The sequence below is a fragment of the Glycine soja genome, chromosome 10 (assembly GCF_004193775.1).
Source record: "Glycine soja cultivar W05 chromosome 10, ASM419377v2, whole genome shotgun sequence".
In the NCBI taxonomy this organism is placed as follows: domain Eukaryota; kingdom Viridiplantae; phylum Streptophyta; class Magnoliopsida; order Fabales; family Fabaceae; genus Glycine; species Glycine soja.
The window spans coordinates 36,139,936-36,211,825 of record NC_041011.1 but is presented as its reverse complement, the minus strand read 5'-3'; the positions used below and the strand labels follow the sequence as shown (position 1 = coordinate 36,211,825).

At 35.7% G+C, this 71,890-nt stretch overlaps 5 protein-coding genes, 1 long non-coding RNA gene and 1 other non-coding gene across 9 annotated transcripts; 6 read left to right on the top strand and 1 right to left on the bottom strand.

Moving 5' to 3' along the window:
- Positions 1–13,931: 13,931 nt before the first annotated feature.
- Positions 13,932–14,038, bottom strand: LOC114372717. Its single transcript, XR_003658286.1, has one exon. It is a non-coding gene; the product is annotated as a small nucleolar RNA R71 (small nucleolar RNA).
- A 9,975-nt stretch (positions 14,039–24,013) lies between these two features.
- On the top strand, positions 24,014–27,279 carry LOC114371700. The gene is made up of 6 exons (XM_028329057.1): positions 24,014–24,110; positions 24,577–24,686; positions 26,403–26,555; positions 26,665–26,766; positions 26,877–27,011; positions 27,103–27,279. Exons 1-6 carry the CDS (start codon positions 24,014–24,016, stop codon positions 27,277–27,279), a joined length of 774 nt encoding a protein of 257 aa, XP_028184858.1.
- A 3,442-nt stretch (positions 27,280–30,721) lies between these two features.
- Positions 30,722–39,099, top strand: LOC114369497. The gene is made up of 5 exons (XR_003657645.1): positions 30,722–31,193; positions 31,281–31,317; positions 31,808–31,885; positions 38,572–38,706; positions 39,026–39,099. It is a non-coding gene; the product is annotated as an uncharacterized LOC114369497 (long non-coding RNA).
- Positions 39,100–41,143: 2,044 nt separating this feature from the next.
- LOC114371698 lies at positions 41,144–44,335 on the top strand. The gene is made up of 2 exons (XM_028329056.1): positions 41,144–42,719; positions 42,795–44,335. Exons 1-2 carry the CDS (start codon positions 41,144–41,146, stop codon positions 44,333–44,335), a joined length of 3,117 nt encoding a protein of 1,038 aa, XP_028184857.1.
- A 1,428-nt stretch (positions 44,336–45,763) lies between these two features.
- LOC114371697 (WD repeat-containing protein 91 homolog) lies at positions 45,764–49,388 on the top strand. Its single transcript, XM_028329055.1, has 10 exons — positions 45,764–46,224; positions 46,323–46,450; positions 46,664–46,766; positions 46,869–46,963; positions 47,432–47,494; positions 47,675–47,750; positions 47,825–47,933; positions 48,343–48,455; positions 48,534–48,592; positions 49,244–49,388. The coding sequence occupies exons 1-10, from the start codon at positions 45,847–45,849 to the stop codon at positions 49,371–49,373; spliced, it is 1,254 nt and encodes a 417-aa protein (XP_028184856.1). The 5' UTR covers positions 45,764–45,846; the 3' UTR covers positions 49,374–49,388.
- Positions 49,389–51,626: 2,238 nt separating this feature from the next.
- Positions 51,627–53,993, top strand: LOC114369496 (light-mediated development protein DET1-like). 3 transcript variants are annotated; one of them, XM_028326729.1, is made up of 5 exons: positions 51,628–52,096; positions 52,169–52,333; positions 53,150–53,260; positions 53,553–53,629; positions 53,710–53,993. In XM_028326729.1, exons 1-4 carry the CDS (start codon positions 52,064–52,066, stop codon positions 53,565–53,567), a joined length of 324 nt encoding a protein of 107 aa, XP_028182530.1. In that variant the 5' UTR covers positions 51,628–52,063; the 3' UTR covers positions 53,568–53,629; positions 53,710–53,993. The 3 variants fall into 3 exon arrangements, with proteins under 3 accessions (XP_028182528.1, XP_028182530.1, XP_028182529.1); XM_028326727.1 differs by lacking the exons at positions 53,553–53,629; positions 53,710–53,993 and having other exon boundaries at positions 51,627–52,096; positions 53,150–53,346; XM_028326728.1 differs by lacking the exons at positions 51,628–52,096; positions 52,169–52,333; positions 53,553–53,629; positions 53,710–53,993 and adding exons at positions 52,817–52,896; positions 52,974–53,074 and having other exon boundaries at positions 53,150–53,346.
- A 16,203-nt stretch (positions 53,994–70,196) lies between these two features.
- Positions 70,197–71,003, top strand: LOC114371696. Its single transcript, XM_028329054.1, has one exon. The coding sequence runs from the start codon at positions 70,197–70,199 to the stop codon at positions 71,001–71,003; it is 807 nt and encodes a 268-aa protein (XP_028184855.1).
- The last annotated feature ends 887 nt before the right edge of the window (positions 71,004–71,890 follow it).

The following is a 71,890-nucleotide window of genomic DNA, read 5'->3' as shown; positions in this document are numbered from 1 at the left end:
CACTAACCTTTAAGCTTGAATTTGTGCATCCAATATATAACTTTCCTTGAGCCACCGTCATGCACTTCACATGCTTACCTTTCAAAATATCTTTGGTCACTCTTGATTCATTAACTAGCTGCAAATGGTTAAAAAGATAAATGGATCTATTACAATAGCCTCGACTTTTGATAATATCATATAGAGAGGATTTAGTGGTATATGTGTGTGTGTGTGTGTGTGTGTGTGTGTGTGTGATTTTGTTTTGTTCAGTGTAACATGTCACAAATCATGGCAAGTTTTGAAGCATGACCTTTAATCCGTGGCTTTTGCTAATTGCAAAAATTGTTTCACCATGTGCATGCAAATGATGACTCCTTTAGTGCTATAACTTCAACACATTCCAGCTTTCTTTGGATCATTTTCCACACCTATAACTTTAACACAACTCTGTAAGAATCATATCATGTGTTCCTTGCCTTCATTGATCCATCTGAATATCCAGTGAACAATAATCCCTTGAAATATATGAGGGACCAAATTGCTAAGCTTAAGCCACTGATCCATATTTTGCAAAATCAACTGCAATTGAGTGTAGCTTTCAAGCTCAATACATGCAGGGCTCATTGCCTTTTCTGGATCTTTATCAGCAAAGAGAGTGTGTGCACTTGAAACAATTCCTAGCCTGTCCTTAACTATATAGTGAGCAAAATACTCCTGAAGTTCCTGTAGCTAGGCAGTTATATGTCATTGCCAGCAAATTGGAACCTAAGACAAGACTGTCAGAATGTGTTTACTTTCTATACAAACAGGACAAGAGTCAAATATTCACATGGTATATTGTGGTATTGTAGAGGCTTGTTGCACAAATCGAGAATTTGTCTAAAATAGTCATGTCATTTGTTCTTATAGACACATCATATGTCTCTCATTTATACTTTTTAGGTCCATGTATGTAATCTATTCTAATTTAATATCTTAATGAATTTATCTATACTGAAATACAAACATCACAACCAAAGAACCAAGTATTTTCCAATAATATTGGTTCTTGTTATTAGTGTTATCAGCACTAATGCAAGGTTTTGCACTTGCTTCTATATTCTACTGTCTTTGTATGTTAGATACCTAGTGAGTAGTGATACTTGTTTTAATGTGAACACTGACATAGAGCATATATCAAGAAAGAGAGACAAGATTTTGCAGCCACCCCACTTTGTAGAGAGGTCAACTTGTACCCTGTTATAGCTTAACTCCATGTAAGTGAGACAACATTTTGATATCTGGGTTGTCTTAGTTTGTCTAGACTCTACATTTTCATGTTCAGATATGATGTTGTCCCACTTGGATTAGGTTAAACTTTGGTGAGTTGAATGAATGATCTAAGCTTTTGAATCATTCATTGGAATATTTGAATTGTATAGTTAAAAAAGAAGACAAAAAAGTAATCATGAGTAGTAGTAAGCTGAAAGTGCCTTCCAAAATCTGTACTTTAATGTAATCATGTTGTTTATTCTATTTTTTCATCACCTAAACATAACAATACCAGTTGCACGATGCCAATTTAGCAAAAAATATGTTTTTTATTTTTAAGTTTCTTTATGTCTGGAGCTTCCTCAAATCACTCTGAATTATAAATAATCAGTTGGTTTCTTATGAGAATTTTTACAAATAAAAGGATGGTGGGGATTTGCTATTTTGTGGCTGTTAGCTTATCTGGTTGGTGTTGAACATAACTTTCTTTTGGTTACTTGCTTAGGTGGCTTCTCTTTTCTCACTTTTCTTTTTGTATACATTGTTAATTGTTAATGAGTTTAATTACTTGATTTTGGTCAAATATTGAAATGATCTTTGTTGTCTCAAATGCAGTTACCATCCTCTTTCGATTGTATTTTCTCAAGCAAAGGGAACCTCTGTTTGGGATCCAGAGGGAAACAAATATCTTGATTTTCTATCAGGTTACTCTTTTGTTAATCAGGTAAAATTGACTGGATCTTGGTAATTCCCAATGATGTATATCTACATTTTTTCTTCAGAATGTAGCCACTTATTTCATTCCCTGCACCATAGCCCATAGCTCAATTCATCACACACACACACACACACATTGTATATTGTATCCACTTTGTATATTCTATTCAATTTGGGTTTGTCTTCCCTTTGTTTCTTTGACCAGCTACTTGTGAAAAGTATGATGTGATTGATGTAGTGTCCTTTTCTTTGTGCATTTTGTGATGTGGATGACTGATTGATAAGCACCACTTTTCCCAGTTCAGCAGCCATATATTGTGTTCACCCTTGCCATACTATTTTCAGATTCCATTAGGAGTGATTTTAGCCATTGTTGATCCTGCGCTCATTGGTGTTTCGAAAAGTGCTCCTGCGGTCATTGTTGGAAAGTCAATTATGTTGAAGTCTCCAACTCAGGTATTTATATCTTTGATTCGAAAAGTACTTTGAAATTGTTATTGTATGCATTACTTGTATAGTTGTAGAACTGTTGGATTTATAAGCACCAGTTGTTCTTGAGTACATGACAGCTTGCAACAGCATATTCAGCAATGCCATGAAACTAGTTTTTATTGAAACAAGTAATTATTATAAATGTCACTTGATAAAACAACTCTTTCAAAGATGAACAAAAGGCAAAAATAAAATGTCTTTATGTCTATTGTCAACCAGGTTGAGTTGGAAACGGTCTAACTAATAACGTGTAGAAATAAGCCCGCAGAATATATGTTCCATTAATCTAAAAAAAGTTTTCACTAGTACAAAATTCAGTAATTTTAGTTCTCATTGTTCAAAAAGTATTTTTTTATAAAAAATACATAGATCATGTTTAAGAAGACTAGTGGACATGTTCAGAAATTCAGGTTGCAAATTATGGAAAGACTAAGGACATCCAACAGAAAAAAAAAATTGAATAAATAATTTAACCTTGAAAAACCCAAACTATTAAAATAAAAACCTTGTTTTTACCGAAGATGAACAGAATCGAGAAAAGGAAAAATTCATTATCTTCATCACCCATATGGCCATACCTGTTAATTATGTCCTGCCAGTCACTTCCTCCATCTTTATGTAGTTTTCTAGTAATGACTCTCTTTCTGTTTGAATAAGTCCTATCAACAGGTCTGTCTTCCAATTCCAATTCCATCATTCTTTTTGCTAGCTCATCTGCTTGTCGCTTGTTTCCTCATTTACTTAAGCCATCAATCATTGGCATGAATGATGCATGATCGAAGCCATATCCCTTATCAATCAATTTATAAAGAAGGCTATTAGCATCTGCCAACCTTTCATCCTGGCAAAGTCTTGCAATCAAATCTTTATACATGAAATTCTTCAATGTAAGATATCTATCTAATGAAACTTCAAATAGCTCATTCGCTTCAGATAGTTGTCCCCAGCAAGTAATTCATTGAACATCAAACTGTACAATGCTTCATTGCGCCCACATATATTCAAAGCTACCTCAAATAGTTCACAAGCTACTTTAAAATCACTAGACTTGCTGAAAGCTTTAATCAATATTTTGAAGGAGGATACATTGAGAGATATATCTTTATCCAAAATTTCATGTAAAAGAGAAATGGCATCCTTTGCATTTCCTCCCTCACGGAGGCAAGTGATAATATTGTTATAAGTGCAAATATTTGGACTATCCCTTTTTCTTTCATCTCATCCTTCAATCCATATATTTCAAATATTCGGTTATTACATCCTAAACCTAGGATCAATGCATTATAATTTTGAAGAGTCTTACTACAACCATTTCTTGAAGCAATGTGTTGTAGGTGTAAGTATTAGGCTGACAACCATTCCTTATCATTTCATGAAGAACACTTTTAGCTTCAAAAACCTTCCCTCTGCTGCAGTATCCATGTAGGAGAGTACTATAAGCAACTGTATCCAGGTAAACCCCATTCCTCATCATCAGATCCATCAATCCTCTTGCATCCAACAACATATGGTTCCTGCATAGCCCATCCATCATAAGCCCAAGCCAGATAATGTTAGAATGTTGAAGTAATTTTTTCCCATCATAAGCCTCATTTCTCATCTTCCATAAATTACAGCAGGCACAATGCCACAACAAATGTTTCAATTTCGTTGATTTTTTTTCCTTTGACCATAGTAGCAAAAAGCTTGTAAAACTGCAGTAAAACATTTGGCAGTGAAAAAGAATAACCAATCTCATCGTCTAGTTGGTTCTGTAGATTGCAGTGAGCAATCTTTGATTCAAGCTGGGCTAGTTGTTCTTCCTCCCAAGAAAACAGTGCTCTCCTCCAAATTAATTAGTACATACTATTATAGAGAGAGAGAGAGATTACTTTCCTATTTTTTTGTTTATTACTTTTCTATTTCTATGTTTTTGGTACAAATTGAATTTCTGTTCTAATATGCCATTTTTCTGCTAACTTACTTTTAGGGATTGAAGGCAGAGACTTTGGTTCGTATTCACAGTTTGTTAGTTGCCAAACTCGGACTGCAAAGGCAATAAGAGGTACATACTTCTTTTTTCCATTATTTCATCCTTTTATACATGAATGGTATAACTTATTTTTTAAAATGTATTTGTTATGTTTATGTGTATGTGATACTGTGAAGTAGTTCTTCCTAGGGATATCATTTTCCTCTGTTGCTATGTGTTGGTCACATCATGCATCTTGGTTAAAATGAGCATTATAACATTACATAGGAGTCTTCAAAAAGGTACAACAACATTATTCTAGATAAGGCATGTAATCATAGACAATGACACACACCCCCTTGAGCCACTACACCACCTCTTGCATGCTAGGCCTCTTCTCTGGGCTATTATCTGTGCACCTCATACCTATCATGACCATAAATTTCAATTGCTCTAAATCAAAATGCCCTTTCAACTTTGGATCAGCAATGTGAATGAAGTTACCCTTTTGGACATGTGGTGTGACCCATTGAACTATGTCCCTTTTCACTCCACCAGGGAGTTTCTCAATTGGTTTGTTGGCACTCACAATCTCCAAAAGCAAAATCCTAAAACTATAAACATCACAACACCCAAAAACCTTCCCCCACATAGCATACTCCGGCGCCAAATATCCAAGGGTGCCTTTAACCCTTGTTGTGAGATGGCTTACACCGTCTCGTATCAAGTTAGCAAAATCGAAATTAGCAACCTTGGCTTCAAATTTAGTGTCTAAAACACACACACACATACACACACCCTCATCAGAGAGAGAGAGAGAGAGAGACACACACACACACACACCCTCATCAGAGAAACACACACAAACACACACACACACACACACACATACACACACACACACACACACACACACATACACACACAGAGACACACACACACACAATGTAATTTGCTATATAAACAATGTATAAGCAAGCTTCATGATGTTGAATCAAGTTGATTCAAGAAGTTTTGATAATGACAAAGATGATGACAAAAAGCCCAAAGAATGATTTCAAGATTAAATCAAGAACAATTCAAGAATCAAGAGAAATTTGATTTCAAGATTCAAGAAAAGATGAATTCAAGTTTCAAGAGAAGAATCAATCAAGATAAGTATTAAAAAGTTTTTCAAAACAATGAGTAGCACATGTAGTTTTCACAAAATCTTTTACCAAAGAGTTTTACTCTCTGGTAATCGATTACCATAAGGTAGTAATTGATTACCAGTAGCCAGCATTGTTTTTCAAACTAATTTACAAAGTTGTAATCGATTACTATAAACATGTAATCAATTACCAGTGTTTTAAAACGTTAAGATTTTCAAAATTCAAAATGAAGAGTCACATCTGTTGATGTGTAATCGATTACACCTTAATGGTAATCGATTACCAGTGACCGTTTTCGAAAAATTCATTTCCAAAAGTCACAATTCTTCAAGTGACTTGTTTCTGAAGATTCTTTCAAAAGTCATAACTTTTTAAGTAATTAGTTTTAAAGGAATTGCCAAGAGTTACAAGTTTTCACTTGAGTCATCAAGAAACTATAAATATGTGACCTTGGCTTGAAACAAAGAATTATTCAATTCAATCATCTCAATCATCTCTTTCAATATCTTTCATCTCTTTCATCAGAACTTTCTGGTTCCTTTTCTTCATCTTTCTAAAAGTTTTTTATCAGCACTTTCTCTTCCAAGAAAAGTTCTGTGTTCAAAAACTTGTGCTATTCATTTTTCATTCTCTTCTCCCTTTGCCAAAAAGAATTCGCCAAGGACTAACCACCTGAATTCTTTTTGTGTCTCTCTTCTCCCTTTTCCAAAAGAACAAAGGACTAACCCCCTGAATTATTTTGTGTCTCCCTTCTCCCTTGTCAAAGAATTCAAAATGACATAGTCTGAGAATTCTTTTGATTCTTCCCTTTCCCTAAAACAAAAGATTTCAAAGGACTAACCGCCTGAGAATTCTTTTGTTTCCCCTTCACAAAGTTTCAAAGGACTAACCGCCTGAGAACTTTGTCTTAACACATTGGAGGGTATATCCTTTGTGGTACAAGTAGAGGGTACATCTACTTGGGTTGTTGTAACTGAGAACAAGAGAGGGTACATCTCTTATGGATCAGTTCTAGTGGAGGGTACATCCACTAGGTTGTTCAAAGAGAACAAGGGAGGGTACATCCCTTGTGGACCTTTGCTTGTAAAGGATTTTACAAGGTTGAAAAGAAATCTCAAGGACCGCAGGTCACTTGGGGACTGGATGTAGGCACAGGTTGTTGCCAAACCAGTATAAAACTCTTGTGTTTGTCTTCTTCTTCCCTACACTCTTTAATTTCCACTGTGCACTTTAATTACCGCTTTTACTTTTGGTTAAGTTTCTATTTCTGTTCTTTACTTTCTTAACAACATAGTAAAAGCCTAAGAAGGGTAAATTTTAATTAGTAAAGGTTTAGTAATAATTAATTCAACCCCCCCTTCTTAATTATTCTGAGGCCACTTGATCCAACAAACAACTATTTTTCATGCTGAGTGAACCTTAGATTCCCGTTTGAGACTGAATGCAATGATTCTTGCAGACAATTTGCATTAGTCATTGTATTTAGTCTTGAATTGTCCGTTTGGACAGTTTGGGGAGACTGATATTTTTATGTTAGATTCATTCGTTAAGGTTATTATTATTTTGATTAATTTGATGAAATTTCGGTACAATGCATTTCAAGATGTTCTCTGAGTGCATACTTCATTATCGAGAAATTAATTTCACCGATGTCATGTCGTGTACTTGGAGACCAATGCGAAATGCTGCCCAAATTTAGTCAAATTTTTCAAAATAATGCTAACCCTGACGTTTGAAGCTAACATAAAAGACAATTTTCCTAAATAGGATAGGGACACACTTATAAATAAAAAAGTGAGATTTTCATGCATGGAATTTCTTAAATGGATCAAAGTTGGATGAATCAAAGTCGCATGAACCCAGAATATAAGGATGGCGTCGAGCAGTTCTTGCAATTTGCTTCAGAAAGAGGTCGACCGAATGAAGAAGGAAAATATTATTGAAATTGCATCAACTGATTAAATGGAAGATGACAACTACTGGATGACATACGAGAGCATCTATTGTGTGATGGGATTAAGAAGAATTACACGACATGGATATGGCATGGTGAAGTGACAGACATGCAGAGTGGGTCCCAATCTGAATCGTTTGGGGGTAGAAATGGGAGATCGCTTGGAGGACATGATTCGTGACCTTGGACAAGAGTCTTTTCAGCAAGCACACGCCCCTGTGTATAAAGGATTGTAGAGTGATTCAAAGAAGCCTTTGTATACGGGGTGCAAGAATTCCTTAACCCTATTGTCTGCGGTGTTAAGTCTGGTTAATGTGAAGGCCAAGTATGGGTGGAGTGACAAAAGTTTTTCCTCACTGCTTAAGGAAGTGCACAATCTGCTTCCAGAGGATAACACGCTGCCTAAAACTTATTATAAGGCGAAAAAGATACTGTGTCCGATGGGTATGGAGTATCAGAAGATTCATTTGAAAAAGTTAGTGTACAGGCATGAATTCCAAGAAATGTCCAAGTGTCCTATCTATGGGATTTCACGGTACAAAGTGAAAGATGAAAAGGAAAGCAGTTCTGATGAAAACTCAAAGAAGGGCCTTCCAGCGAAGGTTTTGTGGTATCTTCCAATCATTCCAAGGTTTAAGCGTCTTTTTGCTAACGAGGACGATGCAAAAGACCTTACATGGCATGCAAATGGAAGGATTTATGATGGAATGGTCCGTCATCTGGATGATTGCTCGCAGTGGAAGAAGATTGATGGTTTGTATCCGGATTTTGGGAAAGAGCCAAGAAATCTTAGACATGGACTAGCCAGTGATGGAATGAATCCATATGGCACCTTAAGCACTCAACACAGTTCATGGCTAGTTCTGCTAGTAATTTACAATTTGCCTCCTTGGTTGTGCATGAAGCAAAAATACATGATGTTGTCTATGATGATATCAAGCCCAAGATAGCCAGGAAATGACATTGATGTTTATCTAAGTCCGTTGATTGAAGACCTGAGAAAGTTATGGGACGAGGGAGTTTTAGTGTTTGATGCTTTTCGCAAGGAGTTTTTTGAAATTCATGCAATGCTTTTTTGTACCATTAATGACTTTCCAGCATATGGGAATCTTAGCAGTTACAGTGTTAAGGATCATCATGCATGCCCCATCTGTGAAGAAAACACAAGCTACATACAACTAAAACATGGAAGAAAAAAAGTCTACAGTAGGCATCGTCGTTTTCTAACACCCAATCATCCTTACAGACAACTGAAAAAAGCTTTTAATGGAAGTCAAGAGCACGATATTGCACCGATACCGTTGACTGGTGAGCAAGTATACCAGCGGGTTCAACACCTGAATATTGTATTTGGAAAGACCCAAAAGAAGGATAAAAGTAAGACTTGCATATGGAAGAAGAGGTCCATTTTCTTTGATCTTTCGTACTGGTATGATCTAGACGTTAGACATTGTATTGATGTTATACATGTGGAGAAAAATGTATGTGACAGTGTGATTGGGACGCTCCTTAACATTCAAGGCAAGACGAAGGATGGCTTCAATACCCATCAAGATCTAGCTGAGATGGGGATACGATCACAGTTGTATCCAAGGTATGATGGGAAGAAAATTTACTTGCCCCCAGCTTGTCATACTTTGTCCAAAAAGAAGAAGATAAGTTTTTGTCAGTGTCTTCATCGGGTGAAGGTTCCACAAGGATACTCTTCAAATATTAAGAGCTTTGTGCGGTTGAAGGATCTTAAGCTTGTAGGGTTAAAGTCTCACGATTGTCACATGTTGATGCAACAATTGTTAGCCGTGGCTATACGAGACATCTTGCCAAACAAAGTCAGGTTAGCCATAACTCACCTATGCTTTTTCTTCCATGCCATATGTAGCAAAGTCGTTGATCCTGTCAAGTTTGATGAGCTGGAAAATGAGTCCACAATTATACTGTGCCAGTTGGAGATGTATTTCCCCCTGCTTTCTTTGACATCATGATTCACTTGATTGTGCATCTGGTCAGAAAAATCAAATGTTGTGGTCCTATTTATTTGCGGTGGATGTACCCGATTGAGTGATACATGAAGATCTTGAAAGGGTATACAAAGAATCTATATCGTTCAGAAGCATCTATTGTTGAGAGGTACATTGCAGAAAAAGCCATTGAATTTTGTTCATAATACATTGAGAAGGCTAAACCTGTTGGCCTTCCTGAGTCTTGGCATGATGACAGAGTGGGTGGTAAGGGTTCAAGAGGACTGGATGTGATCACTCCAAGTCTAGAAGATTTGTTACAAGCTCACTTGTATGTCTTGAACAATAGTAATGAAGTTTTGTCATACATACTTAAGCATGAAGCTTTAGTCAAACAGAATAATCCAAAAATGTCAAAGAATTGGGTGTTGAAAAAGCATAACAAGATTTTTTGTGATTGGTTTAAAGATACAGTTTTTGCAGATGAAAATGCTTCAGAAACATTAAGAAAGCTAGCAGATGGGCCTAAAAGAAATGTTATAACTTGGCAAGGATACGACATAAACAAGTATTCATTTTACACAAAAGCACAAGATGACAAAAGTACAATGTAGAACAACGAGGTCACCCTAAGGGCTGAATCTCAAAACTTCGCAAGTGTTCATGATGCCAATCCCTGTGTAGCTTCCATCCCTTACTTTGGGTTCATTGATGAAATTTGGGAGCTTAACTATGTGAAATTTACTGTTTGTGTTTTCAAATGTAAATGGGTTGACAGCAATACCGGTGTGTGCACCGATGATATAGGATTTACGTTGGTAGACCTAAAGAAACTTGGTTACCACAATGACCCTTTCATCATGGCAGAACAAGCTAGACAAGTATTTTATGTGCAAGACCCTTGTGATGAAAGGTGGTGTGTGGTTCTATAGGGCAAAACAATTGGTGTTAATGTAGAAGATGATGATTCATACATGGACACCTATGTTAGTCCTTTGTCCACACAAATCACTCCTAATGTTGTCGGAGAAGAAAAAGCTTACGACATTCATTCTAATTGTAATGATCATGATGAAGGAGAATTAATTAACATTGTCTAATGTAATTTTTTATTTATATATTTGATTTTGCTAGATTCATTTACATAAGTCATACAATTGTTTTTTGTAATTTTTATTAACCTTGGTTTTTTTGTATAAAGGATCATGGCTTCTCCACCTACCTCGCCTCCTCCTCCTCCTCCTCCTCTTTCAGACGCATCAGCTTCACCGTCTGTCGTGAAGCGGACACGCAAAGCCTCACGTCTACGATCCTTGTCTACTAGACCACCTGGTGTTAAGAGACCAATGGTCCATGTTGATCCTGCTGCCAGCAAGGTCGACGGTCCCCACAGGAAGAAATTAAGAACATATTTGGGGATTGTGCCATATGATAAGGTGGACGTCACGTATGAGAATTGGAAGGAGGTCCGTACTGCTCAGAAGGACTTGATTTGGGAGGATATTCAGGTATTTTTCTTTTCTTATTTGATGTTCTTTAATTAATAGCCAAAAAATACATTATTGTAACAAATAAACCTTATTTTTTATTGTCAGGCGGAATTTGAAATCCCTGAGGCTTCTAACAGTAGGACAAAAAAGAAGTTACTTCAGATTGTCGGCGAGAGATGGAGGCAGTTTAAATCAGACCTCATGAGGAAATGGGCCCTTGCAACCGATCAGGACGGTGTGGACGACACTGTCTGTGAGAAATACGGCATAAGCAAGAAAAAATGGGCCTAGTTTTGCCAGACTCGTAGAGACCCTTCTTGGGAGGTATGTACCTTGCCATTTAAATTGTTTTTCAAAAAACATTAACTTGTTATAATTCATTCTAGCAATTTGAAAGATTATTGTTTTATTTTTGCAAGATGTGTGGAAAAAGGCACAGGTCATCCAAAAACAGAACACTGCTCCCCATGTTTTCTCTCGTGGGGGTTATGAATATTTGGAGCAGAAGCTCCTAGCTAAGAAGACCAAGAAGAAGCTGGAGGAAGCTGCACAGTCAGGAAGCATTGATGGCGTCATTGACCCTCGATCCCTTGTCAGACGCCACGTGAAGTGGAAGATGGCCCACACCAAGAAAACAAGGGAGATGACGACTGATGTGTCATCATTTTCTCCTATTTCATAACCCTTTTTGTCACCATTTTAATTATTGATTAGCCTTAATTGTCAAATTAATTATGCAGTTTTATCATTTGGGCCTACTGGATTAATTTTGTGTTTTTAATTTAATTTCCGGAGAATGATAAGCAATTGGGATTGAATCTAGAATTAGGCTTGGACTTGAAGAGAGTAGACAATTTTATTCTACCAAATCTTATCTTATCCATATTTTATTTCATCTAGATTTTATCTTACCTTATCTTATCTAGATTTTATTTCATCTAGATTTTATTATATCAAATCTTATCTTATCTTGTCCAGATTTTATTTTATTAATGAGCTTGGACTTAAAACATATTTGTAAGCTTTGGGGCTGAGAACCTATATAACAACACCAAGGTTTTAGTTTTAGGAGTCCTTTTCATTTTGGGAGAAGAATAATTTTAGGTTTTGCAATTCTAGTTTTTACTATTCACGTTGCAATAAAATTTCGTTTTCTGCTTCAATCTACAATTTCGTTTTCTACTGATTAATGGAAGGCTAAGTCTCCAGCATTGTTTTCTCTTGAGGATCAAGCACAACTCTCTTTGAGGTTTTATTATTACTATTGAATTTTGATCAGATTTTCCTCTTCACCAATTACTCTGTATTTGTTGCTATTAATCCATGCATGCATAGTGCTTGATTAATTATCTCTGTGCTTAATTTACGTTCATGCTTAATGATTAGTTTCGTTCATGATTAATTGGTGTATGTGTTGCTTAATCACATAATGACTGCCTTATGTTAAATTTTGCTTAGTAATTTAATTTAGGGTTGGATTAAGTGGTTGAACTGATAAAGGATAAATTCTCATAACCTAGGATAAGAGACTTGCTTGTGAATCAAGGGGAAACAACGTGTTTTAATTATGATATTTTCTAATTAAAATTTGCTCGTTGTTTAATTTACAAAAACAAGCCCCCCTATTTGTTACCATTGTATTACTATCTGTTATGAACGTTTGGTTGACCATTGCTCGTTGGGAGATGACCTAGGATCACTTCCTAGATACTGCATTTTTAATGTTTATTTGATTCGGGTACGGCCTTGATCAAATTTGGCGCCGTTGTCGGGGAGCAGTGGGCCAAAGGTTCATAATAGTGCTTAGTTATCTTATTTTGTGTAGCATTTTGTTTTTCATTTCAGTTGCATCTCCTTTTTAGCGACTGATTTGCTGTGAACAGTGTTGAACAGTGATTAGCGACTGATTTTGCATTTTAATTAGCAATTTTTGTTTTGATAGTTAGAGTTGTTATTTTTGGCGGATTTTTTTGTGTGAAAAATACCAGGAGCACTTGGTGTGGCAATATTTGAGAGAGACAAAAATTTTGGGAACTTGTTTTTAGCAAAACTTAAAATGGCTATAACTTTTCCTCCGGGTATCAGAATAACTATTATTATATATGCATTTGGGGTAGAAAAAAATTTCCCATACTCTAACAACCTGCTAAAGCTGGTTGGGGTCTCCCAAACTCCAAAGATCAGCCGTTGACTAAGTTTTTTTTTTTATTTTTCAAGTATTATTATCCTATTTTTCTAAACTTTGCTTAGGTAGTTTTCATAGTTAGACTTTGAATTTTTGTTTGAAAATTTTTGTGCTATCTTTTCATGATTTTAGGGTGTTCCTCACAAAATATCAGCTCATTTTGATATCGTTTGAGTATAGCTGTAGTTTTACCCCCTTGTTAGGTGCTTGTTGAGAAACACATTATTTGCTGCATATAGTGCATGACTAGGGGCAATCCAGGTGATTTACAACCCTTTGATCCTGAAATAGATAGAACTTTTCATATATTAGTTAGACATAGTGTGCAGCCTCGTCATTCTGTGCATTTTGAGCATTCTGTTGAGGGTGATTCTGAATATTCTGATTTTGAGCATTCCACTACTAATTTTTATACTGAGAACATGGCTCAACCTCCACCTCATGAGAGGACTCTTAGGGAGATGGTTGCACCTGATTTCACTTATGAAAGCTTGTGCATTCAATATCCTGATGAGGGTGTTCCATATGTTCTCAAGACTGGACTAATACATTTGCTGCCCAAGTTTCATGGTCTTGTAGGTGAAGATCCTCATAAGCATCTTAAGGAGTTCCATATTGTTTGTTCCACCATGAAGCCCCCTGATGTTCAAGAAGATCATATCTTTCTAAAGGGTTTTCCTCATTCTCTAGAGGGAGTGGCAAAAGATTGGCTATACTAGCTTGCTCCCAGGTCTATTTTCAGTTGGGATGACCTTAAGAGGGTGTTCTTGGAGAAATTCTTCCCTGCATCTAGGACCACTACCATCAGAAAAGACATTTCAGGAATCAGGCAACTTAGTGGAGAAAACTTGTATGAGTACTGGGAAAGATTCGAGAAATTGTGTGCAAGCTGCCCTCACCACCAGATTTCTGAGCAACTACTTCTTCAATATTTCTATGAGGGACTTAGCAACATGGAGAGGAGTATGATTGATGCTTCTAGTGGTGGAGCTCTTGGTGATATGACCCCTACTGAGGCTAGGAATTTGATTGAGAAGATGGCTTCCAACTCCCAACAATTCAGTGCAAGAAATGATGCTATTGTTCTTAGAGGAGTCCATGAGCTAGCCACAGATTCATCTTCATCTACTGAAAATAAAAAGCTTGAAGGAAAACTTGATGCCTTGGTCAACCTGATAACTCAGCTTGCCATGAATCAAAAATCTACACCTGTTGCGAGAGTCTGTGGTCTATGTTCTTCTACAGATCGACATACAGATCTTTGTCCTTCTTTGCAACAATCTGGAGTCAATGAGCAACCTGAAGCTTATGCTGTAAACATTTATAATAGACCTCCTCAGCAGCAAAACCAACAACAAAGGAGTAATTAAGACCTTTCGAGCAATAGATACAATCTAGGTTGGAGGAATCATCCAAATCTGAGATGGACAAGTCCTCCATAACAACAATAGCATGTCCCTCCTTTCCAGAATGTTGCTGGTCCAAGCAAGCCATATGTTCCTCCTCCAATATAGCAGCAGCAACAACAACATTCACAACAAAGACAACAAGCATATGAGGCTCCTCCTCAACCTTCCTTAGAAGAGTTGTGAGGTAAATGACCATCCAGAATATGCAATTTCAGCAAGAGACAAGAGCCTCCATTCAGAGTCTGACAAATCAGATGGGGCAGTTGGCTACTCAGATGAACCAAGCTCAGTCCCAAAATTCTGACAAATTTCCTTCACAAAATGTGTAGAATCCAAAAAATGTGAGTGCCATCACCTTGAGGTCTGGCAACCAAATTCAAGTGCCTCCACCAGTAGCAACACCTGCACCTGAACCTGTCAAGCTTCATTCTACACCTGAAAAAGAGGATGAGATAGTTGCACAAAAGAGAAAGCTTCCTAACAAAAATTTTCATGCAGGTGGACCTTCTTCTAGTAATTCTGACTTACAGTAGCCTCCTATCCCTCTTCCATTCCCACCTAGAGCAATTCCAAATAAAAAGATGGAAGAAGTGGAAAAAGAGATCTTGGAGACCTTCAGGAAAGTAGAGGTGAACATACCTCTGCTAGATGCCATCAAGCAAATTCCAAGATATGCCAAGTTTCTAAAGGAGTTGTGCACCCACAAAAGGAAGCTCAAAGGAAATGAAAGGATTAGCATAGGCAGAAATGTGTCAGCATTGATAGGTAAATCTGTTCCTCACATTCCTGAGAAATGTAAGGACCCAGGTACTTTCTGTATACCTTGCATTATTGGGAACAGTCAATTTGAGAATGCCATGCTAGATTTACGAGCATCAGTTAGTGTCATGCCTTTGTCCATTTTCAATTCTTTATCTCTTGGGACTTTGCAATCTACAAATGTGGTGATTCATTTTGCAAATAAAAGTGTTGCTTACCCCGCAGGTTTCATAGAGGATGTGCTGGTTCGGGTTGGTGAACTTATTTTTCCTATTGATTTTTATGTTCTTAATATGGAAAAGGGATTTTCCCATGGTTCAATTCCAATTATTTTAGGTAAGCCATTTATGAAAACAGCTCGAACCAAGATAAATGTTTATGCTGGCACATTGTCTATGGAATTTGGTGATATTGTTGTTCATTTTAACATTCTTGATGCCATGAAACATCCATCTGAGGATCATTCTGTTTTTCGTGCTGAGATAATTGATCAGATTGTTGATGATTATATGTTTGACTTTGATTTTGTTCTTCATGGTAGGAAACATCCATTTTTATCTGATCTGCATACTTGTCATTCCTTATGCATTGAATCTAAATCTGAGTTTGAATTTGATCCTGTATCTAATTTTTATGCTGAGAGGGAATTTGAATTTGAGTTTGGTTCTGATTTTCTAGGTGTTGTACCTCTTGATGTTGATTTTTTAGAGTCAGAATGCACTAACCATGTTGCAGGAAGTACATATACTTCTGACTTGCTTTATGAGGAACAGGCTGAGGAACTTTCTTCTTCTCCTACCCTGGTTCCTCCCACTTTTCAGCCACCACCCACACCAGAGTTGAAGCCCTTACCAGCAAACCTCAAATATGCTTACTTGGAGAACAAGGAAAAATTTCTAATGATCATCTCTGCTTCCCTTGCTGCTGAGCAAGAGGAGAAGTTGTTGCTGGTTCTCGAGAAGCACAAGAAAGCCATTGGATGAACCTTAGCAGACATTCCTAGTATTAGCCCATCTACCTGCATGCATAGGATACTTTTAGAGGATGGAGCTAAGCCAGTGAGGCAGCCACAGCAGCGACTCAACCCCGTCATTCTAGATGTGGAGAAAAAGGAAGTGACCAAGCTCTTGCAAGCTGGAATCATCTACCCCATTTTTGACAGCCAGTGGGTGAGTCCAGTCCAAGTGATTCCAAAGAAGACAGGCCTCACAGTGATCAAGAATGAAAAGGATGAGCTTATCCCCACAATAGTGCAGAACAGCTGGCGAGTCTGCATTGATTATAGGAGGCTAAATCACGTAACCAGAAAAGATCATTTTCCCCTACCTTTCATTGATCAAATGCTTGAGCGCTTGGCACGTAAGTCTCATTACTTTTTTCTTGATGGTTTTTTTGGTTATCTACAAATTCATATTGCTCCTAAGGATCAAGAAAAGACCACATTCACCTGTCCCTTTGGCACTTTTGCCTATAGGAGGATGCCCTTTGGCCTATGCAACGCCCCTGGTACCTTCGAGCGGTGTATGCTTAGCATTTTCAGTGACTTTTTAGAGAGTTGCATAGAGGTTTTTATGGATGATTTTACTATTTATGGATCCTCTTTTGATACATGTTTGGATAGTCTGGATAGAGTTCTTAGTAGATGCATTGAAACTAACCTTGTGCTGAATTTTGAAAAATGTCACTTCATGGTAGAACAAGGTATAGTTTTAGGGCATATCATTTCCAGTAGGGGCATAGAGGTAGACCCTGCAAAAATAGATGTTATTTCACAATTGCCTTACCCCTCTTGCGTGCGAGAGGTTCGTTCTTTTCATGGTCATGCAGAGTTTTATAGGCGCTTTATCAAGGATTTTAGCAAAGTGGCCCTTCCACTATCCAATCTACTGCAAAAGGAGGTGGAGTTTGATTTTGATGCCCAGTTCAAAGAGGCTTATGATTGCCTCAAGCTTGCGGTGACTACCACCCCTATCATTCAGACACCTGATTGGACAGCCCCATTCGAGCTAATGTGCGATGCATCCAATTACGCATTGGGGGCTGTCCTTGCTCAAAAGATTGATAAGCTGCCTTGGGTGATCTACTACGCCTCCAGAACTTTGGATGCTGCTCAAGCAAATTACACTACCACAGAGAAGAAGCTATTAACGATAGTTTTTGCTCTTGAAAAATTTCGTTCATATTTGCTTTGTACTTGTGTTATTGTTTACACTGGCCATGCAACTCTAAAGTACCTATTGAAGAAGGCTGAATCAAAGCCTAGATTGATCAAGTGGATGCTTTGGCTCCAAGAGTTTGATTTGGAGATCCGTGATCAGAGCCGTGCGCAGAACCTCGTGGCTGACCAACTGAGTAGGATTGAGCGTGTCTGAGGACTCACTCATTCGGGATGATTTTCCGGATGACCATTTGTACATTCTATATAGTTTTTCGGATTCCTTCCCCACTCCTTGGTTTGCTAATATTGTGAATTATTTGGTTGCTTCTGTTTTTCCTCCCTTAGCATCTAAAGCTCAAAATGATAAAATTAAGAGCGATGTTAAGAATTATATTTGGGTTGACCCCTATTTGTGGAAGTTGTGCAGTGACCAGGTTATTAGGAGATGCATTCTAGACCATGAGATTGACTCGATCCTGCAATTCTGTCATTCTTCCACACCAGGTGGCCATCTTGGCATACAGAGGACAGCTCGTAAGGCGCTTCACTACGGTTTCTATTGGCCCACCATCATCAAGGATGTGTGGAGAATCTGTAGCACTTGTGAGCCTTGTCAGAGAGCAGGCGGCTCACCTTCATGGAGACAGCAAATGCCTCAACAACCCATGTTATTCTGTGAGGTGTTTGATGTCCGGGGTATAGGTTTTATGGGGCCTTTCCCTGTCTCTTTTGGTTTTGTTTATATTCTCCTTGTTGTTGATTATGTTTCAAAATGGGTGGAAGCCAAACCCACCAAAACTAACGATGCTAAGGTCATTGTGGATTTTGTTAGATCTAATTTGTTTTGCAGGTTTGGAATCCCTAGAGCCATCGTTAGTGATCGAGGCACCCATTTTTGTAACAGATCCATGTATTCCTTGCTCAAAAAGTATGGGGTCATGCACAGAATTTCCACACCATACCACCCCCAAACTAATGGGCAGGCTGAGATTTCAAACAGGGAGATAAAAAGGATCTTGGAGAAGATTGTGCAGCCAAACAAAAAGGATTGGAGCACCAGGCTAGATGATGCTCTTTGGGCGTATAGGACTGCCTACAAAGCACCCATAGGAATGTCTCCTTATCGGGTTGTCTTTGGCAAGGCATGTCATCTTCCTGTAGAGATAGAGCACAAAGCCTACTTGGCTATAAAGACCTGTAACTTCTCTATTGATCAGGCTGGAGAGGAAAGGAAGTTGCAACTAAGTGAGCTAGATGAGATCTGTTTAGAAGCCTATGAGAATTCCAAATTCTACAAGGAAAAGACTAAGAAGTTCCATGACAGCTTGATAGCTAAGAAGGACTTCGTGGTTGGACAGAAAGTTTTATTGTATATCTCTAGGCTCGGACTCATGAGTGGTAAGTTGAGGTCAAAGTGGATTGGTCCTTTTGTGGTGACTAATGTTTTTCCTTATGGGACAGTTGAGATCAAAAGTGAGTCCACAGATAAGAGCTTCAAGGTCAATGGATACCGATTGAAACCATTCCTCACAAATCCCTCCTTAGTGAATGTGGTGGTGGAGGAGACCTCCTTACTTCACCCTACCTCTCTTCTGCCATGACTTATGGAGTTTTCTTTTTCTATCTCCTTCTTTACTTTTATTGCACTTGTCCAAATATATTGATTGTTTTAATTGTTCTTGATCTTATGATTGTGCTACATTGAGGACAATGTGTTGTTTAAGTGTGAGGGGGGGAGATTGTTCTTTAATTTTGTTGGGTATTCTAGTTTAATTTTATTAGTTTTTTTTCTAGGTTAATTTTGTTATTTTGGTTTTATGTTTGTGTACAACATTGCATGTTCCTCTTTGAATTTTGGGTTATGTACAGGTAATGGGTAATTGTTTTTTAAATAGGAGTTTCTTGGCATTTTGTGAATTGAAACCCTTGTTTTTCTCTACATGTCAAGTTAGTTTTGAAAGTTCGAATTGAAAGTGATAGATTTACCCTTGGTGAGAATTTGAGCCATCATCATCTATTTTATTCGGTGTGTTTTGCCCCATTGATTGCTTGAACAATAGACTTAGCTTGACTCTTGTTGATACTCCTTGCTTCACATGCATGTTGGAGATGATTTAGGCATTTTGTTCTTATAAGCCTCTAGCCAAATGAGCCTACCTTGAGTTAATTCCTTTGATAGCCCCTTTGAGCCTATGTTCCCTTTTCTTTGTTTTGAAGCTCATTACAAGCCTTAAGTGAAAAACCATGATTTTACCCTACCCTTAAGGAATTTTGGAGCTTTGGAATTGTTTTGGGAATAAGTGTGAGGGGGGGGGGGGGGGGGGGAGGGGGTATGTTTCATTGGATGATATGTTTTTATTGGCCATGCTTGATGATGTATACATATATTGCCTAATTGTTGCTTTATTTTTCAAATGCTTTCAGTTGCTATTGTCCACGTTAAAAAAATGAAAATGAAGTTGAATAAATGAGGTCTTTGTTTGAAGACTTGGATTGGTTGAAGACTTAGTGGATTTTGTTTTGGGTTTACTTTTTAAAGCTTAATTTGTAATTTTGGTTTTGGGGTTTACCACTTTTTCTTACTTCCCACTTATTCCCCATTGCTCCTCTATTCCTTTGGGTTTTAGCTACTATCCCATACTTTCATCTACCTTGTCCTTGGCCCCATTACAACCTTAAAAGACCTTTTGATCCTCATGTGCATGTGCTTGTGATGTGGTTGCCAATTTTAGAGTCTTGCCAATTCTATGTGGTGTTTGTTTTCATGGGTGCTCTAAGAGTAAACAGTAGCCTAGACACTTGAGAGATAGAGTGCATATCTTATGAGGCTTTATCACTTTTCATTCTTGAGCTGATTGACTATCTTGCCATGTTTGAGATGCTTGGATGATTTTCATGATGGCCTTGACTCTTTAACTCTTTACGTGTTGGATGTTACCCATTCTTTTCATTCCTTGATATTCATTGAGAAATATGTAATTGTTGTTGTGTCTGTTTGTTTCTCTTTAATGTCTCTGGATTTGTCCCTTGCTTTGTTTTCTAATGAAATTCTTAATCTTTAAAATTCAGTTATTATGCAGTTTTACTGTTAAAGCAATTGAGATGAGAATTCTTATATAAGAATCATTGCTTATATGAGTAATATTCCAAACAGAATTGTTAAGAATTGTAGGACTCATTTTAAGTTCATAAATATCATAAAAGAAAAATCTTGGCCAAATGTTAATTTAAGTAATTCTACCACTGTTATACTATTAGAGATACTCTTAGTTAGGTGTGAGACATTTGTCTTTATATTTTTTATATCAATTACTTTATATTTGATTATAATAAAATTTAATCCATTCTCATTCATTTTATATATCAGGTTTCTTGACAAGCCATCTCTGCAATTGAAAGAAGGCAACTATTATTTACTATCTAACCCTCATCTTCCAAGGTATTATTTACTATCTATCGTATGCTTCATGCTACAATTTTCTATTTGTTTTTATCTAGTTTACCTATTGACAAATCTATATGAAGATTTTCTATGCCATATATTATCTACTAAAAAAATTTTGCTTCAAAACTTACTGGAACAAGGTTGCTACAATTGAATTCATTCCCTGTCCCATAGAGGCACGGTTCTATTAACCAAAAATTTCAATAAATCAGACCAAATCTCCTCCTAGGTTAGCTTCATACATGAGCAATTTGTGGTTTCAATTTTACTTGTATTTTATGATATGGTTGTTGACAGACATTTGGAGAGAATAGAAGGGAAAGGATTGGTGTACCATTCAAGTTCTAGAAACATCAATCATTTGCCTTACTTTCTTTGTAAATCATATCTATAGAGCCTTAATGTCTGGGAATTTAATGTTGCATATTATCTTAATTAAAATTTGAATGCGGTTTGAGATAATAGTTTAGAGCAAGGAGAAGACTTTCTAATGACCAAGCCTTGCATAGGTACATACCTTATATTTATTGTTGGATATGTTCAATTTTGAGTATCTTTGTGAAATATGCAAATACATGAGCTAGGACGGCTTTTATTGATGCTCTAATGCTTGCATTCCATGGAGCCTGTTGCCATAAATAGCTTCTAGTTTTGTTAAAAAAAATTTTGTCTTTGGAAAACTTATGTTAGAAGAAAGAACTAGCGCTTGGTCATAGTGGCTATAGTACCTATCATGTTAACATAAACTAATCCAAAAGCTTAAATAGTACAAGCTTATCAATGCTTTTATATATAACAATTACTGGATTTGGTTTATGTTGATGAAGGTATGTGGTAGCATATACTTCAGATCATCTTTCTTCAAGTGAGTTTAAACCCCAACCGTAGGAAAGGCAGGAAGGCACATGTTGTGAGTCTGGACCACTCATAAGTATTTTAGTCTCAAAGGTGACTCCCCAACCCAACAGTGTTCCCAAAACTTTGTTGTCTCACCGTTACCCACACATTTGACAATGTTATGTTTGAACCATGCCCCATTGCCCTCCTCCAAACAAAGATTAAGAATATCCCTCCACCACAACTATTGTGGGCATCGTGAGGAGGCAACATTTTGCTCTAAGAAATATCCATATTTGGTTGTCACTACCCTAGCCCATAAGGACGTGTCCTCCTCCAATAATCTCCAACCTCATTTCCCCACTAGTGCTTTGTTAAAAAAAGAAATATCACGAACCCCTAAACCTCCTTTCCTTCTTTGGGAGGCATACTCTACACCACTTGACTCAAGGTCTTTTCCTCTCCTCTTCACAACCCCCCATAAGAATTTCCTTTACAATGGCGATAGTGTAAAACTGCATCATAATAGGTTTATTTTATAATTTCCTTTAAAGTGGTTCTTACCTACACCTTCAATGGAGAGTTGGCAGATGAACTGCTCTAGTGTTGCTTCATAGACCTTGATGAGAGAGATGGCCCAGTCAAAGCTTAAGTGACATGCAGAGTAACGGTGACTTCGAGGGTCACAACTGTGAACATAAGTAGAACCATTAGGGTAAGACAAAGTGGAAGAGAAACAAAAAACTAAGGGGGATTTGAAGGAGTCATTGCATGTGTTCAAACCTTGGAGGGAAGAATGATCGTCAACTTCGACAGCGATGAACGAAAGCATATTGAGAAGAAGCAAGATTACACGCATGACTGAGAGCTCTCGAGGACAAAGCTAGCTAGGTTAACGTTATTATTAATTATTAAAAATAAGTAAATCATTCAAAGATAGTCAAAAGGAAAAAGTCATCGTTGTACACTAATACAACTACGATGGTCTTTTTCTACCCATCCTTGTAATTATTAAACTCACCTTCTAAGACGGTCATTCAATAACTGGTGTCATATGCATTTCTTAAAATTACAAGACTGCCACCATGTTACCTTCAACGATGTTTTTTATTTAACCGACATAGTAAGCCTGTCGTAAAATACAATTATTGTAGTAGTGATTAGGCCATCTAAAAGTGTTGGATTCTCCTTGTTACACTTTTTTACTAGATGTAAAAGAAGAAAATTGGATGAAAAGAATGAAAAAGGAATTTCGATATGCTATAACTAAAATCTAAGGGCTATAAAGTCTATGTAATTTATTTGGGGAAATTTTTGTTCATGGAGATACAAAGGTGGATAAGATGTGTATTGGAATTGGGAGATTTCTCAAAAGGAAAGGCATACAATTTTAACTTCTTTTGTGAGCACAAATGAAGATCAAGAAGAAGAGTTTGATGATGATTTTGTTGTGAGAGGCACTAGACCTCTTTCAGAGATTTATCATAGACGTAAAGTTGTTGTGATTGAACCTACCAGCGTTGAAGAAGCTAGTAAGGTTGAAGAATGGAACCAAACTATGAAGGAGGAAATGACCACCATCGAAGATAACAAAACATAGCAACTGGTTGACAAACTAGAAGACAAAAATGTTATTGGAGTTAAATGGGTATGTAAGGTAAAGCTGAATCTTATGGATCCATCAATAAATACAGGACCAAAGACTTGTTAGAGACAACTGGGAATTGACTGTGCAAAAACAATTGTTACAATAACAAGAATGGACACTATATATTTGCATTTTGTGGCTTTGGCAACTCAAATGAAATGGAAATTTTGACATTTAGATGTTGAATCTGTTTCTTAAGTGGAATTTTATTGAAGAAATTTATGTAGCTCAACCTGAACGTTTTGTTATGAAAGGAAGTGAAGACAAGGTGCATAAGCTTCATAAAGCCTTGTATGGGCCAAAACAAGCTCCTAGAGCATAGTACAACAAAATTGATGTATATTTTTGCAGTCAAGGTTTCAAGAGGAGTGAAAATGATGCAACTCTTTATTTGAAAAGGTTGATGGATGGTGGCTCTTAATTATTTCTTTGTATGTTGATGATATGTTAGTCACAAGAAATAATTAAAAAGATTTGCATCAACTTATGGAGGAGATGCAAAATTAGTTTCAGATGTCTAGCTTAGGAAAATGAACTATTTTCTAAGCTTGGAAGTACATCAAACCGATGATGGAATTCTTCTTAATCAAGAGATGTATGTCCATGAAGTTTTGAATAAGTTCAAAATGGAAAGTTTCAAATCTGTCCCAACTCCTTTGGTGCAAAATTTGAAATTGTCCCAGGATGACGGAGTTGGAAAAATGGATGTTTCTCTTTATAGAAGTTTGCTCTATATCTTACTTCATCTAGACTTGATCTTATGTATGTAGCCAGCTTACTCTAAAGTTCAAGTGTGACATATTTTGTAGCAGCAAAGACAATGCTGCTTAGGTAGTTAAAAGACACTACTTAACTTCGAATTTGGGGTAAGATTGGTAAAGTGGAAATTTATTTGGCTATATTGATAGTGATTAGGCTAGAAACCTTAATGACATATATGAAGAGCGCTACAACTTACATTTTTTTCCTTAGGCTTTAGTATTTTTTTCTTAGAACTCAAAGAAGTAAGAAAGAGTGTTACTTGGTGCACCCAACATTTTTGCTGGGGCACCCAACACCTAGGGTGAAATGTCAAAAATGCCCTTCACCCTAATAATATAAATAAAGCTACAGTTTCGTCCGTACGGCGTGCGCATCATTCTTCTTGCTCTTCTTGTTCCTACGACCCTTCATCTTCCTCTTCCTACAGTGGTTCGCCTTCCTCTTCCTACGACGCTTCTTGTTCCTGTCACCGTTCGTGTTTGTGGTAGTTCCTCTTCCGCTTATCGTTCATCTTCCTCTGTGGTGGTGGTTGTTGTTGTTGGTGGTTGTTGGTCTTCGTAGCAGTTCTTCTTCTCCTTCGTTGGGTAATCTTCTTTGAGGTAAGTGGTCCCTTCCCTCTCAAGTTGTTTTTGTTGAAGTGTTGAATGATTATTTGCTATTATGATGTTGTTGCATGATTTTATTGTTGTATGTAATTGGTTTTTGGTGTTTTTTCAGGCTTTGGCGGAAAAAATGGCATGTTGTCGGAAAAAAACCATACGAATTGATGATCCGTATGGGTCGTACGGATTGACTCATGCGAATCACTGATCTGTATGGTTCATACGGATTGGTAATTCATATGAACCATACGGATCAGTAATCCATATGGGTTTTATTTATTTTATAAAATTATTTTAATTCTTTTTCCTTTTATTTTTGGTAAAAAAAATTAGTTATTATTAAAAATAATTATTGTTGGTAAATTTTTGTTAATGTTTTTTTTAAAGTTTATTTTGTGTTGTGGCCATACGGATCACTGATTCGTATGGTATTTTTTAAATTTTTTTTATTAATTCAAAATGAAAATCTAAAAAAAATTTAAAATTTTTTTCATACGTGATCCATATGATTCATAATCCATAATCCGTATGAACCATACAGATCATGGATCCGTATGGTATTTTTTTTAAAACTAAAAATAATAAACTGGAAATTATGTTTAAAATTATTTTTTGTTTCAATTTTTTTTAAAATTCTTGTGTTTTTTTTTAAATTTAAATGTTGTTACGCATGGTAACAAAATTTGTTATATTTTATTAAAATTTAATTAGTGTTTTGGCCATACAGATCCGTATGATTTATACGGATTACCAATATATATGAATCATACGGATTTAATCCGTATGGTATTTTTTTATTAATTCAAAATGAAAAACTGTATTTTTTTTTTTTAAATTTCCATATGGATATATGGATTGTGAATCCGTATGAATCATACGGATTCATGATCTGTATGGTATTTTTTTTACAATTATTTTAAATTGAAAATAATAAACTGGAAATTATGTTTAAAATTATTTTTTGTTGCAATTTTTTTTTTAAATTCTTGTGAGTTTTTTTTTTAAATTTTTTTTAAAATGTTGTTTTGTATGGTAAAATTTAATTAGTGTCTTGGCCATACAGATCCGTGATCTGTATGGTATTTTTTAAAAAAAATAATTTAAAGTTTTTTTATATAGTGTTATGTTTGGTAAAAAAAATTGTAGTTATTTTTTAATTTTTAGTGATTTTGTTATAAAAAATTTAGTGTAGTTATTTTTTAGTGTATTGTAATCATTTGTGAAATTTAATCATGTATTGAAATTTTATTATGTATGGACTTATTTGGTTAGTCTTGTTGATAATTTTTCTTATTTATATGTTAGTCTTTCTTTTATAATTTGGCTAGTTTTGTTTATTTAATTATGTATGGTAATATAAGATTACATTAGATTATATTTCCCATATTAAGAGTAAGATTAGATTAGATAGGATTTGCAAAACTAAGACTATATTTAAATTAATTAAAATTGTTAGTTGTAAAAATAATTCAATTGAAAATTATAAATAATTATTATTATACAAAACATTGCAACAAATATTTTAATTATTATTATACAAAACATTAAAATATATTAAATTTAGTTAAGATGTTACGAATTTTTTTCCATTGAAGTTGAATATTATATGTTGTCGTGTATATTAATGAATATGTTTGCAAAATATATGTAGCGTTGGATCTACGAGCATTTTCCGTCCGTTGGTTTCGCTGTTCCTGCCGAGGATTATGATGAGAGGAGACTGTGTGCATGCCGATGGACCTCTGGCAAGGCATTGCCCGTTTCCACATATCGCAGGTGTCTGGATAGACTGATCCCTGACGTGGTGTGTTGGATTCCGTATGGTGACCACCATTCATTTAGAGAATTTGAGGTCATCTCATTATTTTCCGACCATCTCAGATGGGGCCCCTTGATGGTCATTCACTGACCAGGGAGGGTTGTACGACAGTTTGGCTACATCCAGGCTATTCTGCCACATATTTTTGTGCCTTCGCTCTTGGATGAAGAAATTGATGATAGATGGATGTAGTTCGGTGAGTACATTGCACCAGTAGGGAAATTATGTGCAGTGCCTGACCACTATTTGCCAGATTACATGGTTGGTTTTACATGATCTCACACCCCATTCATGAGTCTGGCATAGCCAGGGGATCCTCCTAGAGTTCCGCTGAATCAGCAATATGACACATTTGTTGAACCAGATGTGTATCAGCAATCGATGGCGGTAGCGACACCTAATGAGGCAGACGTTGATGTGCATCATGTTCGACATGCAGTGGTAATTTTTTTTTTTGGTATTTGTGTTTGTTGCTTTCTTTTGTATTTTATTAGTAACAATTGTTATGTTTGTTTTTTTTTTCACTTGCTAGGATGGTTTTGTAGCAATTACTAATAAGTTGGAAAGGCTACTGAATCTGAGGATCCTGACCAAAGGAACAGAAGTCTATACTGTTGTTCAAGAATGTTTGGGCATCGCAAGAAGCTACATTGGCCAACCAACTGTAGGTCATAGATCGAGGCATATGCGGCGTACAGACGGTCATTGAAGTTGTTTTATTTTTGCCTTATATATGTCATTTATAATATTTTGGACAATTTATATATTTGGTTCTTTTATGTATGGACATGTTAATGATTATATGATATAAATTTTTGTCATTCATTTATCGTTAATTAGTCATTAATGTTGTGTTAATTCGTGCAACAAAAATAAATTATGCATGTATGATAAATCGTTGTCAAACTTGACAAGACACTGTCAATTGCATGCATTTTTTTTAAAAAAAATCAATACTACATGTACGTACTGACATAGAAATGACTACTCAATTGCATGCGTTTTTTTTTAAAAAATCAATACTACATGTACGTAGTGACATATAAATGACTACTCAATTGCATGCGTTTTTTTTATAAAAAAAAAATCAATACTACAAGCAGTGTTAGTGAACACCATCTATATATATATCACACCAACACTCTCAAAAATCACACATTCTCTCCTAATCCAACTTGGCAAACCAAATTTTACAAAAAACTGTCATTTTTGGGAGAAACAAGCAATCAGATGATTGTAAACTCCAGATTAGCTTTTATTTTTCCGAATGGATTGATTATTTACAATGAAACTGATGTTTATTTCCAAGGTTCCACTCCAATACCCATTCGAGTACCTAACAATTGCGGTTTTCAAACGCTAAAAAGCAGAATGCACAATACCCTTCAGCTAACCGACGATCAATATTTGGATGAAATTTACTATCAACAATCATTCACATATGGAGGTAACCAATTTTGCTTTTAATCTATGCAATTGAAAAACAATGACGATGTTAACACAATGTTATTGTGTAATGATCAATTCTCGTGTGTTGGCCCGATTGAATTATTATGTACCATTGGTAGAACACTGGATGGTATATTAAACTTACTTCAAGCCACTATAACCCCTACTCATGATGCCCTGCTATATTACAATGGGAGGTGGAACATGTCACGCCAACACGACTTTGTTGGTTACTTGTTCGCAGGAAAAAATCCAAAACAATTTGACATTCCTTCGGGATGCACCATCGATGAACTGAAGGATTTGATCAAACAAGTTGCACCTCAAGGGATTCTCCCTTATGATATTCATGAATCACAAACGATAAGGCGATTGTTTTTTCGACAACCAGGTCATTATGAGTATTCAAACAAAGTTATCAAATTTGAAATTATTGAGCTGAAAACTGACGATGATGTGCTAAAGGTCTTAGCACAGTCTACCTACAGGAAAAAATTTGGGCCAATAGAAATTTTAGCTATTTTTAGTAAACAGGTGATGAAAATGGAAGACGACATGTCTCAGTCACAACATGATTCAATACAAAATTAGTATTAGTTAATTGTAGTTTTTCATGCATTTTTTTGTTTCGACTATGTTGAAGTTAATGTAATGTTTGAATTCGTGTCCATTAGCTAATGAAACCGTATGTTTATTATTTTCAAAGAATTTAATTATTTCCTAACTTTTAAAAATAATGTCTGCAAAGAAAATTATGAATGTCAACAAAATTATAATTTACACATACATTAATGGTAATAACATATTTTATGTTCATGGTTCACCTAAATCAACAAATTCGATTTTTAGCCTAGACAAATTTGTGTAACGCTACATTCTACGTATGTACGGAGTGGGCCACTACTTTGCCTGAGAATTACAATGTGTACTCCATAACAACGCTAGTGGTGGTAAAGGACAACGGTCTCGTAACAAAACCTGTTAGATAATGACAAACAAATTAAACATAAGATACCCAACTATAGTGTCACCAGTTATACTAACATCATAATTATGCAATTACCTGTACAAAATAATTTTCATACACATGACCAATACATATTACACGATGCACAAAAGAATCTGGTGGTGGCTAACTTCTAAGAGGAAAAAAGGTCATGCTTTGTTGTCGTGAAAGAGAAACAACGATCACGTTGTATCGTGAAGCAATGACATATCCCATATCCATAATATTCATCCATTTGTCCATGGTAACCTATATGTAATAGACAACAAATAGTGGTTACTTAAAATGTTATTTAAAAAAATGACATAATAATAAAGTTACGCACCATAGATAATCCGTCAACAAGTAGGGAACGCTTTAATTCCTCAAATCTCTCTATGCCACCAACCAGGTTGATATACTCTTTGGACCAGCTTGTCAGTTCTTTATGCAGATGGTTGCGCACCAATGACCACGATTCCTCACCTATACCCAATAACCCAGCTATTGCCAGATAACCACAATTACCATCTTCTTTGACATCAATAATATTTTCAATAGAATCCTAGATGCACGGATGAAATTGATCCAACATTGGAATATTTTGTCTCTATATTGGGTCCTTAAATGATGATGCACTATGTTTCACAGATGAATTACTATTTTGCATAAAGTATAACACAACAACCTACTCCCAATAAGACAGATCGCTTTTTGTTGACTTTTGTTGTTTGGTCAGCGGTTTTTTTGGAGCACCCTTGGTCTTCACCTTTTCTAGAGGAGGACACATGGAGTTCATATCAAGATAAACAATTTCTCACAGCTTTGACTTCAAATGTACTTTGCCACAAACATCAAGCTACTCAAAGCATTTCGATATGGTTTCCATCTCCTCAGTTATGGTCACCTGTGTCTCACATAACCCTTGATCTGAAAAACTAAGTCTCCGCCAAAAAATGTGGATTGTCTCGAGTGGTATGGAGCTAACAACATATTTAAACAACTCACATGCACATGGAAGACCATGGGTACTCCTCATGACACATCCACAATGTGAAGGGTTTTTGCCTGCATAAGCTACACGCTCATACTCAGCAGCAATTTCATTTAAAGTGTACCTTGATACCGTGCCAAGTAGTTTTTTGTACAAGGTTACTTTAAACACATGCCCAACCACGTGCGTGCTAGTCTCAAGAGATGCTTTAATCTGGGTGTGTTGAAGTGTCATCATATTATTCATTGCTTCCCAAATACTGCATGTCACCAACAGAGTTTTGTAGAAGTCTCTTTAGTGACCAATGAGCACTCTCAACCCTACAGATGAAATATACAACAACATGCAAACAACCATATCATTTTCATTTAAGTCAACACTTAAACAAATGAACACAAACAAAAAATAGTATTGATACCTCACTACTACAAAAAGCCTTTTTTAAGACACGCACTTTACGTCGGTTGTATAAGGAACCGCTTTAATAAGTGGTGCGGTGGCATTTTTGAAATTATTGGCTTGCAAATGGCATTTTAGGACGCACATTCTAAGGCGGTTATTGAAAACCGCCTTAGAATGTTATGTTTCTTATAATTTACGCCGGTTTTTAGTAAAAACCCGTCGTAATTTTCAAAATAAAAAAAAAACAAAACCGCAACCTCGTCGTCCTCTGCTACGAACTCCTTTCTTTGTTCTGCTTGTCCTTTCTTTGAACCTAGCACCGGTTTTTCAAAACCCGTCGCAAGAGAAAAACGCGGTGGTAATTCATTGAACTTGAAAAGAAGATCTGAATCCGAAATCACTTCAGCTCTTCCATCATCCTCCTCTTCTCATTCTCCAAGCCCCTCAGCTTCCTCCCCAAACACTGCAAGAGAGATCTAGAGGCAACAAATCTTCTTGATGGAGCTTTAGAGGTGACAGATCTGTTCATAGATCTCTCTGGTGTTCCTGCTCGTGTTTGTTGCCATAATTGGAACCAGCACGGCCTCGAAGACGACAATCTCGTAGGGCTTTTACCAGAATAGAAGTCTCTGGTGTTTCTGCTCATGTTTGTTGGCATCGTCTGAACGCGCCACCACAAACCGTGCACCGCTCGTCGTGCACTGGTGGCCTCCGCGAGGGGTTGAAGTCTTGAACCCTAAGTAGGGAAAACTGTTGATTCTTACAGAGAGTCGTAGATACACCTGCGAAGAAGGTTCTTTTATTTATCACTTTATCTTCCCTCTCTGTGTGTTTTAGATTTTGACGAGGAAACTGATCTGTTTGTTGTTGATTCTTGTAGAGGCGAAGTAAATTTAGGAAGGTCTTGGAAATTCGAGGTACAGAGGCATGGAATTTTGTAAAGTGACTTTTAAAATTTTGAATTCCTAATTTGGCTTATTTTTTTTTGTGATTTAACAAATTCCTTGATATTATCCTTTGTTAATATACTCCAAGTCCAATGTGTCCTTTCAAAATCAATGTGGCCGCAACATCAAGGTTTTTGGGTTTATCATGACCACAACACAATCACAGTTATGGCCTCATCAGATGCGGTTATCTGCAATTTCCCATTTTCCCGCAATCCTGATGAAACCACAATTTGAAACCTTAATTATATTATATTGATTAGACTTATTTTCAGTAGTCATGAGTTTTTTAAAAAATGCTTGCACTAGCCATAGATTTCCACTAACATTCTCTTCAAGTTTCTGCAGCTGTTTTCTTCCTTCTCTGTGCATCCCCCCTCAATACAAAAAATAAAATCTATTTATCCCAAATTTTGTTTGTTGACTTTGCTAGGCATCCTTTTGCTCATGAATTTAATAGGGCCACACTGGCTGTGTCAATGCGGTGGCTTGGAATTCCAAAGGTTCGTTACTGATATCTGGATCAGATGATCAACGGGTATGGCACATATTTTATGTCATTTGTAGTTCTGTAGTCTCATACACTAGAATGGGAGATTCTTTTTTGGAAATATATGAGAAATGAACTTTGACATATTTTAGGGTCCATGAAACTATTGAATATGTTTTTTCATATAGAATGTTCCATTATAAAATTCCCCTGTCTTCTTGATGGGCTAAAATGAAGTTTCTTTGTCCATGATTAAATGAGAGACTTTGACATCTCTGCCACTTATTGTGCTTGCTTCTAGTTCTCACACAGTTGTGATTTATTTTCAAACCAAGTAGAGAGAATGATCAAGAAGCATCAAACTACAGAGAATAATTCTTTTGTTTGTCTTACGTCTTGTTTTGCCTGATATAATTTATAATTATTGAGTCATGACTAGTTTGAAAAGTTCAGTTCTAACTCTCAAAAGGTAGCAAACAGACTGATAGAGTCATGGAGCAAATGATTCCAGCCTCTCTGTTTTTGGTTTATACTAACCCTCTTAGACTGCTTTAGCAGCAGAAGGCATTGAATTGTTTTTCTGAAATTTTGCTTGATATTGTCTTACCTAATTTGGCTTATTTTTTTTTTTGTGATTTAACAAATTCCTTGATATTATCCTTTGTTAATATACTCCAAGTCCAATGTGTCCTTTCAAAATCAAAGATTAGTCTTGTACGTTATATCCAATGTCATGATGGCGTCAATATCCAATCCATGATGACTTTGTAGCCAACATCATAATGAAGCTCCCACATAAAAAAGCCACTAAATATCAACTAGGAAGAACCAGACCGTAGAACAAGTCTGTAGTTGGATAATGTACAGAAGAAGAACTGTTAATATTCTTTGAAAGCTCTAGACATGGTTATATATATATATATATATATATATAGTGTCCCATTATATCTATCAATCGTTGACCTTTCCATACAGATTAATTCATATTGGAGTAATTCAAGTGTCATAACTTTATCGGATGTCATAATTTGAATGCTTCTCACTATAAACTCTTTAGTGGGGTTTAGTGTATCACATGCTCTACATCAGTGTACTGACAAATTATAAGGTACTACTAGTTGATAATTTTCATGACATCAGCCAATTTCACATCACATTATTGGAGGAACTTTCCAATTCTTAGAATGTCTTAGATCACATATATTATATAGCTAAGAAATTATTTACTTTTTCTGGTAAATGCCTGGAGCTGGGAGCATGCATGTATCAGAAGTTGGAGTTAGGTTCAGAAAAAAAGTTAGACTCTAATAATTCCACAAAAATAAGAATAGCCCGAAGATCTCTATAGTACATTGCTTTCTATTTTTTAGCCTCTTTTTTATTTTATTTTATTACTTTCTATGGCGTGGTTTTGCCTTTTTGTTTGGCCTAGTGGTAATGTCTCTGTCACTATTTTATACAAATTCCACTCAAAAGATTGAATAGGCCTGGCATTTTCTTATTAGTGTACAACATTAAGTGATTTTCAAAGTTCCCCACTAAAATGAGATCCCTTCAGTAAATTATGCATTCTTCATCTTGATTGATTCCACCTCGAATCCAGAAAATGAACTTTGTCAATCATGATACCTTTAGTAACAACATATATATTTAGGGTTCTATAGCCAAAGAAAAAGAAAACATCTGGCCCTCATTTCTCTCTGCACCAGATTTTTGTCCCTGTTTGAAGTTCTTTTAACAGAAAATAAATTAATAATTGTGCATTTGCTGATATGCATAGAAAGGCCAGAACTTGATACAAGATGCATGGAGTTAGCAATATGTTTTAGAAAAATGAAATATAAAGATAAGAATATATATATATATATATATATATATATATATATATATTAAAAAATTAATATATTTATGCCAAAAAATAATATATTGAATTTAATTAGTAAGTGAATTATTTATAGTAATTAATATTTATGTAAAATATAAATTAAAAACAAAAGAGAGTATTTCTGGGGTAGTGTAAAAAAACACAATGAAATAACACCCTAACATCTCTTTTAAAAAGATTAGTTCTTATAACATCCTTTTAAATCAAACAATATTTTTTCTTAAATAATGAGGAGATCATCAAATAAAATTAAATATACTTTTATAGTTAATGCTATTAATTTTATTTTCTCTTTTTCGGCTAGTCAAGGCCACCCATTGTGTACATATATTAATTATGGATTTAACAAATAATTAAGCCGATACATAAATATTTTATAAAAAGAATTATTATAAATATTAATATATATTTATAATTTATAGGATATCATTATTTTTTTAATAAAATTTTACTTTTATACATATCTATGTGATTTTGAGGTCAGTCACCATATGTATGAGGTATTCGTAGTTGGAATCAAATTGTAGAGGAAATGTTATTGGATATTATAGAGAGTAATGATGTGAAAGCCTCATTGTGTCAATCCTGAATTCACGAGTTGAGACGATATATGATGAAGGACTATACACTGATGGCATGTGCTGTAGTGATATGAAGAGTTAGACTTTGGTACACTACAAGATGAAATGCACCTATATATGGTCAGGGTAGTAGTGCATTCCATGACTTGATAACCGTAACACCTATGGCCCTTCAAGAGTGGATGGATGCTCTTTAGGCTGTGCACTTGAGCCCTTAATTCACATGAAGGTGACGAGATTCAAACCTTCATAGAGCTACCACTCTCGAGAATCATTTGGGTGTTTTTGCCCCTCAGTCCTACTCCGTCTTCTTAGGATTCTCACCATTAGCTATACTTTTACCTTACTCGTCTTTCTAGTTCTTGTTCGTTTTCAACTGTCTATTAGGTAATCATTGCTGATGGATGGTTGTTCCTCACCTCTTCTTCTAGTAGTTTTAGGCAACCTTAGCATGGGGGGATAGTTTACAAATAAACATACATATGGTGTTGATTCTAATGTGGAGGATTCTCAAGCAACAAAAGACAGATCATGGAGAGGACTCTTTCTTTACCTTTTTTTAAGGGAAAATAATTTTTACTTTAAAATGATATAATAAAAATTTAAATAATTTAATCTGTAAATATTCTGTTGAATAATTTTTATATTATAAGATAGAGATTTTTATACTAAAACATAATTTATATCTAACTAGTTAATATGTATAATGTGTTTATATATATAAATATATATATATATATATATATATTACAAAATAATATTTTGACTATATATATATTTCTTATAAAATAATTTAAATTACTTTATAAAAAATATCATAAATTAAATTAGTTTTAATTTTTTTAATGGTACAAATCATAAATATATATTATCCACAAGAGAGAATCATGCTCAAAATTAATATAGATGATCAAATTTTCTTTTTGAGTATTTCACACAAATGTTGACCAAGTATTTGATAATATCATAAATTAAAACAACAGAAAGTCCAAAAATAAAAATATATCAGAATTTGGCAAATCAATAAAAACATGAAATTTTTAAAGGCATCAGAAGATGACAAATCAACAATCCATTCTCAAATTTTGACAAGAATTATGATGATCATACACGAATAAAACAAATGAATAATTACAAAGGAGAAGTCCTGAATTCAATATATCTTGAAGCAATAAGGCATGAAAACAATAGAAACATTGGTTCATCCTTCATACATAAATTGTCATTACACTGGCCTTCATTAACATAGCCAAGCCTACCCATGTATACCTGTTTGTGGGACATTCTGATGCCCTTGGATTCATAATCCGGCATGTTATCTTCATGTTGGTCAACCATGTCAGTTGCATTTTCTAGGCAACAGTCTTCGAGTTCTAGTGATTGTTTTATATCTCTGATAGATGACAAAGAAAATGACCAAGACCTAGAGATATTCTGACGTCGTTTAAGGATAGAAAGCTCTTCCTGGCCCAAAAATTTATCATTTTAGTTAAATTAGCAACTCACATAAAACTTATACTACAAGAAATAGCGGATACCACCTTCAAAAGTGGAATTTGATGTTGTAAAGGAATTACATCCCCAGTAGAATCTTCATTGACCACAGCCTACAAGAACAATATATGGAATGTATAGTGATAGGTTGATGAGATTCATTCCTTTGAAAGAAATTCAGACTGATCATAGAAAGCGTTTACAAGAGGCTCATAAATCCAATTCTTCAAAAATATCTGTACCAATTCAAGTGAGCTGTCATTTAATTTTAAGAAATAAAAGCTTCAAACTTGTGGGTGGTTTCTAGGTTTGGTTAATTGGGCACTTGGTTGGTAGATCCGAATAACTGTGTTAGTGAGTATGATTCTGAGTAATTTGTTACAATTATATCGACTGATATAATTTAATTATTAGATTAAATGTTATATTATTAATATTAATTATGAAAATAAGTTTTATGGTATTTTAATTCATCAATATTACTTGATTTTAATTTTTGGCCAAAAATAGAAAAAATAATTTAGGATTTTATTCTTAATATTAATTATAAGAACATAGCAAAACCTAGCAACATAGTTTTGGTCGAACAGACAAAAATAATTAACTTCTGCAAATCATCTTGATGGAAAGAAAGTTAACAGGTTGAAGCTTAAAGAAAATAGTCTCATACTGTTTGTGGTTTTTATAAGTTTTCACATAGCAGAAAATGACTGTTCAATACTGAAGGAATAAAGAAAAATAAGTGACTGTATGCATAATTACATACCAGAACAAGTCCAATAAAATTTGTAGGCTGCTCATAATAGACAGGAACTCTGCTATGCCCTTTCTCCAATATTGGATTCATCAAATCCCTGCTTAATAATAAGCATTCAGTTGGATGACAAAATGCTGTATAAGATACAAAAGCTAGTTTGAACTTGTAATTTTTTTGAGTCACAAATAGAGTCCTTACCTATCAAGCTTTGCATTAATATCAATAGAAAATATATCAGTTATGGGAGTCATGGCATCACCAGCTGTCTCTCCAACTCACATGTCCCAAGATCCATTTCATTTTTCTGTTCATCCTCTGTCAATTCACCTTTATTGCCACCCTCTTGAACTTTTTTCTCATCCTCTTTGTTTTCTGTCCTTTTCTCTAGACCATCAGAACTAACAACATGAGTCACCAGGTTCATCGTTGAAGGTTCAGAAAACAAAACTTGCTTTATAGGAGCCTCCAAAGAACCAATCTCTTCCTTGTCAAATTTAGTCCTTCCAATCTTATTGTTGTTTCTAGGGAATTCATTGCGAAACACCGACGATAAATCCTTGGCTTTTATTTCTAAACCACCATAAACATCCAATTTCTTCCCTGTGAAATTTCTTATTCTACTTGTTGCATTGTATGATGGACACTTATAAAGTAAACTACGTCTCTCATTCCTGATCATCTCAGGTGAAATTTTTGGTTCATCCCTTTTCTCCCCTCCCTTTTCCTCCTCATTGTTGACAATATTAAGGAGGTTTTGCTCAGAACTCCAAAAGATTCTAACAAAAATGGCAGTGCACATGAAAAATGGGGACAAGAAGACCAACAAGTTATAAATAAAAGAAAGAAATATGTACAAAATGAAGAAGACTAACAAAGCACCCGAAACCAATGGATTCCTTTGCATGAAAGTGTAGCTAATCTCAAATGAAACATGAAGTACTTTTAATATACGAAGTTGAATGTCCCTTGCATTCAAGCCCTTTTTTGTTTCCTTCAAAGTAGGTTCCATTCTCAAATTATAATGCTTTTCAAGGTCTTAGTTGCATGCATGCATTTGTGACAATCCCACAATGGAAAACTCATAAAGGGGACATTTTAGCCATTACCACATCAAAACAAGTCATTATAATCATCATAGTAATTATCAAATGTAAATGTGACTCTGGTGTTCTTGCTGAACAAGTCCCCCCTTGAAGAAAAAATTAAAGAAAATGTAAATGTAACTCTGGTGTTCTAGCTGAACAAGGTTAAAGATCAATGATGGGGAATGGAAATATTGATGTGATTTTTCACTTTGAGTCCATAGAAATCATCCTGAAAATTCAAAAACTAAAGAAAGAATAATACAGAAAATAGGTATAGTAGCTCATAAATTATGGTCAGCAGTGAAAAGTTTGATCCTCTCCCTAACAAATGGTTAGCCGTTGAAACTATAACAATTTATTATTTTCTTTTTTAGGATAATTTTTCTTTTGGTTGAGAATTTTATAGGAATCTCTAATTTAGGAGTTTTAATGTGTGTTTCTTATCCATTTTGATAACCGCAAAAAAGGGAGAGAATGAATAAAATTTACGGAACAATTTCACAAGTCAAAAAGTCGCATTACTCCATAGTGTTGGTGTCTTCAACTGATAGTAATGCACAACACACTCTTATCTTTAGTCAGATTAGCATGCGTATCTAGAAATTTTGGATCGCCGAATTTCTTTTCTAATTTTTTGAAGCGCAAAATTATTAATTAATATTAACTTAGGGTTTATCAAAACCTAGCAACATAGTTTTGGTCGAACAGACAAAAATAATTAACTTCTGCAAATCATCTTGATGGAAAGCAAGTTAACAGGTTGAAGCTTAAAGAAAATAGTCTCATACTGTTTGTGGTTTTTATAAGTTTTCACATAGCAGAATGACTGCAGCACAAGCTATTTTTTTTTTTTCAAAATAAAATAAAACTTTTGTACTATTTAAATGTTCAATAATCCAACTTTTCTGACACCTCTCTGTATAATGTTGTAGGGTGATCTAAGTGATCATGAAAGCCTTGTTAAGGCAATCAAGCAAGTTGATGTTGTAATATCCACACTAGGTGGACAACAAATAGATGATCAAGTGAAGCTCATAGCAGCAATAAAAGAAGCTGGAAACATCAAGGTACATACATGCACTAGTCTTCTATAACAAAATAATTAACTTAATCACTATGCATGGTACTTCATTTGTCAAATGTACGCATATATTGGTGTATAGTATTAGTAGGTAAATATAAATATTAAGTATAACTCTAGGTGTGACTTGGAGAATAATTTGACAAAATCTTCAGTTTTATTTAAGGATTTTTATCTTACTCTCGATTTTTTCATATTTATTTCTCACGTGACATAGCCGACGAAAATCAAATTTCTTTTCTACCGAGTTAAAATGGATGAACACTTGAATCAGAGATATAAAGTTGTGTTTCTTTGATCATCAGAGGTTCCTCCCGTCTGAATTTGGGCTTGATGTGGAGCGTCACAATGCAGTTGAGCCAGTGACTAGCTTTCTTGAGAAAAAAGTGAAAATCAGTTATGGGAGTCATGGCATCACTAGCTGTCTTTTCATAGAGTCCTTACCTGTAGGCTGTAAGGAATAGAATAGAAGAAAAACCAATACCCTCAAATAATAGATGAGAAACTCACCTAATGCTTGTGCTGCAGTCATTCTTTTCCTTGGATCTTTATTTTGAAGTCTCTTAAAAAGGATTTACAAAAGAAAATTTTAAATTTTTTTGATTTATGTATCAAATTTATTTAGTAGGAAAAAACATGATTTTATTGTGATAAGATAAAACTCTAGAAGAAGAACAAATAAGTAACAGGATAACAAATAAGAAAAGGAAAGAAAGAAGGACATACCTTGAATCTGCAAAACAATGTTTTGGCATCCATAAAGAAGAATGAAAATGAAGATTGAAATTTACCTTGGCCAAGAAGAAGAACTAGAAAATAGTTAATGAAATGGAGAAAAGTAAAACCAGAAAGTCATTACCAAAGACGTAGAAGGGCAAAAAAAAAAAGAAGGAAAATCCTAGAAGAAGTGCAGAACACATACTGCATTAAATCTATTAATGCAAAAAATAAACTCCCCTGGATCATGCCATCGTCAGCTAAAAGTCTTTCTATTAAATCTACTCCAAAAAATAAACTTTTTCACGATGGAAATATCATTTCTGAATACAATTTTGTGATGCAAACACCAATTTAACGTTGCTAGGGAAGATTCTTGATATTGACATACTTTATAGGGCAAAACATCAACTCCTCAAGCCTCTATTTTCAGCCCAAAAAAAAATGCTATTTTCTAATTGCTCTTGTCTTTAGTCAACTAGGCCTCTACCCTTTAGAATCAACCCATTGTTTCCGTTGATCTAAAAGCTAGCCAGCTAGGCAGCCAAAAATGGAGCAATCATAAATAATGGAAAACAAATGAACAAAAGATATAATAATTTTCAAAGACAATAACAACACAAATGAGCCTCATGTCACTCATGAATGCCCTTACGTACAGGGAATTTAATTACTTGACTTTTGTACATAATTGACATTGTTATACACCTACAAAATCGGGCCTTGGTTAATGGATGTTGTACTGATTGAAGTAATATTTTTGTGTAATTCAAGCTCTAATTCAATGTAATTAAATTAGTGGGCACATAGAAACTCTGGAATGGTATTATTATCATGTGAAAGAAGCTTGTTGCCCTCAACATGTTAAAGAATACATGAGTATGCTTTTCCCTGTTCTGGTCAAGTTAAGATGTTAGGCAAAACTTAATTTGTTTCCATTTGACTAAATATTTAAATTATCCTTATTTCACTTAAAATAAACCTCTTTACTGGTTGTACTATTTTATAAACCTCAAACATGATGCATTGTTATTTGAGTATGATTGATCCAGCTGATAGTTTCCCCCATTGATGGTACAGATTATATGTCGTCATTACAACATTTGTGTTAGTGTTTTCCCTGTAACTGCATCCCCGCACTCGTTGTCATTGACACTGAGCATCTTTCGAGGTATGTCTCTATTTTTAAAAAGTGGTATGATTGTAACATGTCGTTGTTCAAATATCGATATTGTTTCATGTTACTAGTTAGTTGCATTATGAGTGAACCTTAGTTCCCCGTTCGAGATTCGATACATCGATTAATACGGATAGTTTGAATTAATCGATGTATTGATTCTTGAATTGTCCGTTTGGACAGTTTGGGATGACATATTTTTATAGTTGAATCATACGTAGAGGTAAATTATCTTTTGAATGATTTGAATAAATTTCGGTATACTGCATTTGACATTGTTCTTCGGGTGCATATTTGATCGCGGTGATTGTTCACACATTCATCGCTTTCATCTTGTGTACTTGAAGACCAATGCGAAATGCTGCCGAAATTTCATCAAATCACTCGAAAGAGATTTTACTTGTACGTTTGATTCAACTATAAAAAATGTCTTCCTGAATGGGGTAGGGCCACACCTTCAATGCAAAAAAGTGAGTTTAGCATGCATCACAGATAACTTATTCATTGTCATGAATAGCAAATACGAAACATGGATCGAAGTTGGATGAAAGCAAAACGCATCAGTGATGAGTATGAGAACGGGGTGGAACAATTTCTACTGTTTACGCAACTTAATGCTGAAAGTTTGAGGGGCAATTATTTTTGCCCATGTGTTAAATGTCTTAATGGTAGACGACAGTCAGTTGATGAAATCCGATCACATCTGATATGTTACGGCATCATTCCAAATTACACAAAATGGATATGGCATGGGGAATCGGCCGACATTCCAGCTGTTTCTCAGTCTCAGGCGGTTCACGAAGACAGCGGAGAGCGTATAGAGGAAATGATCCGTGATCTTGGACAAGAGACTTTTGAGCAAGCGCATGCACCTCTGTATGATACAATAGAACGTGATTCCAACACGCCATTGTATCAGGGGTGCACATCTTTCACGCGGTTGTCAGCTGTGTTAGCTTTGGTAAACTTGAAGGCAAGATTTGGGTGGAGTGATAAAAGCTTCACTGAATTGCTGGTCTTATTGAAGAACATGCTTCCTGAACAAAACACTTTGCCGAAAAATCACTACGAGGCCAAAAAGATTTTGTGTCCAGTGGGAATGGAGTACAAGAAGATCCATGCATGCCCTAATGATTGCATATTGTATAGAAATGAGTATGCAGAACTACGGCAATGCCCCACGTGTGGGGTATCACGATACAAAGTGCAACACGATGAATTAACTGATGATGCAGGAACCAAAAATTGTCGTCCTGCCAAGGTGTGCTGGTATCTTCCAATAATACCAAGGTTTAAGCGATTGTTTGCTAATGCACATGATGCAAAAAACCTTTCATGGCATTCGGATGACCGAAAATCTGATGGATTACTGCGACATCCTGCCGATTCGCCACAGTGGAAGACAATTGATCGTTTGTATCCAGAGTTTGGGGATGAGCCAAGGAACCTAAGGCTTGCTCTTGCTTCTGATGGAATGAATCCTTATGGTAGCTTAAGTAGCAACCACAGTTCCTGGCCTGTTTTACTGATGATTTACAACCTTCCCCCATGGTTGTGCATTTTGCGTAAATACATTATCCTGTGTATGATGATCGCGGGTCCAAGGCAGCCAGGGAATGATATTGATGTGTATCTTACACCATTAATCGAAGACTTGAAACAATTGTGGGAAGAAGGGGTAGATGTGTGGGATGCAAATGTGCAGCAGACGTTCAGGTTACGCACAATGGTGTTTTGTACTATTAATGATTTTCCAGCATATGGAAATTTAAGTGGATACAGTGTGAAAGGGCATCATGCATGTCCTATCTGTGAGAAAAACACAAGCTTCATCCAACTCAAGCATGGAAAGAAGACAGTATATACCAGACACCGAAGATTTCTAAAAGCTTTTCACCCTTATCGACGATTGAAAAAAGCTTTTAATGGAAGTCAGGAGAATGAAGGCCCCCCAGAAGCATTAACTGGAAACCAAGTTCATGATCGTGTAAAGGACATTGTAACCGTGTTTGGCAAGTCCCAGAAGAAGACATCATCTCCCAACAACATGTGGAAGAAACGCTCAATATTCTTTGATCTTCCATACTGGTCTGATCTATATGTGCGTCATTGTCTAGATGTTATGCATGTGGAGAAAAGTGTATGTGATAGTTTAATTGGTACTCTTCTTAACATTAAAGGGAAGACAAAGGATGGTTTGAAATGTCGTCAAGACTTGGTTGACATGGGAATACGAGAGCAGTTGCATCCCATATCACAAGGTCGACGAACATATTTACCCCCAGCATGCCACACACTGTCAACAGCAGAGAAGAAAAGTTTTTGTCAATGTCTGCGGAATGTCAAAGTTCCACAAGGATACTCTTCAAATATCAAGAGCCTTGTCGCCCTCAATGATCTTAAGTTGGTTGGCTTGAAGTCTCATGATTGCCATGTCTTAATGCAACAATTATTGCCTGTTGCGATTCGCGGCATCTTGCCTGACAAAGTTAGAGTTGCCATAACCCGTTTGTGCTTTCTTTTTAATGCCATATGTAGTAAAGTCATTAATCCTCATCAATTGGATGACTTGGAGAATGAGGCTGCCATTGTCATTTGTCAGTTAGAGATGTATTTCCCACCATCATTTTTTGACATCATGGTTCACCTCATTGTTCATCTTGTGAGGGAAATTCGGTTGTGTGGTCCGGTTTTTTTGCGGTGGATGTATCCAATTGAACGCTACATGAAAGTGTTGAAGGGATATACCAAAAATCAATACCGACCAGAAGCTTCCATTGTAGAAAGGTATGTTGCTGAAGAAGCTATTGAGTTTTGTTCACAATACATGGAAACAGTTGAAGCTGTGGGGGTACCGAAAATTCGTCATGACCGGACACGAGGAGGTCAAGGGACACGAGGCTTCAATGTTGTTACCATGAGTCGACAAGATGTGTCACAGGCGCATTTGTATATCTTGAATAACACACAGGAGGTCGTTCCATACATACAAACTCACAAACAATATCTGACATCTATTAACCCAAAATTGAACATGATGAAATTGTTACAAGAGCATAATAGAACTTTCATGAACTGGTTTAAAGAAACAATAATGACTGATGACAATGCTTCCAAAACATTAAGATTGTTGGCTATTGGTCCGAATCTAAATGTCCCTACTTGGCAGGGGTATGACATAAACAATTATTCGTTCTATACAAAGTCACAAGATGATAAAAGTAGTGTGCAGAATAGTGGGGTGCTTGTGGAGGCTCATTCTGAGCACTTTTCTAGAGCATCTGATAACAACCCAATTGAAGCCTCAATGCCTTATTTCGGAGTTATTGAAGAAATCTGGGAGCTTGATTATAATCAATTTAGAGTGCCAGTATTTAAATGTAACTGGGTTAATGGAAATACCGGTGTTCATAGAGATGAAATGGGATTCACTTTAGTAGACCTTAACAAGGTAGGTTACAAGGAGGAACCATTCATAATGGCAGAACAAGCTAGACAAGTGTTTTACATCCAAGATCCAAATAATCGTACATTATTAGTGGTTCTACAAGGAAGGCCAATTGGTGTTAGGGAACAAATTCATGATGCATCCCTTGACATTTGTGAGACTCCTCATTTTTGCACAAAAATGCCTTCAATATGTGAACAAGCAGAGGTGGATGACGTACATGCGATTCGTAATGATCATGCTGAAGGTTTATGGGAGAACATTGCTCCTTAACCGCCTTGTATCAATGTAATGTTACAATATTATTTTATTTGTTATTGACTTATATGTAACGTTCATATTTATTTTGTGCCGCATACATGCTATTTTTAATCCTACCAAATTAATCTAAATTTGTTTCATTTGGACAGCGTCATGGTGACACCGCCAAGGTCCCCTCCGCAGTCAGATGGTAATTCGGAGCCACAACCTAAGAAGACACGACAAAGCACACGTCTTAGAAGGTTGACTTTAAGAAGTTTAGATCAGCCTAGACCAATAGTTAATGTGGATCCTGCAACTGGAAGAGCATCAGGCCCAGAGAAGCAAAAGTTCCACAGTTTTTTAGGGGTTGTAGCTCGAGAAAAGATCCCCATTGTCCACAGCAATTGGAAAAATGTGCCAGAAACTCTTAAGGACATGGTATGGGGGGACATTTTGGTAAGTCACATTAACAATTTGATGTATTCAAACATTGAGTTTATTTTCAAAAAAATGTTTACATGCACTAAAATTGACATGATGAATATGTAATGCAGGCTAAATTTGATATCCCAGAAGCTAAAAAGGCCAAGAAAAAAGTAATGTCCACGGTGGGCACTAGATGGAGGCAATTTAAGTCTTCGCTAACCACTAAATTTGTCTATGCTGACACACAAGCCGGACAGGAAGAAAATCCTTCAGCAAAATATGGTATGGATAAACAAACTTGGGACGAATTTGTTGCAAGTCGCAAGACCCCGGATTGGCAGGTAACATGTTTGTTCAATTTAGTTTAAATTTCTTTAGAAATGTACATTTTTAACAATTAAATAAATGCAAATAATATATTGTCAATGACAGGAAATTCGGAAAAAGGCAAAGGAGAGTCAAAAATACAATGACTGCCCCCACGTACTGTCTCGTGGGGGTTATGACTTGCTTGAGAAAAAAATGTTAGATGAGAAAACAAAGCAAAGACAACAGCAGGCACTTTTGACTGAGAATCCATTGTCTGATCTGGAGGAGCCGCCATCTCCCATTAAAAGGCACGTGAAGTGGAAAATGGCTAGAACCAAACGATATGGCCAGATGACATCAAAGGCAGCAAAAGAAATTTTGGATAGAATTGTGAGTTGCAGCATGATTATAATCAATTTGGAACTAATTTTTGTTTGCTTTATAATTACTACCTCATTAACTCTTTCAATATGTTGTGCTTGTTTTAGGACTCGTTAGAAGAGCAGACGACACAGGGTAGTTTTGTTCCCCATGGTCGGGATGACATCTTGAATACGGCCATTGGCAAACCGGAACATCCAGGTCGAGTTCGTGCAGCGGGATCTGGTATGACCCTTACTCAATTTTATGGTAGGGCAACACGTACGTCGAGTAGTTCCTCAGCAACACTAATGCAACAACAGTGGGCTGACATTATTGGAAACATAAAGGAATAAGTAAGGAATGAATATGAAGAACAACACAAGAGGAGTCTGGAGGAATTTAAGAAGGAGTTGTCCAGTCAGATCTTCATTCAATTGAGTCAGATGGGATCACAATACTCTCCCCTTATTGAGGTGGATTTACAGGCATTGGCTGCACGTCTTAGCACTAAAGGAAGTAATGTAGAAACTGCTGATGTTGACCCATCAGGCGACAAAAATGTGAGCTTAAAACCCACTATGGGGTTATACGTGCAACGACAAAATACTACAGTGTTGGTGGCCTTGGGGAAAATATGTGAGGGTGGATCAGCCATTCACAATGTCACTTATGCTGATGATGTTGTGAGGGTGAGTGTTGACAAAGTTATAGAAGGTGATGCCGAAGTGCCCTTCCCGACATCAGAGATTCAATATGTCAAGCAGGCTCTTCAAACATTCATTGCATGGCCAACAAATCTTGTGAAAAAAGTGTCACATGAGGTAAATTTGGTGTTATTATATTTGCTGCATGACATGTTTACATGAATATATGTTAGTTTATGAAATTATGTAAATTGTTGTTTTCATTACACAATTAGGAGTCCGATACTAGTCCAAAGAAACTTCCTGAAACAGATGAAAGAGGGACGAATGATTTTGACCATGATCCGTTGCGTCAACTGACTAAGAGCCTATATTTCATGTACGACACACCTGTTGAGTTGAAGTGGGATGGCAGCAAATTTGGGCTTTCAAATGTTGATGCTTCATTCTTCTTGACATTCTCTGATGTAAATGAAATAAAGCTTAATGCACTCCAATACATTTTTCTTTTCAAATTCCCCTTTATATGTTTTGCATCATTAATGCTTCTTTTTAACCTTTATATGAAATCTCTCAAGCAATTTTGCCTTTGTTTGCTCTGCATGTTTTAATGAAGGATATGGACATATGATACATCAACTCCAGTGTCTAGAAATGCAACCATATATTGCAGCACTGAAATTTTGTCACTTGACTGGGAATGTAAATCAGACCGCTTGGTATGTGAATTGATTTATCATGGTGATTGAGTTTATTCAGTTGTAATGATTATGAGATGAGATTATGAATTAAATTATTAAGTTGTTCCTCTTGATAAAAAGCTTCTTATAGGTACATCCGATGGGTGCATTAAGGCATGGAATGTGGATGCAAAGAGAGTTGTCTGTGACCTCAACACAACCGAAGCATTTCCAAGGTATTTCCTAATTATATATTGGCCTAATATGTTGAAGGTCCCTGCAAATATAGTAGTTTTTGTTTTTAGTCCCTATAATTTTTTTATAACTTGCAATGTTCGTTGTTTTTGGTCCCTGTCGTGAACTTGTTGTTAACATGTTTTACATCTTTGCAAATATATCTTTTTTAGTTTTATGTCCCTGCAAAATATAACAATTTTTTGTTTATGGTTCCTACACAGATAGCAGTTTTTGTTTTTAGTCCCTACTTTTAGGTCCCTATAAAATATAAAGGTTTTTGTTTTTAGTCTCTACTTTTATGGCAGTGACCAAAACAAGTGATGGTGAATATTGTTGGGATAAAAAATAAAATAATTGCAAGGACTAAAAACAAAAATGGCTATATTCGCAGAAACATATTTAAACCTTGTATATTTTCCAGGTTTCTGTGTATTGCCTTTTTAACTCTCCTACTTGTGGTTTTACAGTGTATTGGACATAAAGTGCAGTCCTGTGGAACCTATTTTTGTGTCTGCAGCAGCATCTGGAGGGTATTTGTTAAATTTCTAAATATTGAATTCTTTGTTGAACTAGTAATTTAATTTATTGATTTGATCCTCTGTTGTAACTTTTAATAAAATGTTAGTCTTATTATGATATGTATGTTTTGCTGTTTTGATTTCGGACATAAGGATGAACTATGGAATATGAGGACCTTACTTTCTTTGTAGGGCTGGTTCTAACTATATTGACAACCTGGGTTTTGCTTCACTTACTGTGTGGAACATGAAGACATGGAAAGCCATGGTATGTTCTTCTTTGTATAAAATGTTTTATGTTTATGTTGTTTATGGCTATTTTTAATTTTGGATTTCATAAAGACAGTCCTTCCTCTTGGAGAAGATCCACCAGCAATTACTTCTCTATGCTTTAATCACAATGGAAAGATTTTGGCAGCTTCTGCCGTTGATGGAATGATTCACATGTTTGGTATCCTTAATTTTGTTCATTTGATTGTTTCCTTGGTTTGATATACTTAGTGATTAATATGTGAAGTAAAATATAATGTAATTTTGTTGCTGTTAAACATATTTCCAATATAATTTGATTTGATTGTCATATTTCCATATTTCTATTGTTATTTGATTTCTTTCTAATTTCTCTTAATTCTTTAGTTTCTAATTATTTATCAATAATATCCATCACACTTAAATCCCCACAATTTCAACAATTGGTTGCATTTATTAAGTTATATCTTCCCTTGCTGGAGTTGCCAATTTGCTGGGATTTCTTGTTCAGTGAAATAAAATGGTGCATTTCTTTTAAAGATAAATGTATTTAGAATGTTCTAGCAGTGGCCACATGATTTGACAATCATGTCATCCTTAACTAGTCGAAGACATGTCTGCTGGTCTACAAATCACTGGCTGGCCTGCACATGATTCTTCCATCAGTTCAATTCTGTTTGGACCAGATGAGACTAGCATTTTTAGCCTGGGCTCTGATGGGAAGGCAAGTATTATAAATTTAATGTTATTCCAGCTTGTGAAATGGGTTGTACATTTATATTAATTTATTCTTTGTTGTCAGATTTTTGAGTGGAGTTTGCAAAATCAAGGTCAAATCCTGTGGTCGAGAGACTCTAGTAGGTATATTTCTAGTTTGACACCTTACACTTAGATGTACACTGTTTCTTTTTTCTTTTGTGCGGCTCAAAATAGTTTTTATTAGCCAAATGCAGGAAAATTTGATGCATGAAATAGAGGATTGTCATATCAGACTCAAGAAGTAAACAGACTTCATTATTTATGAATAAATTATAGAAATAATCTGGTTTTTTTAGGCCAGATTTTAGTACAAACTTCAACAAAGACAGGGTTTCTCCCTAACAAGGAATTTCCTCTTTCAAAATACCAGAAATTCCAATCAAGCATCTTAATTGCCTTCTACAAATTAGTCACACAACCTATATATAACTATCATGCAACATATAAATGCCTAATCCTAGATAACTTCCTAATACAGAATTATAACATCCTAATTACAATTTGGGCTTTGGGTCTAACAACTCAATAATATAAAATTGGTTTGGAAGGTTAGGATTGTCCGAGTCTTATAATGACTATATTGGCCATATTTTTTTTAGTCGATGTGGGGTCCCAATATTATAAGTGTAAATATTTTATTTAGAGTATTTGGCTTGCTTTCTAAAGCATTTTTATCCCGGTTCCTCCTATCCTTGGTTTTATACTTGTTTGAAGAAATAATTCACAGCATGACCTTTTTTTTTCCTTCCATAGGTTCTGTTACCCCCTCAATGATTCAAAATATTGCAGACATGAGATGGCATTAGATGCAAATGGGAGGAGACTCTTGGTAACATCCAGTTCATTTAGAGCACCCATATACCAGGTTAATGATTCGTGGTGAATTGTGATTAGACCATTGCCTTTAGGGATTATAATTATATAATTATCCATACATTGGTTTGACTTGTTACACCCAGTAAATTTTGGCTTTGAATATATCCGGTTATCTTGTTAGTTATCTGGAATTGTTGTGTCTGGTTGTCTTGTGTCAGGTTCATGGTCAAATATAAAATAAAAAATGCTATAGCATTGTTGTTTCCTTTAGCTTAAGCATGTGGCAGCCCTCCTTGAATTACAGTCCTAGCTTCTCTGTAGGAGACTCCTCACTATACAGAGAGCCTTGGTTGAAACCAGGGTTATCCTATCTTGTTGAAACATCTAGTGTCAAGGATTAACGCTTAAACCTTGAAGTTTATAACTAGAATGGTAATTTTCTTATAATTCCCCCCTCAGTGCTTAAACCTATTGCTGAAATTTATTTTAGTTATCAGACTGGGACAATAAGGATTGAATTCTTGATCACTAGGTCATGGAGATCTCATGCAGTCATACCATGTTAAGTACTAACTTTTAAAGTCTTACAATTTTTAAGTAGGCCCATGAGTATTTTTGATATCTTGCAATTTTGTCCAACTAGTTAAAATGGGCCATGGCTCATGTTTTGTTCTATATCTAATTAAACATTCCAGAAAATTTCAACCTGGAGACTCCTGGTCCCTAGGCCGTATCTTATGAAATGCCTTAACCTAATATAAGGCCAAACAAGTATATCTTGAAGACTCAAAGATCTCGACAAAAGGTTAGAAAATCTAGCTTGCCTTAATCCATTTATTATTAAGCCACTATTACAATATAATATTGGATTAATAGAAGAATTTTTTTTATTGAGTACACAAAATTACAATACTATAATTTTTTTGTATGTTTCTCTATAATTTTCAAAATAATTTTTTTTTAGTTTCTTAATTAATACATGTTAACAAGACTCATTTGTAAAAAAAGAAGTAAAGTAAAATAGAGTGATATTTTATAATTACTTTTATAAAAATAAAATAAAAACTTAACTTCACAAACTGAAAACTATTTCTCAATGGAATGTTTTCTAAAACAATGATTTTCTTTTTTTCCTTTTGTAATATAGAAAACGGTATTGTTATTTTGCCCAGCAAAAGTTCAATTGAATGTAGTGCAAAGCAACTAAAAAACACATTTCCATCAAAACTCTAATCTGCAGCAGCCAATATCAGCTGGAGGACTAAAGTCCAGCGGCTTGACAAGCAAACAAACAGAAGGCAAGTCTTGCTTAAGTTTGCTTTCTTCCATGACTCCGTCTTAAATGTCTGCCATTCATTTCTTGGATTGCGTCCATGACTACAATCTGTTCGAACTATTTCCTCAACCAAATCATTTTGCTCTCCTTGTGTTTAATTTCAGCAAGATTTTGGACTTTTATGTTTTCTTCTGCTTTAATCAGAGGAACAAGGCGTGGGTTTTCCTGCACATTTAATAGGTTCATTTTTTCTCACTTAAATAAAGCATTTCTTTTCTGTGATTCGTATTTCTTTCAGTTTCTGTTTGTGTCTCTTCTTTTGTTCACTATTTATTACATTTATTTGTTGCATTGTCTTCCTTCTTGCTTCCCATTTGCCAAGTGAGTGGAAAGGGGAAAAGAACAAGTTTTGCTTCTTATGTTTGCTTCAATTTATTTGAGTTTGAGATATTTAGGGCTACTGTAGAATCAGCTTCATATCTTCTCAACTTCGCAATCCAAAAGTTAAAGATAGATATATAATATAGATCATATGACATAACGTAATGCATACTTAATAGAATATAAATAACCCAATGCTCACAACCTCACACATTGCTTTTAGCTGTTGATAACTTTTTATAGGGATATAGTCTTTTTATATTGTATTACGATTTAGGAGATAAATATGCATCTTATCTAAACAGTAAATGAAGTTTGCGTCTCCATTATCCTCATCAAAGAAAAGTGGGAAGTCTGCTTCCTAGATGTCAACCATAGTAGCAAAACTGTCTAAATGAGCTTAAGTGCTATCGTTTGAAGGCCAAGAAAAAGATGAATTCCCCAAATCCAGAAGTTAGAATTAGATATAAGCTTGAAAAGGTTGGATTTCATTGCGACTGTAATTTTTAGTTTAAAGTTTTGTTTCCTGTAGCTGTTGTACCTTGCTTCTTCAATGTTGTTGATAATTTACTTTTATGATTTTATGATCTATGTTTTATGACATCCTCCAGTTTTCTAGCAAGTAACAATGGTATGAGCATTGTCCTGGTATTCACTAAATTAATGTGGCTCCCCCTTTCTTTGATGTATGGGCATTGAAATAACAAGAATGTTGCTACATATGGATTTGTATTTGAAATACCTCCATGAAATTCTATTTTCTATTTGGGGAAGTTTCTGTTAAGTTATATTTTTCTTTGAGACATTACTACTTCGAATATATTTTTTTCCAGTTACCTGGCTTGTTAGTATAAAATCACAATATACATCAACTTCGATAATAGATATTTTTAACATGGCCATTCACCTCATAAGTACAAACATGATTTAGTGCCTTAGATAGGCTGGAAAGAGGCATTGTTCCTTTCCTCCTTATTTTTTCCTCTTCTAACTTGCAGTCTTTTATTTTAACTTGGTTTATTTTAACTTACAATTTCTATCTTATTCTGAAAATTTTCCGAAATCTTGATCACCACCCAGCTTTTGTTGTTGTATATAACATGGATACAACTGAAATTGTATCATTTTATCAGGTAAATGTTTTTCATCATGTTTTATTTTCTTGGGTTTTCTGTGTTTTCTGACTCATTTTTACATCTTATCAGAATTCACCAGACGAGCTTTATCTGTTGTTTGAGCAGTTCTGTGACCACTTCCATGCAACATCAAGGAATTCAATGTATATGAATTTCATATCTTCTCATTCAAATAATATCCACGCACTGGAACAGCTCCGGAGCATTAAAGATAAGGCAAGCAGCTCTGCACAGGTAGTGTTGTTGGTTGTATCCTTCTAATCACTTGCCTCCTCTGTCCCTCCCTTCCTAGATAAAAGAAAAAACAAAAGACAATGTACGTGATGTGCTAATGTGTTCTGTGTATAAATTTTGTTTGTAGTTTTGCAGTTTGTGAAGAATATTTTTGAATCAAGATTCATTGTACGTACACATTACTTTTGAATCAAGAATATTTTGATAGAAAAGCTTTATACTCTATGATCACATCCCAGTGGCAAAAATATTTGCTTAGTAATATTCTAATTGATTAAAAAAAAGTTATAGGTTGTATACTTGTAATTGCATTTAATTCCAACCAAGACACGAGGACCAATCAAGTCATGGCTTGAGGAGTTATTTTTGTTACAGGATAGGGGAGGTTATTTTCAGCTATTGCATTTATATCTATTGTAATAGAAAAAAATTACAGAACTTATGGATGACATTCGTGAGAATGTCTCTGTGTTGACACTGCTTGCTGGATATGATTGTAAATTCATTTGCTCATATGATATCAACTAAGCCTGTTGATCGATATACAAGACCAGAATTTACAGGTAAGGAAATTGATCATTTCTATTAAAAAATTGTATATCAGTAAGAAATTTCTTTATTGGTATTTTTTATTTGATAGAGAATGGGCCGTTGGCAATTGATTCTAAACAGGCTATTAATCATATTAAGAGGAAGTATGAGTTGGAGAATATGGAAATTGTGAACAAGGAAAAAGAAAAGGTTCGATATGATTTCCTGGTATTTGTAGAATGTAATTTCCATCAACATGTTTCTAATTAATTTGAACCTTTATAGGCTGACAAAGCCATTGCAGAAATTGAGGCAAAGTGTGGCCAAAAAATTGAAGAATGCAAAGAAGAACAAAGGCAGCAGTTGATGCGCATTGAAGATGAACACACGTTGCTCGTAAGCATAGAAAAAGTCTTGAATTTGAAATTATTGGCTGCTTAGAAATATTCTATCATTGCATTCTATTACATGGGATCATAAGTGTTCTGATTTGTCTTTAGTTGTATTTTTAATTACTTAATGTTCTAATTAATTGAAAAAACCATTTTTTTAAATAAAGTTACTATCTGATTAGTATTTGTTAGAGATGCAATATAAAGTCATTCATGTATCGTTACCTAGCAGCTTGAGCTTTTTGGATAGTTTGTTAATGACATGGTACGAAATTCTCTATGACTATGTGGTCTAGAGATCAAAGCATTGAGGTGTGAACTTGAAGATGAGTGTCAGAAGCTGGAAGAGGAGTTGCATCTTCAAAAATCCAAAGTATGGAATACCCTGATATGATAAATTAATTTCTTGTCATAATTTTTATTATTATATTTATTCTTTGGAATATATTGCAGGAAGACAGGCAAAGGGCTTTGTTGCAGTTGCAGTTGAAAGTGATGAGTGACAAGCCCAAAGAGGACCAAGAAGTGAATTCAAAACAGGTTTACTTGTGTTTCAATCTATTTGTTTGTGTCTGTCTTCAAATGGATGCCATATTTGCTAATTTTCATGTTGGGATACCTTTGGTAGTTTGGTTTGACAGGATATTCCATTATTTCAGAGCTTCCTAATTTTGTCTGGTGATGGTGTGTTTTTACAAATGCTAAAATTAAGATAGACTCCATGCTATTACTTACTAGTAACTGTTTCCTGGAATTCTATAATTTGTTGTCTCAGACTCTCAGTCATAGCCTCTGCCAGGGAATAAATACCTTGAATTCAAATGTCAAATCAGACACTGCATTCAAAGGCGGTTATTACATAATAACCGTCTTTGAATGTTACATCTGGTCGACATTCAAAGACCGTTATTATGTAATAACCGCCTTTGAATGTTACATCTCCTCGAGATTCAAAGACAGTTATTACATAATAACCGTCTTTGAATATGTAACATTCAAAGGCGGTTATTACATAATAACCGTCTTTGAATCTCGAGGAGATGTAACATTCAAAGGCGGTTATTACATAATAACCGTCTTTGAATGTCGATCAGATGTAACATTCAAAGGCGGTTATTATGTAATAACCGTCTTTGAATGTCGACCAGACGTAACATTCAAAGACGGTTATTATGTAATAACCGTCTTTGAATGTTGAACATTCAAAGGCGGTTATTATATAATAACCGTCTTTGAATCTCGAGGAGATGTAACATTCAAAGGCGGTTATTACATAATAACCGTCTTTGAATGTCGACCAGACGTAACATTCAAAGACGGTTATTATGTTATAACTGTCTTTGAATGTTGAACCAGACACTGCATTCAAAGACGGTTATTACATAATAACCGTCTTTGAAAATTTTTCACTTTCAAAGACGGTTATTATAATAACCGTCATAAAAAGCAATTGCGTTTCAACGACGTTATATACAACGACGGTTTACAACCGTCGTTAAAAGCACTTATTAACCGTCGTAAAAAGCCATTTTTCTAGTTGTGCCTGTTAGTGGTTGTGTTTCCTAGATGCATCACTTTGTTGGTCCATGCTTTCACAAATCTTTCTTTGTCCGCAATCACCCATGTTTGACACACATAGTTCACAAACATAGGCCACGGGGAGCAAGCCATTTCAAAGTTTTTAAGGTACTCATCAAAAGAACTCTCACATGGATAGTCAACCAAACTCTCCCAAGCCTCCATCACATAATCCCTTGCATTCTTTTGAGCAACCAGGGTTTTGCACTTTGCCTTCACATTCTTGTCAATGTGGAACCAACACAGCAAGTTGGTGACAATAACCCTGGGAAGCGCATCCAAGAATACAGTTTTCACTACATTTATCAAAGACAAATCCCTGTCGGTGACAATAACCTTGGGGAGCGCATCAACTCTCATGAAAAGACCCTGAAACCGCTATAGAGCCCAAACAACGTTATTAAGACGTTCTCCTTCCAAGTAAGCAAAAGTAGTAGAGAATGTTATTCCTGTTGCTATAACACCAACAATATCAAGCAATGACAGTTTATACCTATTTGTTTTGTAGGTACTATCGATCAAAAAAACCAAATTACAAGAATTGGTAAACTTTACTGCATCAGGATGACTCCAAAATAAGTCACGTAAAACATTATCATCCTTTAGCCGATGCCAGTGAATATATTGATCTCAATCAAGCAGCACCATCAGTTGTTTCTTAGGCCTATACTCACTACTTTTGCAAGCTATAGACAAAAATGAGGCTCTTCCTCCAACACCAGTATTGGTGTTTGACCTCATTATATCGGCAACAAATCCAATGTCATGAGCCAGCGATCGAGCCCATTGTAAAACTTCATCACAACTAGCAAACAACTATAACACAATTCAAATAAGGTGTGACATCAGTAAACATCTATGTAATATAATTATTGGACCAACAACAACAAATTACACAAATACCTGAGAAATATTAAAGGCATAAGAGCAATCAACATATTCTACTTTAACGCCAACATCTTCCTCATTTTCAACATTCATATCAACTTCATGAGACATCATACTATCATACATCTACTGATCTTCGTCCATCTTAATAAAACATTTAACATATTTAATTCAATGACAAAAAATTATACAATCAACTCATTTGTTATTGACACAAATATAGTTGTTTACAAAAAAAATTTACTACACAATTTCATTAAAAATGTCATATAAATCTAATAAATACATCATTCAATAAAATACATCATTTAGTTAAACATGTAAATACATAATCATTGTCATATAAATTTGTTTAATTATTAATCATTAATATATTAATTTTTAAGCAATATAATGTTACTTAATTATTAATCATTAGCATTTTTTTTCACCATTCTAATTACTTAATACTTTTTTTTATATCACTATAACAAATAATATCACCAAATCAAATTTTCTGAAATTACTAAAACTAGTAAAAAAAAATTAAAAAATTCATAATAATTAAATTAACAATATTTAAATTCCAATTTAATAAATAAAATAAAAAAATAATTCGTATGTCCATACGAATTGACAATCCGTATGAGCCATACGGATTGTCAATCTGTAGGTTCTTTAAATTTTTTTCGTGTACCTCTTCTTTTTCAGCGACGAAAACCAACCAAAATTCATCATATATTCCTGAACAATGCACATACACCATTGGAGATCAAATACGCTTCGAAACCGACCTTAACAGAAGAAACTTACACTAAGTGACGAAGACTTTGCGAGAAAAAATGGTGCTGTAGAAATAAAAAAACCCCTCCTACTATTTATAACCGAAAGGTATTTTCAGCATTTAATTATGAAAATTGCTAGTTGCCTCAAGCAATTCCCAGCAAGAAATTGTAACTCAATTTACTGTTGAAGCAGAATATGTAGCACCAGCTATAACCAAGGGTAGACCCACGTTGATGCTAAGGGGGCCTGGCCTCCCAGATCTGTTTTCTAATTTTATTATATATATATATATATATACACACACTTTAATATCAGAGTAATTATTTTTATTTTGGAGTTAGATATGTTATTAAAATGTCATTTCTTTCTCTCTCTTTTTTTTCAAATTTGTAATTCTCCTTTTAAACTTTGTAATGTGAATATACTGATATTTTATTTATATATTTTATTTATATATTTATAGTATTTATTGTGAAGATAAATGTATTTTTTTTAGACAAGATATTCAAATAATATTTATTTTTCTTTCAATAGTAATTTTTATCATCTATTATTGCTATTTTAATGACTATAAATAATTATACTTACAAGACTCTATTAGTTTCTCTTTTTATGAATTTGATTATAAATAATTTGATAACTAAAAGCTATTTATTAACATTTGCAGTAGGTAAACTTCATTACAAATACTTTATTTAAAATATTAACATATTGAGGTTTGAGACACACTAACAAATATTCTTTGTTTCTGATATAAAAAATCATTGTTTCTAATCACTTCTTTGTATTTTTTTTCTTCCTTTCTCCTCTTTTGTTTGGTCATTGCTAGTGTATGGATCGAAACACGTCATCCAATAAATCTTGAAAAACAAATCAAATATGAAGTTCTACTACAGATATGTCAAAATTCTAGCTAGACACCGACTATTTTCATGACATAACATTATTAATCTTCTAATTTTCTTTAAAATGTGATTAATGTAAACACTAATTTTTATTATAAATTCATGAATTTTCAATGAGACGTTAATGATTAAATCTTGTAATCCTGAGTCTTAAAAAATGTTTAGTTTGTTTTTTGTTTACATATATTTTTTTATTGATATTGTAAAAAATTAATGATATAATCAATATACACCACTGCATAAAAGGTATTCAAAGAAAGTTATTTTATGTTTTTCATGACGATTATGAATCATCTTTGAATTCGCCATCGTGAAGAGTGTTAACATTTTACGACAATTTTTAAATATTTTAGAATCTCGCATTCTATTCGGTTTTTTAAAAAACTATCTTCAAATGTTTTTTTATTTTAAAAATGTTTAAAAAATTGACGATTCTATGATGATTTTCTGAAGAACGTCTTAGAAAATAGATATTTTTTTATAAAAAAAAAGACCAAAATTAATGTATACCTAATTAAAGTGTATGCAAAAAAAATAAATAAAGCAGAACTTGAATCATTTCTTCAAGTAAAAAGATGACATTGGAAAAGAAATCATATGCAAAGTTCCAAGGTTGCCAAAATAATAGTTACAAAGTCCCTCAAACACATCACACAAAAACTATAAATACATTATTGACTACAATTTACAAAAAGAAAAAGAAATTGCCATATAATTTTTTACTATAGACATGTAAAAAGGGGGTGAATTTTCTTAAAAGAAATTTATTGGACTGTCATGCAACTTAGCATCAGAAAAAATCTCTTTGATCACCATTGTTCACCTTGATCTCTACAAGTTCCTCAATAGGCTGCCAGCATATAAGGCAGTTATTGGATTGATGTCGAAGAGCATTTGCACACTCACTGCACATATTCTGGAAAAATAGAACAGATGTAATATGAGAATAATCAAATTAGAAAATGAAAATAGAGTTAATTTTCCGCTATCATAGAGGTAGTTTTCTAACTTGTTTCTGCACATAAAATCCAGCTTGTTATTATTAAATAATTGCACTTTACACACATAAAATCCCTCTAAGTTGAGGGGAAAACAAGTAAACTTGTTACATTAATTAGATGCTATATCCAACAACATAAATATAATCTAATTTGTAGGTATCCAACGCATGTCGTCTATGCCTAGCATAGGTTTGTTCAATATTTTGTTGTATCCTTGTATGAGGATCATACTTAGTTCCCACATGTTTAACTTAGGTTCCAAAATGTGATTGAGATGTATACACCAGGGTAAAGAAAACAGTTTCAAAATCAGTCAAACTTGCAAGCGAAGATAAACTGCAGAGGAAGAGATATAAGTACCTCTGGTAACCTGTTTCAACTCCAGCTTTCAAAATCATGCTTGAGATGAGAAGTCCAGCAAAGGGATCTAGAAACTTCACTCCAAGAATGGACCCTCCTAACATGAAGATGAAAATCTATTGTTAGTGAACCTAAGCAAGACTCAAGGCATAAATGGATCAAGTATCCAAAGTCAAAGCCTGCTCTGTAAACAGTAACACGGCACTAGTTATATTTTAACTTTGGGAATATGACAGTTCCTTGGGAATATTAACTTTCCATTCCTGTCTCTCACGTTTTCAATAAATCACAAAGCAGCACCCCCCTTCCCCAAGCAAACCAAGTTATAAGGGTTTTGCATAAAAAGAATATATGACTAGCACAAAACACTTGGTAAATTTTGTCCGATATCTCCTAAACAGATAAGCTATATAGCTTACACAAACTAGGGACTGGCATCTTTATTACCAGGACATGTCAAAGATTAAGTCAACAATTCAAATATGAGTTAATGTGAAACCAGCTTAGCTCTCAATCGGCTATAACTTGAGCCTGTTTTAGTCAATGCACACTTACAAACTCCATACGTGAGACACTATTTGTAATTAGTTAAGCCACATTGTGGTAGTTGCCAAGTCATGCACTACTAATAAAGTCTGCAACATAATTCAAACATGAAATTCTACAAAAATTTAGAGATGATTTTAACCTCAATTCTCTATAATCTAGACAGAATGTCTTAGTTCTCCAGCATAACCATCTTGGCAGCGAAACCATTACTCTCAATATCATATGATTAGAACCTACGATCTACTCACAAACTGACAACACATTCTTTTGTTAAGAATAAGCTGAAGAAAATTTGGGTCTAAAAATATCAACCTCAGCCAGCATAACCATTCTTTGAGTTCCTTTCTCACAAACTCCTGAGAATGATCAATGTTTGGAGCGGCATGAAAATTATCTCCACTGCTCTTGTTGCCCCAGCCCTGTATGTTAGAAAGGATATTCAATATTTTTTTCTCAGGTTCACACAGAAAGTAACAATATCATAGCATGAAAATTATGAATGAACAAAATTTTAAGGCATGAGCTACTGTGTTATAGAAAAAGTTCAAAACCTTTTATCTTATTCTGTTTTTTTATTATTATTTTTAGTGCCCAAACCTTTTAACCACATGCATGCAAGTGAGATATTAAAGTTTATCAAGGGGTCAAGAGTTAAGTCCTTGTTGAAAAATTTCATTAATTAAATTGTAATTTCATTCTTTTTTAACCTTCTTTTATTTTTTATGCTTCTAGAAAACTAGAGATCCTTTACAAGAGAAGAACTCCAAAACTATAAACATCATACTTCGTTGAGTATATGCCTTTTCTCACATACTCAGGAGGTACATACCCACCGCAAAAGCCAACAGGAAGTGATTAGAGACAAGAAGGAGAAACTATAGCACTTACCAAAGCTATTTTACTTACTATATTCCAACGATACTGCTTGTAAAATATAAATATTTTTTTTAAAGATAAATTGAATTAAACACAAATAGATTTATCTGAAACATCTGAAGTGCGGATTAACACCCTAATCTTTTTAAAGTTGAAAAGGCAAAATATCTGATTTGGTAATTCATCGTTTCTACTTTCACAAAGTCAGAAAGCCTTAAATGTTAAGTGACTAGTAGAAGTTTCATAAGCTACAGTTTTGATTCATGCATATTAAATTTAATGTAACGTTTTATGATATAAATTTGTTAGTGAGTTATTCATATCTATTACAGCATAGAGCAGATTTCAAACCTGGAAGTTCTTATAGATGCAGAACATAGAGAAAAATAGTATCATTCAGTAGAGCCACTCCATAAGAACTAAGAGGCAGGAGTGAAAAGAATAAAATGACTCCCAGGATTGAGAAACACTGAACTCTCCTCACAAGACTTCCTACTCTAAAACTATTCCCTCTCCTGGACAGCTGCTCCCTATATATAGCCATGGCCTAAGTATCTCTTTCACTTGCATTCAATTAGTTGGGAGGTTATTGCCAGTTTTCCCTCTATCTTTCTTAATAATATAAACTCTCTTAACTGCAGATCAGCTATCACAGGCAACCCTTGAGTTCCCATATAAACTTCCAATATCAAGCATATTCTCAAATGCATCAAGGCCAGTGCGTGGGACCACTAATTGACTAATCAACAGAAAAATTTTATCAACTGGAGGGAGGATACTCGTTAACTAATTCATATATCAACATACAAATGTTATCAACAGAAGGAACCATGGGTTCACTTACTCATTAATCAGCATACAAATTTAATTTTATGTAGGAAAAATGAGAATGAGCAATGGACCCCAAAAAACTAAAAATGCACTAGTTATTAACCTATCATTGTATTTTTTATCATTATTTTATATGAGCTCATTGCCTACAGAAACCACAAGAAATTTCTAATACAAAAGAAATTATACTCTACAAACTTACCGTAATATTATATTTGAAATAGACATTCAGAACTGTAAGAAAATAATCATATTCATTTCGAAACTCATGATAAGAGCATGTGCCATATTTGTTCTGCGAGTGAAATTGCAATATTAGAACATTGGAATATTAGTACAAGAAAACATATCATTTTGCCTCAAACTAAATAGAAAAAATAATAAACAAATAAATGTGTCGGTAATGAAATTTTGTAACTACTAATAAAGATATATGTGAAGCTTTGAACACTGATAGCAATACAGAAACAAAAGAAGCAAGACCCAGGAGGAAGAGCAGGGTCCCTGCATACCTCAAGGATTTCCTCTGACCATGCCTGCTGAGTTGGATAACCGTTTTGCTGAGCTGGATATGAAGGGAGCAGCCTTTGATCTTGTCTGCCACTACTAAGAATATTTTCTTCATTCCGTTAGGACCTATCACCACAGAATTCCAAATTCTGTTATTGTAATCCATTATAAATACACATCTAATGAAATAAGGCAGATCATCAATTTGAATGCAAACTTATCTTTTATTTTAGCATCAGGAGGTCTGGCCCTCGAAGTCCAGTAGTTACTAAGAGCCTAAAATTTTGGTGCTCTCGTTTCGTTCTCATGGAAAAATCCACTCATGCAAAAACCTCCTCTGACAAATTGGAGGACGCCATTGCCAAGCTTACCACTCATCAGTTGAGCCTCAATGAGAGCCTGCAAACCATGACCCACAAACTTGACACCCTCGTCTCCACCTTAGCCACACCCAAATCACCTGAGCCTTCCCCTACTTCTTCCCACCATGTTCCCCCACCTTCGCCCTCATCCCAGCCTCCCCGTGTGAAACTCGACGTGCCCAAGTTCGATGGATCTGATCCTTTAGGGTGGATATTCTAAATAACCCAATTTTTTGAATATCATCACACTCCGGACTACGAATGCCTCATTATTGCTTCTTTTTACATGGACGGTCGTGCCTTCGCCTGGTTCCAATGGATGGCCAGCAACGGCCAGCTTTCCTCTTGGTCGAGCTTCCTCCATGCCCTACAAACCCGCTTCGCGTCCTCCTAGTATGAGGACCCCACTAGAGCCCTGTTCAAATTGACTCAGAAAACCACAGTTCGGGCTTACCTTTCAGAATTTGAGGACTTGGCGAATCGTGTTGTGGGACTCCCTCAACATTTTCTTCTGAGCTGCTTCGTCTCGGGCTTGAGTTCGGACATTTGCCGCAAGGTTCAAACCTTGCAGCTGTTGACATTGATGTAGGCGTCCGGGCTTGCGCGTTCGCAAGAGGAGAAACTCATGGAGTCGCGGCGAGCTATGCAAAGTCGTGCGCCCCCTTTTTCCTCTGTGATGATGACCCTCACTCCAGCTCCGCTTCCGTTACCTCTTTCTTCTTCGAGTTCCCCCGTGAAACCAACTTTTTCGGTGCCACTTAAACGCTTGACACCGAAAGAATTAGTTGCACACAGGGAGCAGGAACTTTGTTTCAACTGCGACAAACGCTACCATCACAACCATCGTTGCAATTCTAGGGTTCACCTTTTAATTGCTGATGATGAAGAGCGCTCCCCTGATACGTATACCCCTTTGGGCCTCAAACTCGACCCGCCTGACCCAATCGACCCGAACACAGCCCAACTCAACTTACATTCCTTAACAGGTCCCTTGGCACCAAAAACCTTGCGCTTTTCAGGCCTTCTTGATAACCAGAAGGTGTTAACCCTAGTTGATGGGGGTAGTACCCATAACTTTATCCAGGACACCATGGTTGCGCATTTGGGACTTTCTCCTTGTGACACCTCCCCTCTTAAAGTAATGGCAGGTAATGGTCAATACCTCCATTGTCACCAAGTCTGCCCAGCTATGTCAATAATGATTCAGGAAGTTGCATTCACTATAGACCTCCATGTCTTACCTCTGTGTGGTGCCAACATTGTGCTTGGGGTACAGTGGTTACGTTCATTGGGCCCAATTCTAACAGACTACACAACCTTGTCGATGACATTCATGCATCAGGGGCGTACCGTTGAATTCAAGGGCGAAGACACCTCCACACTCCAACCTTTCTCCCCCCCAACCAAGTTTGACGTCTAGTTCACACCGCTATTGCCAGTGCCTACTTTCACCTCTCCATCATACCATTAGACACCCCTTCTTCCAATCAACCCATAACAACTTACCCACCAGAAATCCATTCATTATTGATTAAATTTGCTTCCCTGTTTCAACCTCCCCAGACTCTCCCACCTTCTCGACCCACAGACCACCATATTCACTTGACCCCAAACTCAGAACCCGTTAACGTTCGCCCATATCGATACCCACACTATCAAAAAGCTGAAATTGAATCTCAAGTAGATTCCATGATGCAGAGAGGGATTATTCAACCTAGCACAAGTCCATTTTCCTTTCCGATGCTCTTTGTTCATAAGCATGACAGCACCTGGAGGTTCTGTGTTAACTATAGAGCACTAAATGCACTCACAATCAAGGATCGTTTTCCGATACCTACGATCGATGAGCTATTGGATGAGTAGGGGAGTGCTTCCTGGTTCTCCAAGTTGGATTTGTTGCAACGATATCATCAGATTCTGATGTTTGAAGATGATATTTGTAAGACCGTTTTTCGGACTCACCATGGCCACCTTGAATTCAAAGTGATACCATTCGGGTTGTGCAACGCCCCTTCATCCTTTCAGGCTACAATGAACACCATCTTCCACCCCTTCCTTCGTCAATTCATTATCGTATTCTTTGACAATATTCTAATTTACAATGCCACATTGGAGGACCATGTGTTGCATTTGGAGCAAGCTTTTCGGGTTTTGTTGCAGGAGCAATTTGTTTTTAAACTATCGAAATGCACATATGCTCAACCCCAGGTCAAGTACCTGGGCCATGTGATCTCCTCAAAAGGGGTCAAACCATTGCTAGCCAAAGTTCAAGTCATTCAACAATGGCCTGAGCCTCAGTCTGCACGCGTTCTTCTAAGCTTTCTGGGCCTTGCCGATTTTTATAGACGATTCATTCGCGGATATGCGACAATCACTACACCTTTGACCAAGCTATTGACGGTGGAACCTTTTCAATGGACCAAGGATGCACTCTCAGCTTTTGTTCATCTCAAGAAGATGCTAACATCGACCCATGGCCTTCGCTTGCTGAATTTCCCACTTCCCTTCACGGTGGAGACTAATACCTCTGGGACGGACATGGGCATGGTGTTGTCCCAAAAAGGCCACCCCATTGCGTATTTCAGCAAAGCATTTCCTTAGAAATTACTCGGTGCCTCAACATACGTTCGTGAATTATTTGCAATCATCTTCGCCCTCAAGAAATGGCGCCAGTATCTCCTTGGTCGCCACTTCAACATACTCACTGACCACTACAGCTTAAAGGAGCTGCTCACGCAGGTGATTCAAACACCGGAGCAACAAATGTACCTCGCTCATCTCATGGGTTATGATTACAATATCTAGTACCGCTCTAGCAATTCCAATGTTGTTGCCAATGCCTTGTCGCGCCTACCGGACTCCTCTTCTGAAACCCTATTGCTATTATCAGTACCTTGTTTAACCTTTCTGCAGGAACTCAAAGTTGTTCAATTCCGGCAAGTCATTGTCGACAAACCTGAGGAACATCCTGAGTTTTCAGTCACAAATGACTTAATTCTCCATAAAGGATGTATTTGGCTCCCTCAAAGCTTGACATTCATTCGCACCTTGCTCATGGAGTACCACTCCACTCCCATTGGCAACCATATGAGCGTTGCCAAAACTTTGGCACGATTAACAGAGAATTTTCATTGGAAGGGGATTAGCCAAGACGTTGAACAATTTTTTGCTTCATGTGTTGACCGTCAACACACAAAATATGAGACTAGGAAACCGGCGGGATTGTTGTGTCCTTTGCTAGTGCCCTGTCGACCGTGGGAGGACTTATCTCTTGACTTCATCACAGGACTACCGACGTTTCGCGGCTGTACCGCAATCCTTGTAGTTGGCGATCGCTTCTCAAAAGGAATCCACCTGGGAATGCTCCCACCTCGTCATACTTCTTACATAGTGGTCATCCTCTTCATGGACCTTGTCAGAAAAATCCATGGCATGCCTCACAGTTTGGTCTCAGACTGTGATCCCCAGTTCCTTAGTCGATTTTGGCAAGAGCTCTTTCGTTTAAGCAACACTAAATTACGACTCAGCTCTTCATATCATCCACAATCCGATGGACAAACAGAGGTCCTAAATCGGGTTATTGAATAGTATCTCGGGGCCTTTGTCCATAAGAAGCCTTCATCATGGGGAAGCTGCTATGTTGGGTGGAATCGTCATACAGTACATCCTGGAACTCAAGCTCGAGTCTCTCACCTTACGAGATCACCTTTGGCAAAAAGCCCTTTAATTTTCCACAATATTTGGTAGGGGATTCCAACACTGATGTTGTTGATGCCATGCTCACTGATATCGAGGCTGTTTTTGTGGAAATTAAGAAGAAATTGAAGAAGGCACAAAGCATTATGAAATACTTTGCTAATACTAAGTGTCACGATGCCTAGTTCATGGTTGGCAACATGGTTTTGGTCAAACTCCGACCACATCACCAGACTTCAATCTCAGGTCAACCCAGTGGATACTCCAAGCTTGCCAAAATATTTTATGGGCCTTTCCGGGTCACTGAACGAATTAGGCCAACAGCCTATAAGCTTCAATTATCGACAGACACGCGTATACACCCGGTCTTTCACTACTCAATCCTCAAGCCATTTTGTTCCACCAATTACAACGACAATCCTCCCTGCACCACTCTACCAGTCCTTTCGGATGATGATCACCTTCTGATTCAACCTTTAGCCATCTAAAACACTCGTGCAATGGAAAGGATTGTCGCCTGATGATACAACTTGGGAAAACTGGAGTCAACTACAAGCTGAGTATCACCTTGAGGACAAGGTGCTTTCGAAAGGCACGAGGAATGATAGCAATACAAAAACAAAAGAAGCAAGACCCAGGAGGAACAGCAGGGTCCCAACATACCTCAAGGATTTCCTCTGACCACGCCTGCTGAGTTGGATAATTGTTTTGCTAAGCTGGATATCAAGGGAGCAGCCTTTGATCTTGTCTGCCACTACTAGGAATATTTTCTTCATTCCGTTAGGACCTGTCACCACAGAATTCCAAATTCTATTATTGTAATCCATTATGAATACCCATCTAATGAAATAAGGTTGATCATCAATTTGAATGCAAACTCATCTTTTATTTTAGCATCAAGAGGTGTCGCAACCTACCCTTCGGCGGGAGGGCGACGCGGGGCTCACGGGTGCATCTTCCAAGGAAGGAAGGCGCGCAGAGTCGTCATCAATGTTTATTTGAGGAAAACGTCAAAAAAACCAAAAAGTGTGGTCTACGAACTTTAAGTGAAAGGTTCGGGAGTTGTTTTTGCGCACGGGGAAGGTATTAGCACCCTACGCGTCCGTCACAAGGGATGACAACCTTCAATCAAGTGTGCAAATATGACTTCAAAACTACGTGTTTTCCCTTTTTATGTTTTTATGTATTTTTCCTTTTTTATGTTTTTTTGCTTTTTATAGGACTTTTGTATTTTTTATATTTTTGTGTTTTTTATGTTTTTATGCTTTTTTTTATGTCTTTTTATGCTTTTTACTTTTTTGTGGTCGACAAGGGTGTTTCCCTCGCTTCTACGTATTCCTCAATTGCGATGAGGAAATTAGACCTACATAGTTCTTTCAGAACTAAACGTTGGTTAAGTTGTTTTTATCTTTTTTCGCAAGATATATTTTAACCGAAAAAAAGTCGTTTAAGGCACTGGACCTTTAAACGATCTTTTGATTTTTGAAAAGGAGAGAAATGTTAAGGCGTTGGACCATTAATGATCTCTTGGTTTTGAAAGGTGAGAAACGTTAAGGCGTTGGACCATTAACGATTTCTTGGTTTTTGAAAGGAAAGAAATGTTAAGGCATTGGACCTTTAATGATCTCTTGGAGTAGTCGACAAAAGCAGGATTTTTGCTCCTACGTATCCTCAATTGCAACGAGGAACTCAAACCTACATAGTTCTTGCAAAAATGATAAAGTTATGTGTTGATTTTATGCTTTGAATGGTCCATTTTAACCAATAAAAGCAAAGATGGCCATTTTAAGGCGTTGGACCTTAAAATGGTTTTGAGTGACTTTTGCGGACAAAGCTTGATTTGTGAGTTGATTTTAGCCTTAGTTTCACTTTGGTTATTAGTCAATTCATTTAAGGAAACTTTCAAAGAAAAACTTGTGATTAATTTTTTTGATTATTTTATTCAAAGATATTTTGATTATTTTATTATTATTATTTTCAAGATATTTTGATTGCTTTATTATTATTTGCTTTTTTTTATTTAACCGAGGTTACAGCGTGAACAATCGGCTAGATTTTGCTTTAACAATGATTAAATGACATTACAACACAAATGATCAGTTAAAATTCATTTTATCATTTATTAGGCGAGATAACGGCTTAAACGATCAATTAAAGCTCGTTAAAAAAGGAAGAAAAGAAAACCAAAAGTGAACGAATGAAGATGAAAGCTAACAAAACAATAAATGAATTGAAAGTCTCGGATTCGAACACTTACCGATTGAAGACCGAAGAATGAACAAAGAAAGGACGAAGAACGGTGGAAAATCTTCACGGATTGGCTCACGGAAACGTCTCGGAAGTGATACAGAAGCACCAACTTGGATTTTCTTGACGGAAACATGTTTTTTCACCCAAAACAGCTGAAATGCATAGCATAGGGGTCAAGGGTCCTTTGGAATAGGCCCCCTTGGCCTATTTATAGAAAAAAGGTGGTGGAGCTTGCTACCCAGCTCGCCCAGGCGAGCAGGTGGCTTCCTCAGGAAGTTTCCTAAGGCACCCTCTTTTACTAAGTTCACCCCCTTTTTTCGTAATTTATGGAAATATTACAAAAGCCTTACGGAAGAGTTTTGGACTTGATTTTCCAATTTTTTCTCTGTCCTTTCACCAATATTAAGTGAACTATGCTTACTCAAGGTTTTTGGAAATTTTACGGAAGCATTACGGAAGCCCTAGAAGACATTTTTTTCACAAAAAGGGGGAGGAGGTTGCCGTCCAGCTCACCCAGGCGAGCTCAGCTCGGCCAGGCGAGCTAGGTTGCTTCCTACTTAAGCAACCCAGCTTCCAAAATGTTTAGGAAGGGCCCAGATTTGAAAATTGGTATTAGCACCCATAGTTTTACTAAATACACCCCTTTTTGTGCTTTTTTGCAGATTTCTTTCCAAAACCTCTCGAAACTTTACGGATTCCACGGCGATGGATGTTAAGTGTTCCGGAGTGATGAACAATGACCCCCGGAAAAAATTACAGTCCATTTGAATCACTCCGATTCTCCAAAGTTACCTTTGGCAATAGAGAAAGTGTTGAGGTCAAAGGAAAAGGAGTTATTGTTGAAACTCCCTCAGCTACTAAAGACATTCCATATGTGTTATATGTATCTGTGATTAATTAAAGTTTGTTAAGTGTAAGACAAATGCTAGAAAGGAATTATTCTGTGTTTTAAAGATATGAGTTGCATTATATTTGATCCTTTTGGATGTGAGTTAATGTCGATTAAAATGAAAGATGGAAGTTTTCCGATGGAGTGGAAGCAAGAAACCACACAAGCTGTTTCAAAGGAAGTAAATGATTTGGAAAATTCGCCAATTGAAATGGTAGATCAGACAATAAAGTGTGATTCAAATGAACCCATTACAGAAGTTGCCTAGGAAAAGTTTACCACTTTTGTTCACAACAAACTTGAGGAGGAGAAAAAGAAGAACAAGTTTATGACTTTTTTTAGTTTTATCTTGAATCCTTTTTTATGGGTCATGGAAGCTGCAACAACTATGGTCATTGCTTTGGAAAAGGCAAGAGGTAAATCTCTTGATTGGAAATATTTTGTTGGAATTATCATACTCCTTCTTATCAAGTAAAATTACTTAAGAGTAAAATATTGATAATGTAGTTGCAAATTTCATGGCTCGTCTAGCTCCTAAACAAAGGTCCTTCGGGTTCAAAATTGGATTAAGACGGTTACAAACATTTTTGTTAAGTAAGGGGATGCAAATAATTGTTTACTTGAAGGTGATCTTCCATAGGCGTGGGATTGTGTTAAGATCAACTTGAAGTCTTGAAGAAAAATCTGAAGGAGGAGTCTAGGCAATTGAGATGTTTGGAAGTTGTTGTATTAAAACATTTTAATGTCTCTACAATTTTTGTGGTTGCTTGTACATTTGGTCAAAGTTTCCTTGTGATCAGAAAAAGCAACTTGTAGCTGCAGGTTAATGATGTCTACTTTTAGCTTAGTCATAATTTGTTTTTTGTTTTGCCCAAATGAGGGGCTTCATAGTTTTCTATTTAAACAGGTTACTGTAATAGTTTTTAGAGTGCGGTACTAAGTTACAAAATTGAAATACATCACATCAGTTTTGTTCCTCACTTCTTCATATGCGTTTATGTTTCTGGTTTATAAATACCATATTCTAATCTTCCGCATCTCTGATAATCTTTTGCTTCAGTCTGATTGCTTCGTCTGCTCAATCTGATTGCATAGTATGTTCGATCCATTGCTTAGTTCGTTCGGTGTGTTGCTCATCTGCTTAGTCTGTTAGTTGTTTGTTGAAAGTGTGCCTACAATAGCTGCATATGTGGATGTTTTAGCTAATTTTTAAAATTTAAAATTGTCTGTTGCTTAGGATCTATTCTTTAGGAGTTATGACTTTATTTTATATCATACCCGAAACTGTTTTAGTCATGCCTAAAAATAAGGGATTTTTTGTTTTGTATATTTGACTCTATCTCTATTTAAAAAGCAAATGAATACCAACTATGCATCCTTCGAAAATATATCTGCTCTTCTCTATTTTTTTATCTAATCTTCAACAAATTGGTATCAAGAGTCATTATCTTAAGGGATCTGTGAGTTGAGAGAAACCATAATGGAAGCAAACACAACACACATAATACCACCACCAGTTTTTGATGGTGAGGAGTATGACCTATGGGTTGCAAGGATGACTACTCATCTTGAAGCACTAGATCTTTGGGAACTGATCGAAGAAGACTATGCAGTTTGGCCACTACCTGAAAATCCTACAGTGGCTCAACTGAAGAATCACAAAGAGAGTAAGACAAGAAAGGCCAAGGCCAGAGCTTGTCTTTTCTCTTCAATTTCAAAAATCATATTTACGAGAATTATGAATTTGAATTCTGTGAAGGACATTTGGGACTACCTCAAATCAGAGTATCAGGGTAGTGAGCAAACTAAAGGTATGAAGGCACTTAACTTGGCTCGAGAATTTGAGATGCAGAGCATGAAGGAGACAAAAACTATCAAAAGTTATGCTGACAAGTTGTTGAGCATTGCAAACAAGGTACGTCTCCTCAGTAAGGATTTTTCTGATGAAAGGATAGTGCAAAAAATACTTGTTATTGTACATGAAAAATATGAATCTAAAATATCATCATCGGAGGAGTCAAAAGACTTGTCAAATATCACCCTTGGAGAATTGGTAAATGCTTTACAGGCACAGGAACAAAGGAGAATGATGAGACATGAGGAGGCGGTACAAGGTGTTTTTCATATAAAAGCACAAAACTCAAGAGGAGGCAAAGATAAGAAGAACAACAAATGGAAGAAAAAGAAACCAGCTGAAAGCTCCAACAAGCAACAAAATGATACTTTTTCGCCTTGTCCACATTGCAAAAATCAAACCACTCTAAAAAAAATGTTGGTGGAGGCCTGACATCAAGTGCAAAAAATGTGGTAAGTTGGGGCATGTAAAGCGGATTTGTAAGTCATCGGAGGAGGCAAAGGTGTCCATGGAGCAACAACAAGAAGAACAACTCTTTGTTGCAACATGTTTTGCTACAAGCAATAGTTCCAGTGATTCATGGTTAATAACAGTGGCTGTACAAATCATATGACGAACGACCAAACGCTTTTTAAAGAGCTTGACAAAACCATTGTTTCCAAAGTAAAAATTGGAAATGGTGATTTCATCTTAGTCAAAGGAAAAGGAATTGTTACTATAGAAAGTTTAACAGGTTTGAAACATATCTATGTTGTCTTATATGTGCCTGACATTGACCAGAATTTGCTTAGTGTGGCGCAGCTAGTTGAAAAGGGCTTCAAAGTTATATTTGAAGGCAAATGGTTCTTGATTAAGGATGCAAAAGGCAGAAATGTGTTTAAGGTGAAAATGAGGGCCAAAAACTATGCTCTAAATCTAATGGAGGAGGATAAAATAGTTTTTTCAAGCACCTGCAACAACATTGAATTATGGCAAAAAAGGCTCGGACATTTCCACCGTGCGGGACTTTTATACATGCAGAAACATGCCTTGGTGAAGGGTGTGTCATTGCTTGAAGATAAACTGTCTGATTGTGTAGCTTGTCATTATGGAGAGCAAATTAGATTACCATTTTCCCAAACAATGGAGAGCAACACAAAAATTACAGTTAGTACATACAGATGTGAGAGGACCTCCGAGAACATCTTTGAATGGTAATAGATATTATATTACATTTATTTATGATTATTCCAGATTTTATTGGATTTATTTCTTTAAATCCAAGTGTAACATCCCATTTTTCATAAATAAAATTTTAGAGAATGATGAGGTTTTTATAA

What these genes read in the sequence shown, in the direction of transcription:
- LOC114371700 (XM_028329057.1), top strand. Translation starts at nt 24,014, where the DNA reads ATGGAAAGTTTCAAATCTGTCCCAACTCCTTTGGTGCAAAATTTGAAA. An exon ending in GGATGTTTCTCTTTATAGAA is followed by an intron (nt 24,111 to 24,576) that starts GTTTGCTCTATA and finishes CTCTTCCTACAG; the next exon opens with TGGTTCGCCTTCCTCTTCCT. An exon ending in ATAGACTGATCCCTGACGTG is followed by an intron (nt 26,556 to 26,664) that starts GTGTGTTGGATT and finishes TTCACTGACCAG; the next exon opens with GGAGGGTTGTACGACAGTTT.
- LOC114371698 (XM_028329056.1), top strand. Translation starts at nt 41,144, where the DNA reads ATGGATCGAAGTTGGATGAAAGCAAAACGCATCAGTGATGAGTATGAG. An exon ending in CTGGTCTGATCTATATGTGC is followed by an intron (nt 42,720 to 42,794) that starts GTCATTGTCTAG and finishes TTAACATTAAAG; the next exon opens with GGAAGACAAAGGATGGTTTG.
- LOC114371697 (XM_028329055.1), top strand. Translation starts at nt 45,847, where the DNA reads ATGGGATCACAATACTCTCCCCTTATTGAGGTGGATTTACAGGCATTG. An exon ending in AATGTAAATCAGACCGCTTG is followed by an intron (nt 46,767 to 46,868) that starts GTATGTGAATTG and finishes CTTGATAAAAAG; the next exon opens with CTTCTTATAGGTACATCCGA. An exon ending in TGAAGACATGGAAAGCCATG is followed by an intron (nt 47,751 to 47,824) that starts GTATGTTCTTCT and finishes GATTTCATAAAG; the next exon opens with ACAGTCCTTCCTCTTGGAGA.
- LOC114369496 (XM_028326727.1), top strand. Translation starts at nt 52,064, where the DNA reads ATGGATACAACTGAAATTGTATCATTTTATCAG. An exon ending in AAATTGTATCATTTTATCAG is followed by an intron (nt 52,097 to 52,168) that starts GTAAATGTTTTT and finishes ACATCTTATCAG; the next exon opens with AATTCACCAGACGAGCTTTA. An exon ending in AGGCAAGCAGCTCTGCACAG is followed by an intron (nt 52,334 to 53,149) that starts GTAGTGTTGTTG and finishes GAACCTTTATAG; the next exon opens with GCTGACAAAGCCATTGCAGA.
- LOC114371696 (XM_028329054.1), top strand. Translation starts at nt 70,197, where the DNA reads ATGGAAGCAAACACAACACACATAATACCACCACCAGTTTTTGATGGT.